Below are 72,089 nucleotides of genomic sequence, written 5' to 3'. Positions count from 1 at the left end.
TAATAGAAACCTGAGTAAAACGTGTCAAAGTTGGGCAAAAATGAAACTAAAGTCGTGTTTGTTTGGAAATAAAGATATATGGAAAAAGAAAGGGATAAGAAAGAGAGAGGGGAGAAAGAAAGAAAAGGAGAAAGAGAGAGAGAGAGAGAGAGAGGGATAGAGAGAGAGAGAGAGAGAGAGAAAGAGAGATATTGTAAAAGAGAGAAAAATGGGGCACCATCTCCAACCGAAGCTTCACGTCTAGCTCTTATTCAACCTTTGATCTCTTTCTCAGGAGCTTAGACCCTGGATGAGGGTCATTGAATCTTTTATCCAGCCCTTTTCTCGTATTATTATTTTTCTCTTTTTTGTTCTCTTGCGATTCATTCCGCGATACGAACGGGCATAAACAAACAAAAGGATTCGCTTTAAAGGCAATAATCACATTCGCAGGAATTTGACAGGTTCAATTTTTGAGGTAGGCAGTTAGTTAAATTTGAACAAGAACAAGGCTAGCCTCGCTATCTTCTGCGCGGGTGAATTCGGAAAGCGATCACACGGATAAACAAGTATACAACTGTGTTTGTGACAAAGGTTGTTTGCAGATTGTTCTTGGGTTATTTTCTCTTGTGATTGGGAGGAATTCGTGATTAATGAGACAGGGGAAAGATCATCTGCAGCAATGAAGTTCGATGATATCATGATCACGATTGGAGAGTTTGGGCGCTACCAGCGTCGCACGTACAACCTATGCTGTCTTTTTGCTTTCTTGACTGCCTTTCACCTGTTGGCTTCAGTCTTTATCACCGGTTCGGCTGATCACTGGTGTAAGGTAAGTTGTGATGTTAGAACACCTGAGTCATACCTGTCTAGAACTGACAGGTTACTGCACAGTCGAACCGCCACACCTAACTCCACACCGCCTCCAAAGTGACCTACTCCATCTTAGCCATTTAAAGTAAACGCCAATTTGAATTGTTTCCTAGTTTTTTATCCGGATTTTCCGAATTTGAGAAAGAGGGTTACAATGTTATTTAGTACTGAGTATTAGACACTCCCGTACGAAAGAATGCCATTAAGTCAATGTCAACACAAAGGATTTTGATTGAATGCCAACGTTAGATACACTTCAGAGGCTCGAACCATGAACCTACTACGAAGTTCATGTTCGAACCAAGGTAAAATTGCATTATATTAGTGATTGATGTCTAGGTGTCTTGATTTTTGTATGTCATTTCGGTACATAAATATCAAATAAAATGCAATAAAAAATAAAGGGTTTGGACCATTTTATGCCCTGGAACAATAATCTGTTCTTACCATTTTATGGCCTGGAAAAATTTCCTGCCTATCACTTTGAAGAAAAGAAGGGTCAATACTCGTAAAGCGTAACTTTCAGGATTTGTGATTAAGACCTAAAATGACTTGTTTATTAAGCTTGTGTCTATTTTCCGCCTAGATTCCGGAGTGGGATGAGGTGAATTGCACTGAATGGGGCTACAATACGACAGAAGAGTGTCAAGAGCTCAAGCGAAGCATTGGCATACCGTCAAACATATCCGAGACCGGTGACGTCACGTATGCGCAATGTTCGCGGTACAACCTGTCTGGTATCGACTACTTCCGTCCTGACCTTGACCTTAGTGGACGTGACGTCGTATCATGTGATGCAGGATGGGTATATGATAGGAGTGTCTTTCAGTCTTCCATTGTCATAGATGTAAGTCGTGGACCTTTAAAGTAATATGATCACTTTGACATTTCAGCTGGTAAACATTCATGGATGTAGGGCATATCCCACGAAAAATATTTTCTTTTATGAAATTTTTCCCTCAAAATTTACCTCCTTTGAATATTGAGTAATTTCACCTCCGTTTCATATATTTTTTTCAACGGCGTAAAATCAGGGGTCATATTCCCGTGGCATTAGGGCAGTTAATATGTCTTGTGACTGAAAGATTAACTGTGTTTCATTGGGCACTGCATGCTCCGACATATGCTCCGGGACGCGCATATTTTTTTTACACAACTTTTTAGCCATTTTCGCGAAAAAAATTCCAAGAAGTGCTCTGGTGAAAGAGTCTAGGTTGTCAGCGCACGCACGTACACCCAGGGAAGGGAAGATGATAGAAAGGGGAAAACAAGGATAGTGGAGAGGATATGGAGAAGGAAAAACAAAGAAATACATAAGGAAAGAGAAGAGGATAAGTCAAAGGAAGAACATAATAATACATAATTGAAGAGCTAAGAGGATCGGATATAGACTAAGGAAAGGGGAAATAGATAAAGAAGGAAAAATAAGGGAATGTATCAGATTAAAACAAAGAAAAAGATGACGAAGGAGAAAAGGATAGATTGAAGGAGAAACAAAGAAATACCTAAAACTAAAGAGAAGAGGTTAGAATAAAGGAGAACAAAATAAATACATAAGGAAAGAGAATAGGGGAAAGTTCAAGGAAAAACAAAGAAACTAACGAAGGAGAAAAAGGATAGATTGAAGAGAAAAAAAGAAATACCTGACAAAAGAGAAGAGGATAGAGTGAAGGAGAACACAGAAATACATAGTGAAAGAGAAGAGAGGATAGATTTAACCCGAAACAAATAACGAGTATAAACATGTCCAGCTCTAGCAATCCAACAAAACTGCAAAGGGTAATGCTAGACTCCGTCTCTAGTCGTTTGCACTGTATATTTGACTGAAATGGCAAAACAGTTGTGTAAAAAAAATATGCGCCTCCGGGACAATATTGACAATTGCTCCCAGCCACGCGAAAGTATTGGAATAGGCATGGGGTTGCAATAAATCACTTTGGAAATAGCAAATGTACAAATGAACTCCCTATTATCAGGGAGGTGACTCCTGGCTATTATCCACGCATCTTTTAAATATTGATAAGTCCCACTTTGTGCATTTTAGAATAATCACTGCCAAAGTGATGAAGGCGCTTCATGAATACCATTTGTTGCCTTCGTAGATTGTACAGTCCCCCCCCCCCGCCCCCTCCTGTTTATTCTTTACACCAGCCCTCTCTCAAATGTTATTAACCTTCATCAGAATATTCAACACACTATGTATGCAGACGACACCCAGATTTATGTAACTCTTCACCCAAACAGCAGGACAGTAGCCGCGAACAAACTCACCAGTTGCCTCAATGAAATCAAAACCTGGTCTTTTCAAAACTGTCTCTGCCTTAATGATTCAAAATCTGAAATGATTCATATTGCTTCTAAATTTCGGAACTCAGACCCCTTTCCTGATCTTGTTATGAGTGATGGCTCTCTCAGTTGTTGTGCTTCTGTGCGTGACCTTGGTTTAAATATTAAATATTGACAGCAATCTTACTTTCAAACAACACATTAGTAATATTTGTAAGTCTGCTTCCTTTGGTATATATAAGATCAGTAGAATCAGGAGGCTACTTGACCGACCCACAACTTCAAAATTAGTCCATGCTTTTGTCTCGACCCATATCGATTACTGTAATTCTTCTCTTTCTGGCCTCCCTCAGTCACATCTAGTCCCACTTCAAAGGGTACAGAATAGCGCTGCTCGGCTTGTGACTCTCTCGCGTAAATCAGAGCACATAACTCCAATATTGAACTCACTACATTGGCTTAAAATTCACCACCGCATATCCTTCAAAATTCTTCTCCTGTGCTACAAAGCTATCAATGGCTTAGCCCCCTCTTACCTTTCCGATCTCATATCCTTACGTTCCCGTACGTCGTCACGAACACTTCGTTCATCTTCCACATTACTGTTAACACCTGGACCCCGCACTAACACCCGGTATGGTGACCGCGCCTTTTCAGTTATTGCCCCCGCTCTCTGGAACAAACTGCCCGCCTTTATTCACTGCGCCCCCTCTGTATCTCAATTCAAATCTCTACTCAAAACCTATCTTTTCAAATTGTAAATTGCAGTTGTGCGTCGGTCAATGGAGGTGCGCACCATATTTGTCTTTATTTAGTTGATTGCCACTGTTTTTCTTACCTTATCTATGTTACTTTTGTATTTTTGCTTTTTCTTCTAATTTAATTCTACGGGTTATAGTCTTCTCTTAATCAGAACACTGTGCGCTTAGAAACATCAGTATTAAGCGCCTAATAAATGTTATGTATTATTATTATTATTATTATTATTTCGTAACTTTCATACTTTCATGAACACGTATCCAACATTCGTATCGATGGGTTTTACAGTTATCTGCTCACACGAAGAGCGGCTTGTTTGTTTGTTGTTTAGTTTTAGGATTATGATTATGGTTCGGGCTAGCTATTATATTGGGTCCAAGGTTCGTATTAGGGTTATGGTTATGGTTTAAGGTTTATGTTTAGGGTTAGGGTTATATACTATGTTGGGTTCTGGGTTAGGATTAAGGTCATGATTAAGGTCGGGGTTACGGTTAGGTTTAGGGTTATGTTTAGGGTTAGGGTTAGGGTTAGGTACAACTTCCGATCAATATAACTCATGCTCCCCTAAGATCTAATAATTATTTGTTTCTTCTTTTGGACTTTATATCACCAGTTTGACCTTGTGTGTGGCTCCAGTTATCTAACGTCTGTCTCACAGTCTCTGTATTTTCTCGGTGTACTAATCGGGTCTCTAGTTTTTGGACACATCTCCGACATGTAAGTATGACAGACTAATTTATCATCTTCAGTTTGTGTTGAACTTCATTAAAATATTTGGTTGAGTTTTTACCTTGCCATGTGAAAAACAAGCTATAAGTAATTTGGAAAGGTTGATTGAGTGGGCCTATAAGCATGATATGAACGGGTCTACGGTTGTTTTTAATCGTCAAAATGATAAGAAATTGATTAGAAATCATATGCATTGCATACGAAAATGTGTAAATTAAGGTGACATGGAAAGTTTATCAAAATTTGTCATCTATTCCTCATCATAGTTATTGTTGTTTACCAGGGTATGTTAAAAGCGATTCGTTCCATGGGGCATTTTTACCATGATATTGTTTCAAAGGGATTACAGACAATTGATAATTATAGGCCAGATCGAACACTAATATTTACCATTTATATAAATACTTATCAGTTCATAATTACTTATCATTAATACAATTACAATAAACGATTTTTTTTATCTTCTTCAGTTTCGGTCGCCAGAAAAGTCTCTTTTTCTCCTGTGGCTTTATCCTAGTTACGGGAACGGCCGTTGCATTTTCCCCGAATGTCTGGGTATACGCCATCCTCTATCTTCTGGTCGGAGCTGCGATGTACGGCACGCTCATCTCTTCGTTTGTCCTCGGTGAGAACAAGTATAATGCTTGCCATATCTGTTGCTACTACTGCAACAACCGCTTCTTATAATGATTATTGTCATTGCTGCTGGACTACCACTACTACTACTATAACTGTGTTCTTACCACCTCTACCTCATATTGAAAAGCATGGGGGGGGATGTTTTACAATGATCAACATTATTTAGTCACGATGAAGATATTATCAATAATCAAATAAAATCACGGTGATGATAATAATAATGAATTATAACAATAAATAGAAGAACTAGAACTACAATCGTATAAGAACTATTTATGTAGAGTGATGCCCGTGTTTCTACATTATAGATGAAGAAACAGTGGAGTTGCGAAGGAACAAAGAAAGGCATTAAAAGTAGCCAGAAACGGTCAAAATGGCGCCTTTGAAGAGTTCAGTGACCTTGGACAGATACCGTAGATAATGCCTATGAAGTGTGAACGGAAACAGGGTGGAGAAAAGGACCTAGATAGGGCTCACAAGTACTACGTGCAAAACGAAAGGGTTTTGGGTGGAAGAAAAAGAAGAATTCAGAACGCGAACGAAACGGTGAGGACGAAGATGATGATGATATTTTATGCAAAACATAAACACCCATTGCTTTGTTTCAAATTGCATTGTAACCAACCGCATGTAATTGATCTGATCTTTACTCAAACAGGTACTGAAATGGTCGGTCCGTCAAAGCGTTACCTGGCCGGGATGATAATAGAACTCTATTTTTCTGTCGGATATATGCTACTAGCTGCCATTGCGTATCTCATCAGAAATTGGCGCCATCTTCAGCTATTTATCTCTCTCATCTCTCTAGCTTACTTCATGCTTTATCCGTAAGTAGATAAAGGGAATGATTTTAGAAAGTGGCTAGTAAAGTCTGGTTGTCTGAAGTCTCAAATTCCAACAGGTTTATTGCCCTTGTATTAAAGTAAAATGTTCAAATACAATTCATTGATGTTTATACAAAATAGTTGTAATGGAATTATACAATAAACATCATCAAAACTACCATTCGTATGATCGATGTTGATTGGAGTTTAAAATTATTGTTTCATTCCAACCTTTGATATGACACGTATGATAATTGTTTTGAAAATGTCCTCTTCTATCCTCCTTCTCCTCCTCCCTCATTCTCTGTCTTCTGTGTCCCTTCTTCTACTCCTCCTCCCCTTCTTTCTTCTTCTACTACTTCTTCTTTCTCTCCTTCTTTTTCTCCTTCTTTTTCTCCATCTTTCTCTCCTTCTTTCTCTCCTTCTTTCTCTCCTTCTCTCTCTCCTCCTTTTTCTCCTTCTTTCTCTCCTTTTCTCTCCTTATTTCTTTCCTTCTTTCTCTTCTTATTTCTCTCCTTATTTCTCTCCTTCTTTCTCTCCTTCTTTCTCTCCTTTTTCTCTCCTTCTTTCTCTCCTTCTTTCTCTTCTTCTTTCTCTCCTTCTTTCTCTTCTTCTTTCTCTCCTTCTTTCTCTTCTTCTTTCTCTCCTTCTCTCTCTCCTCCTTTTTCTCCTTCTTTCTCTCCCTTTCTCTCCTTATTTCTCTCCTTCTTTCTCTCCTTCTTTCTCTCCTTCTTTCTCTCCTTTTTCTCTCCTTCTTTCTCTCCTTCTTTCTCTTCTTATTTCTCTCCTTATTTCTCTCCTTATTTCTCTCCTTCTTTCTCTCCTTCTCTCTCTCCTCCTTTTTCTCCTTCTTTCTCTCATTTTCTCTCCTTATTTCTCTCCTTCTTTCTCTTCTTATTTCTCTCCTTCTTTCTCTCCTTCTTTCTCTCCTTCTTTCTCTCCTTTTTCTCTCCTTCTTTCTCTTCTTCTTTCTCTCCTTTTTTCTCTTCCTCTTTCTCTCCATCGTTAAATTAGCTTCTTACCTGAGTCTGCCCGATGGCTGATGGCGAAGAAGAAACTCGAACCCGCCGAAAAGATTATTCGAAAAGCCGCTAAAGTCAACCGAGTTAAACTACCCGATATCTTGTTTGAAGAGCGTGAATTCATGAATAAGGTATGAAACTTTAAACCACGATCTCTATATCCCTCTCTTTCTCTCCTTTTCTCTCTCTCTGTCTGTCTTTCTTTCTTTCTTTCTTTCAGCTATATTATTTGATGTCATTTAATGTTTATCAATGTCGTGTCCTGAGGCAAAACATACATTTCTCTCTCTTTACCTAGGTGAAGTTAATGGATACCCGATAGGTAGTAAACACATTGAAATGGCGGATCTAAAGCCGTGGGTATAATATAAAACTTCACATCGAACGAAGTAGATTTATAAAAGATGCGCTATATAATATAATGGTTAATTGCCATGCTGTATTAATGGCCAATCACCATCAGAAGGGGAGAAAATGTGGTTAAAAAAATTACAATTTTTGTTGTTGTTGTTTTAAATGCTATATTTCATTTTCCATCTCTTTTAGAGCGGTGGAAACACTGGGCGACAGCCTAATGTCTTCGATCTATTCCGCACTCCACGGCTCCGTCGAAATACGCTTAACTTGATTTTCAATTGGTAAGTAGTAATGATGTGTTGTTTATGGATCGGAATCGTTTTCGCACAAGAGTAATATAGTTGTACATGTACTAAAACATGAATTCCAAACCTTTAACAAAAATCGTCTCCTTTCCGTTTCTTCATCTTTTTGCAATGTTATCATTATCATCACCGTGTTGCTGTTATTGTGGTACTTATTATTTATCACAATTAAATTATGTTATTATCACTATCAATAGTATTGTTATTTTCATTATTATCATTATTATTATTACTGTTAGCATCATAATCGTCATTATCAATATTATCTACTCAGGATCGTTAACACGCTTGTCTATTACGGGTTGAGCTTGAGCACAGATTCTCTTGGTGTCGACATCTACCTCGCTTTCTTCGTCTCTGGAGCTGTCGAGATCCCCGCATACACCTCCGTGCTCTTTGGCATCGAGTACTTTGGTCGAAGGCCCATGATTGTCTCCTACATGATAGCCGGTGGTATTGCCTGTCTTGCCACCATCTTCATACGTGAGTGTTTAGAGATCATCCAGTCATAGATGTGTGATGGGAGGGGGCATGTCCGGACAGTTAACAAACATAAAGCTTTCTCTTTTGCCTTCTGATTCAACGAAAGATATTCATTTTTATAATATTGTCGAATCAACTGTCCGAAAACGCAACGTATGCGCAAAAAGTCGGGCACCTCCCTCGAATATCCACATTATATTTGGCCAGCAAGATGCCCAAATAGTTTCATATTCGGGCAGGAGTAGCCGGAATATGTAATTTCTCACCACAATCAAAAGTTTCAAAATTTGTGAACACTCGCTTCGCGTGAGCGAAACATTTATAAACGGGAGTGTTGGTTCGGACAAAACGTGTCAACGCCCTCGCGAAAATGTGCCAATACACATCTGTTCGATAGAGTTGACAATTAGGCCCTGTAATATAAAGAGTTGCGATTGATCCGAATGAATCACAAGTCCTCTAATCAATTTCATGGTTGCAGTCTCCTATCTCTTATGTACAAATAAATTGCGATTGGGCGCCACTGTTTATAAGACAGGGGCCTGTTCAGGCAATGTATGTTGCAGAAACTGTCTGAAAGAAATGGGAAAAGATAATAAGAAAAATAATTGCGAGATTTTCGATTGATCAAAATGAAAAGAAATCGACTCAATCTTGCTAAAAATATCATGCACTGCACGCTGAAATAAGTATTTGGGGAACACGCACATGTGGCGCGAAAGTTTGGTTGAAACTTCTCCATTATTTCTCGTCGATTATAATTCGAATATGGCAGGTCTTTTCTCTCTCATCTTATCTGCAGATCGAAAAATTGCAACTTCCTTTATTATGATTTGGATGTTACATTTATGTTCAAAAGTCGCATGTATATAGTAAAGACAATCCAATTATTATAACCTCTAAAATGATGGGGGAGGGGGTTATTTTTCACAAATTATTTGGTTATTTGCTTTAAAGTTTCTTAGATATATTTCGTTGTATGATTCTTTTTTGTTATCTATTGTTGCCTTTTTTTTTCTTTTTTTTTAAACCATTAACCTTTACATGGATTTCCTATTAAACCCAAAGCCGCCGGTCCAGGACGGGTAGCCGTTGCGATGATCGGGAAATTTGGTATCGCTGGATCGTTCGCCATCGCTTACTTGTATCCTGCTGAGATATTCCCGACACCTATCAGGTAATTTTGTTGTTGTTGTGATTTTCGATTTCTCTAAATATGTTAACAGTTTTCATCATGTTTATACTTTAATCTTTATTTAAGTGAAAAGGTATAGTTGTTATTTCTATTTATTGGACTATATTGCTTTATTGCTATAGTTCTGTTACACATTATGCGTAATAGATAGGAAAACAAATTTAAATGTAAAAGTTCAATAATTGAATCCAGAGAAATCCAACTTAGCATTACTTTTATGTCGTCGAGGTTTAGTGGTCTGACGGATACGTCGAAGGTCTGTGGATCACATGGGTCACAGTTCGAGTCCCGCCGCGACACCAGGGCTGTTTTTCCTCTTCTTGTCTTTTCCTGCAATTATTATTACCCCAGTAATTGCCGGGTAGGCTCACCCCTTTAGTTGCACATTCGGTTTAATGCCTTGCCAATAGACGTTATTGTTCGGGCTGAGCTTCGAACCCTCAACCCTTGGATTGAGAGTCAAGAGAATGAACCACTCTGCCCCGACACCTCCAACAGCGTTATTATGTTGAAAATTAACATATTTCATGTCTATCTCTAACTCCTACATTTGTATATCTGCAGAATATACATGGTATACATCAACCAGTGAATTATTGGAACATGCACATAAATAGGGAATGTTCTTGGTAAAAGCTGATGAACCTGGTGTACTGTATTTTCTTTCTAATCCCGATCTTCAGGGCGGCTGGTTTAGGGATGTGTGCCATGGCATCGAGGGTGGCCGGTATGATCTCCCCGCTGATTATCCTGCTTGGGGATTACTGGAAACCCCTCCCATTCCTCATCTTTGGGATCTCCTCCATTTTAGCAGGAATCCTGGCCCTCTTCCTCCCCGAAACCAAGGGGAGGCGGGTGCCAGAGACCATCGAAGAGGGGGAGAACTTTGGCAGGTTAGTAGTCCACATGTAAACCTCTTCATAAGGAATAATTGTGATCGGTCGAGTTTGCACGGGAAGATCTTAACCCCCCCCCCCACGATCCTTGATTTTTATTGATGATGAAAATGAGGATGCAATCAAAATGATTAATTATGATTGCATAGCTCAAAGGGATATTTGGTTATACTGATGAGGCTACCCTGGGTAATCAAGACTTATTATTACAACTTAGTATTGCATTATTATTAGTAGTAGTTGTAGTAGTATTCGTAGTAGTAGTATTGTTTTATATATTGTTATGAATATTATTATTGTTATTATTATTATTAATAATAAAAGGAATTAAAGAAATATGAATAGATGGTCGATAATTTTGATTATATTATGGTAAATTACGATGAAAATGATGATGATGCTAGTACGTGTTGGTAAGGACTGAACAAACAAATGACAGAACTGATAGTTCATCTCTACGCTCTGTTTAAATCAAACACTATTATCAGGGAGATCCTTCTTCAATTGTATACAATTTCTACTGCTTTACCTCAATACATATTTCTTCATGACATATTTTGTTGAATACAACAATAACATGTATCAATCTCAATTCTATGTCGCATATACACATGTAACAAAGCGCATACCAAGTAAGTTTATGACTTACAACCCCTATGTTATACGAATCAATAAATAAAGGATTTAACTTAAACAGATTCGAGATAATTATTATTCTAAATATTCTGTTTACCTATGCCGTGTATATGATAATATTCCGTTTCACCACTTTACTATTATCCGTTGCCCCTTGTGAAACAGCTTTACCCAGCTTAAACTAAGTCACGAACTGAAATGTAACATTTTCTACGGTTTCGGATTTTATTTCGTTAGAACTCTTCTAAATGAACCTGGTGATGATGAATACAACATGAGTGAAAGTCCAGAGATGACATCACCAAGCGACTTCAAGTATCAGAAAGCTCCCGACGTCGACACCGCCATCGAAACCTGAACTCGGGCAGAAAATGTTACAGAATTGTAGTTGGCCTACTGGCGATACACAAATAAAATAACAACATCAATCAGAAAATGAGATGATAGTCTAAATTTTAATTCAACAATTAAACGTTGAAAAATATGAATAATCTGATTGTTATTTACTATGGGTTGAATTAAATAAACACTGACATAATAACAGACCATTGTATACATTGATTACCAACAGTATAGTGTGTATGTTAAAGAATATGGCATATTAATCAAACTGTTAATCTGTTGTGTATTAAACCCATGATACCCATCGAGTTTTTACGATTTTTAATAAAAACTATCTACATGTACTTTTGTTTAGTTCTTTACCTCTTAGCTAATACAATAGCTAGAACTTAAAGAACTGAAAAGATCTGAAATCGAATAACGGTGCTATACCTTTGAAAGACCAGCCACAGTCATGATAAGATCAATTTCATGTAACAAAATTAGAGACGCAGTAAAAATCTTATTTTTTTTATCACGTTTATCATAAAACATGTATATATTATACATGTACTAACTGCATAAATGGAGTGCCTTTTTAACATGATACAGCTTTATAACATAACTTGAATTAACCAAAGTAACAGTACTCTATAAAGTATATAAATAAAAACAGTACGACGGTATTGTGCTGCCACGCTTTTATTCCGACTGTGTAATATATATATATAAAGTCTACTTAATGAGTCATTTTGTCACTCCAAATGTCCCTCTAATGACGCCTTTAGTAAAATATATTTTTGGAGTAAGAAAATGATTCATTAAGTAGACATTATCATTAGGAGGACAATTTGGTGTCCTCTTAACGTTTTTTACGTTTTTTATTTCTCATAGAAGGCCAAATTGTATTATAGCCTATGGAATTTTACCCCCCCCCAAATCGTTAAAAATTCATTTTTTGTTCAAACGAAAAGCACATCCACCCCGACGTACGTTATCACTAGCTCTTTCATTTGAACCCTCATGCCCTATTGACTTTTGAAAGTTCACCCACCGTAATTTGATCAAAATAGGTTGCAAGCTCGTCATTGCCTATAATACACATGTGAAACAAGTCGAACTTTGGACTCAGTTTGCCAAGCGATTTTAAGATTATAGGTCAAGTACACAAAGGATAAGAAGCATGAATTATCATAGATCACTTCTGCTTGGTCATTATGTCTATTTCATCCAACCCCCCACTGTAATTTTTCCATTTAGTAAAAGCAAACATTTTGCCGAGGTAAGCAAAATCATGAATATTCACATGTTCATGAACGGTCAGACAATACAGCCTTTAAGTACGTAACGTATAGTGAATGGGAATGGGCGATGATCCGTCCATGAGGTAAAGGTCAGTGGTTTGTGCTGGCAATTTAATGTTCCAGCGAGCGAAAATGAGACAATCGGAGCAATATGTTAGGTGTGAACAATAAGTTATTCTTGGGTGTCTTGATGGTTTCACAGTTACCATTTAAGTTCCGTGGTGATAATCCCGTGGCTGTTGGCATATTTTCATTGCACCAGTTGATAACTGGTCTTTGTGCATATTTCCAGTTGCACCAGTTGATGACTGACTGTTGGCATATTTCCAGTTTAACCAGCTGACACCGATTAATTTGCTTATGCAATATGGGGTGCGTGCAGATCTATATATTTAAAACAATTTATCTGAATTTACAGCATTTTTCTTAATTACTGATGAGTTAGTTATATGCAATTCATTTCGAAAATACTACAAATATAAATTACCAGTTATTAGGACATTTCGCTACTTCGTATAACTTACATTTACTATGAACTAAAATAATTTCAATAAAATAAAAGTATATCAAAAAGTTTCGATTTTTTTTAAAAATGTAAGTCTACTTAATATTACCAATGCCTTTACATTGGAAATACAGACGTATCAGTTTTGAAGTGTTGTTGTCGTTCAACTGGTTGGAAGTTTTAGTTTTACCAAATGGTTCTAACGGCTCAGCTAGACCAGTTGAATTCTAACTTTTTATCTATCTATCTATCAGGCTATAGTTCATCCAGACGTTGGACAAAGCCCTCTTCATAACATTTCCACTCTCTTCTGTCTCTAGCTGTCCTAGTCCAAGCGGCCGTTCCCATGTATGATGTTATGTCATCTCTCCATCTTCTCTTCTGCCTTCCTCTTCTTCTCTTTCCCATCCTTGGTTGCCATTGTGAAACGATTTGTCCATTAATTGTCCTGAAGTCTTGCTACATGCCCAGCCCATCTCCACTTTGATTCTCTGACTTTCTCCATGATGTCTTTAACCTTTGTTTTCTGGCGTATGACTTTGTGGTTGATTTTGTCTCGCAGAGATAAATGCGACATCTTTCTCTCCATATCTCGTTGTGTAGTCACAAGCTTCTGTTCTAGATCCTTTGTCAATGTTTCTGATCCATATGTCATAGTTGTTAGAATGCATTGGTTGAACATTCTTCTCCTTAGTGACATGAGTATGAATTCTATCTGGCCTGGATCAACTGGATCATTTAGCCCATTTCATTTTCCAGGGTATCAACTTGACCAGTTGCAACTGGCTTTCTCTTCTGGGATGTTTGTACCCCCACCCCCCTCTTATCCTAAACTGCTTCCGGCGTGCCTGGACGTAATTATGGAAGATCCAAAACACGATGTTCGAAAACGGGATGAGAACGTCATTATTTTGGTTAATTTATTGTGTAACATTTGCGTAATTTTGGGATTGAACGCGGGTTACAGTAACATATTTCCTCTTCGACGTAAATTTCACGTGAATGAAGAACATGATTCATCTCAAGTCAGCCTCGTAATATTCACGTGAATTTCACGCAGATATTTTTGTATCTGTGACGCGTTTCTAAATCTTCTAAAGAATGTGATAATTTCGTTAATGAAGATGTAATTTCACCACCAAACAAAAACGGTAGTATTATGTTTACAAACCATGGTCTCCAAGGTAGGGATAATCACGTTATTATAATGATATTGCGTGATTTAGTGTACCTGTGTTTTAAGTGACCTAGTGCATGTCTATGGTTACCTGCACGAAAGTGTGGATACACATGCAATTTTTTACTTGAAAAAGTGTATACAAGCGTTATAATAGCCTATATAGGTTATGTAACTATAAGAATCTTGATAGACCTTCACACATAGCCTAATTATTCATTTTAAATGTTGCAGGCGTGATTGGGATAAGTTGAATCATAGTTTATTATGAATGGAAAAAGATGATTATATGATAAGTTTTAGGCCTACGATTTCCAGCATGAAAATATATAAGCCTACAAATTTTGATTAAGATTATTAGGCTGTGTATGAAAGTGCATGTTGATGTTTCTAAATTCTAATTTATTGTTAAAGCCCCTCTTAAAGGCTAAGTCCACTCCAAAAGTAAGTTACTTTCAATAGAATCAGAAAAATCAGACAAACCAATCAAAAATAGTTTGAGCAAAATGGGATAAATAATAAGAAAGTAGTTTAATGACATGAAAAACTTTAAAAATCACTACACAAATGGGCAACTTACTCATGAGCCTGTGACGTATGGTCCTTACTATCCACCAATTATTTTCTTTATATTGATAATATAAATTTCCTATTTCCCCCCTAAGAATCTTATTTCTTCACACCAGCATCCAAGTTAGATTGATAGTAACATGTTTTTGTGTGGATGCACTAATATAGATTTTTTTTCTTCTCTCAGTTAAATCATGAAAAATGTGATTTTGATAAACTATTGATATAAATATCAATAATTATGAAAATACAATATTCAGAAAATAGTATATATAATGGTTTATTTATTCAAAAATCACAATGCAGCCTAAAGGCTGAAATGCACGATTTTTTTAATACAAATCTTTGACATAAAAACAGATTATAATGAACATTGTAAAAAGCATTACACAAAATAATAACTGCATACAAAATTAGTAACACAATATATTTAACTAATATTCTTTTACAATTTAAACCGAAATAGCTAGGATTATCTGATGGTATAAAGGCACTTAGATTAATAGTTGTCAGATTGAGAGAGGGAGAGAGAGAATCAAGAAGGGAGAGAAAAAAGGAGGGAGTCAGAGAGGAAGAACTATAGTGTTGGAAGAAAAAATACCATAAGGGAGAAACTAAGAATCAGGAGTGACGAAAGCCAGAAATAGGTATAAATAGATATAGGTGTTTTTGAATGCTTCATCGTCAGATGAGAGAGCAAACCAGGTACAACGAATACATGATATATTGATAAGTGAATATTGTAACATTAAAATACAGTTCATCATTTAAAAAGGTTGTATGCTTAAAATAATACTTAAAAGTGAAATTAGATAAATTATACATGTACACTTATACAGAGTCCACAAATAGATACAAATAGGCTATTATTTACATTTAAAACATCATATATATATGTAGTATGTTGGATGCGAGGAATAAGGCAATAAAAAAGCGAAGGCAGATGTGTATATCATAATATGTATTTGAAGTGGGAGAGCGAGAGAGAGATAGGGGAGGAATAAGATAGAAAAGGTAGTATGTGAGAGAAGGAATAACAGAAGGAGAGAAAGAGTAATATAGTAAAAGAGAGAAAATGGAAGGAGGTGAAAGAAAAAGTCAAGATTCATCAATATCCAAATCTAAGGTATGTGTAAACCGAACATCATCCATAATAACTATATACATCGATAACAATTTTCACCAATATTCACAATCTTGATATCATCAATGAATTTTAACAAAACAAACTCATCAAAGGCAATCATATGATTATTATTAACACTCTTATTATACTTTTCATGAGGTATTTAGTATGTCAATCAAGAAAGGGATGGGGCTTTTTCTGTAACTTTCTGTCCTACATCGCATTTGTACGTAGTGGATTTTATTTCAAAGTGATCGGGAACCTTCATGTTGTCTCCTAAGGGGTAACCAGCTATTGAAGTGGATAGATTTCGTAAGGGCCTGGGCAAATTTCTTACAAAGATGATCCCTTCTAACTTCAAGTTTCTCAAGACGTGTGTAGTCCAGTGCTTCATCGTAAGATAAATAAGCTGATCCCATGATCAAACGAAGGACACGTTTTTGCACTCTCTCAATTTGACTAGTTTGGAAAAAGGTAAGACCTGGGTGCCAAACGGGGGTAGCATACTCGACAAGGGGGCGAATGAAACCTGTATAAATGGTCAACAAATCACAGACTGGGATCCGAAACGGAAGTAGGGCGCTTAACATCTCTTGTTTGCTTTACGCACCATTTCTTGAACATGTTCTCCCCATTTCAAATCTGATTGTACCGTGACCCCAGGGGCGGATCCACGTAGCGATTATTCCAGCCCCCCCCCCCCCCCCCCCCCAGCCCCCCAAAACGAAAAAAAAAACCTTTATAAATCAAAAAACAAAAGCCCCCCCCCCCCGCTTATTCGCCGGCTGGCTGAGTCGGCACTAAATTTTGTGTGAAGATTTGGCTATCCCCCCCCCCTTGACGCCGTCTGGATCCTCTGCAGGCGCGGATCCACGGGGGGGGGGGGGGGGACTGACGGGTCAACAACAACAAGAATTAAAAAAAAAATAGTGGTCTAACCCCCCCGCTTATTCACCGGTGGCTGGGTCGCAACTAATATTTTCTCACGGATTGGGCCCCCCCTCTTCCCGCCGGCTGGATCCGCCACTGGGTGACCCCAAGTATTTTCACTGATTTAACCTGGTTTAAAGAGTGATCTGCAAGTGTTACGCTTAAGGGGAGTAGGTCAGTCTTATACCAAAGTACACCCTCATAGTGTGGCATTTCTTCACATTGAGACGCATGTTATTTTCATCACACCACTGCACTATTACCGTTGTAACAGACCCTAACCTATCTGCATTGTTCGTTAGGAAATTTATGATATCAATCAGGCAATGGCTGGTGGACATGCCTGATCTACTACCAAACTGTTTAGAGTCGAGATTGGGGTTCACATCTTCGAGAAGGCTCTTTACAATGAAATGTAGTGATCGTGGCGGTAGTGATCATTTTTTTTGTTTTTTTGTTGAAATTTTAAAAATTGCACCCCCCCTTGAGCGTCAGGGGGGGGGGGGGTCCATCTAAACAAAAAGGTCAAATTAACGTAAGGGGGGGGGGGGGTATTGAGCACTATTTTTTTTAAATTGCACCCCCCCCCCCCCTTGAGCGTCAGGGGGGGGGGGGGCATCTAAACAAAAGGTCAATTAACGTGAGGTGGGGGGGGGGGGGGGGTAGTGAGCACTATTTTTTGGTGAAATTTTAAAAATTGCACCCTCCCCCCCCCCCCCCCCCCCCCTTGAGCGTCCACTGTGGTAAAGAGGTAAAATTAACGTTAACAAAATGTAAAAATACATATTTTTTCCCATGGGGGGAACCCTCCCCCCTCCCTGGATCCGCCACTGTGGTTAGGGCCCAACTCCCCCCCCCCGGCAAGCTTCCTTCCTAGCCCTAGCCCCCCCCCCCCACCCCCCCCCCCCTTTTTCATCCGTACGCCAGTGGCTATATGCATATAGCAGTACAAATAGTGTACTGTAGGCACTGGGAGTTCGTAGACTAAGTCAATATAAAGTTAGTCTTAATCTTGCGCAGTGTTGTACAATATATTTCTTCATCTCCACCCGGCCAAGGGAGAATTGTCTGTCGTCTGTCGAGCTGATTATTACTTGAATATTACGAATCCGACAGCCTTCATCCTGCATCATGGCGTTCACTATTTTGGGGTTTACCGTTTCACGGCCTTTGGTTGGGAGGGGGGGGGGCGGTAGTGATCACTTTTTTTTTTTTTTTGAAATTTTAAAAATTGCTCCCCCCCCCCCCTTGAGCGTCGGGGGGGGGGGGGGGGGTCCATCTAAACAAAAAGTTCAAATTGAAGTTAGGGGGGGGGGGGGGGTAGTGAGCACTATTTTTGTTGGTGAAATTTTAAAAATTGCACCCTCCCCCCCCCCCCCCCCTTGAGCGTCAGGGGGGGGGCATCTAAAAAAAAGAAGTAAAATTAAAGGTAATACAAATTTTAGTTTTGGTATGGGGTCATGAATTTGGTTCAAATGAACATATTGGAAGCATATGCGATCCTACAATATTCACTGATCGTTGCTGTCGCGGTCGAAATCGACTCTAAAGTTATGATATTGTAAATAATAACACTTTATGTTGAATAGCTCCCTCTCAAGGTCAAGATATTAATTAAGCTATAAAACAATGTTTATTAACTAAAATCGGCCGATTAGCTATTCCCGTTCGGAAATTATATACCAAGTACCAAGTACGTATTCTGAGATTTTCATGGTCGCAGCTACCATTGTACGGCCGTAGGAGCTTTTTGAAATTTATCAAAATTTACCGGGAGTACCGGTAAATCTTTATATTCAATTTTTCTCGAAAACAGAAGTGTTTCAGGGGCTAAAATTTCTAATACTTTTAATACATTCACAGGGGCATCCAAATATATATAAATTGTAAAGAATCATTATCCACCCATTTTTTAAAATTTCCCAAAACTTTGTAATAGATCTAGATCTATACCTTTAACGTTAAAAAAAATGTAAAAATACACATTTTTTTCTTTCCCTCACCCCCTCCCTGGATCCGCCACTGTGGTTAGGGCCCAACCCCCCCCCGGCAAGCTCCCTCCCTAGCCCCCCCCCCCTTTCATCCGTACGCCAGTGGCTATGCCTATAGCAGTACAGTTAAAATAGTGTACTGTAGGCACTGGGAGTTCGTAGACTAAGTCAATATAAAGTTAGACTCTAGTTCTAGTCGTAATCTTGCTCAGTGTTGTGCAATAGACTAAGTTAGACCTAGGTCTATATTTCTTCTTCTTCTTCGCTATATAAGTACAGTATAGGCCACCGTCGGGTGTTTTCACGTATGAAGGGGTGACCAAAGTTCGCGGACATTTTAGAACATATTACAAAATGTGATATTCGATCTATGATTTCTCACATTCTACACAACTTTATTCATTTCAATTATTACCAAATGGACGGCAAAGTTTTTTACTACAGATTGGTTCAACTAGAAAAATTTACCGTTGAAGGATTTCGGAGATACCGCGATCTAAAAATTCGATGTCCGATCGTGCGTGCGCCCTGCATCTAAAAAAGTCATAAAAACAATGAGACCTAACTTCACGCACGGTGGTTTACAGTTGATTTATCAAAAAATGCGATCCATCAAAAATAAGATAATATCATAATTTGCAAGGCAGGATATCGTACAATCAGTTAGACCACTCTTTACTTACAATTTTGAGGATTTCTGATCTCAAAATGAAGATTTCCAGACCCTTATCGGTAAGTTGATAATTTTTCGGAACGGACGCAAATAACTGCAAAATTTGCCGATCTTTTGTCAATATTTTCACAATTTCGCACCCAATTCTAAAGAAAATCTCGTTTCTGGGTAATTTTATGACCCTCTTTCCATTGGTGATATCAGATTTTCGAAATCTTACCGATTTTTTGAGAAAGCGAACTTTGGTCACGCGCGAACTTTGGTCACACCGCCATACTGATACTCATCTCCACCCGGCCAAGGGAGAATTGTCTGTCGTCTGTCGAGCTGATTATTACTTTAATACGAATCAGACCGCCATCATCCTGCATCATGGTGTTCACTATTCTGGGGTTTACCGTTTCATGGCCTTTGGTTGGTACATTAGTAGCCATCATTGTTGGGTAAGTTTGTTCTGCATAGTGATAAGTGGTGCCACAAGGAGCACTCCAGCAAAGCATAGAGTCCAATTGATTATCACGTATACTAGTATACTCGGCCGGTACCATATGTAGTCATACTGTACTGTACTGTAGTCATACTCATACTCATAGGAGTACGAATTAATACGTACTACGATCAGGGTGAGATAAATTAAACTCCCTAGCATGCAATATATAGTGCTATCAATCATCAATTATATACTTCTGTACTGATGTCATGTAGACAGTACTAAATATCAATCCATGTTCCTGTAACATGTTAAGGTGCCAGGTTAAATAGTTAAAATAGATAAAGAGATATATAGGCCCATAACTTTAAAACATGATTGTGAGATAGAAAAATGCACAAATTTCCCCTACACCTTATGTAATGAATAATGCTGTCTCCTCCCCCAGTAAAATCTAGTTACAGGCCTGTAAAAATGCCAGAGGTAAACAATTCCTTTTCTCCTAATGCGTACTTGCCCTTTTTGTCTCGCCTGCGTAGCAAAAAGCGAGACATAGGCGCCGCTTTTCCGGTGACGGCGGCGACGGCGACGGCGGAATGAAAGAATTTGTTTAAACCTATATACTCTAATCCTTTTCATCAGTTTCTTTAATTTATTTGTGAGGTTTTCATACAGTATTATGAGCTGACAAGTCACATACTCTTTGAGCAGTGGTCTTGTAATCATAATGTGCAAGGGTTGCATAGGTCTCTTGAAACTTCCTGCCAACTCCACTGATTACATAAACATCTACAAATATTTACTTGCTTGCTTAGCATTCGGGTAAAAGTTAACCCAGTGCTCCTGATAAGTATTGATTATTTCATGTAGTAAGATCCTAGATGTATAACAACAAATGAGTTTTTGTTGTCATGTACATGTAGCAGGTTTTAAGCTCCTTTTTTAATCTTTTAATCCAATTAGGTATGAAATTTGGCATATGACATATTTCAAACGGAAAGGAGTCAAGGGGCCGATTCCTTTTCCTGTTGTGGGCCACTCGATTGATTTGTTTCAAGTAAGTATATGGAGAAACAGTGGTTGAAATATATTTCTGTAGTATTAACATTTTCAGCTCTGTCTAAAGGTAAAGGCATAATAATAAACAAAATAATAATAGTGTTTAATTTTCCCCCAAATTTTGAAACCCTTGTTATGTCGTAGTCATTCTGTGCAAAACAAGTGACAAGAGAGCTAAAATGATCTTTCTTTTAAATGAGTACGGTAAATTAATTACTAAGTTGAACTTTGTTGAAAGAGATCAGTTGTGATGACAGCTGAAGCAGGTCCATATTGATTGATAACATGTAGAAGGTAATAGTGTCATGAGAAATCTGACAAGTCTGACATATACGAATAAGTGAGAGTTGGAATTCCCATTCATTTGAATCTACTGTGTTTTATTTCACAGGGAATTCATTGGAAGAGTCAAGAATATGTCAGAAAGTATGGAAATGTCTTTGGGTAAGTATTTTTGTTTTCTTTTACAAACATTGCTAGAGGTGAATCTAGAGCAGGGAGCTTCCCCTTATAAGAAAAGGATCAACATGAAATACTAGCCTATTTTTGGACTATGTGTGAAAATAGATAGGAAGGGATATTTTCTGTGTGTCACAACATCCCCCCCCCCCGCTCCCACCCCCTCTCAGACGATCTGGAGAGGGTTAATTGGATTGGACAATCCTGGATCTGCCCCGGATATAACTGTAGTTCCTGTAGGCATCGTTGATACATATCGTGTAAATGTATTTGAGAGGAATCTAGAATTCCCTTATTGTATGGGGAGTTCTCCATTTTACAGTGGTACAAAAAGTATTGCTTATAGTTGTCAGTTATACCATTTCATTGTTATACTACTTAATTAATCTCTCACATGGTGCAACCGTAAGATATGATACTTGATTTATATCTTAAACTTTTGTTGTTATCGTCATTTTTTTCTAATTGTAGAAACAATTCTTACAGTCATCTTTTCAAATGTAACAATGGTTCTTTCTACTTCAAAGTGATTTAAAACGAAACCGAGAAGTATCGATGTTCTATCATAACTTAATCACAACTATAATTAATGAATGATACATATTTGGAAGGCTTAGAGTCTCCTCTTTCATGTGATGCTATTCAGATAATGCATATTTCACGCATAACTGATTCAAAGCAATTTGAAGGAAGGAAACCAAAAAGACATTTGGCGGGCGGTATCTGAATTTCGAAGAAAAATTCACATTTCTAGAAAGTTGAGTTTCTGCCCTTTCATATGACACCTCAATCAGGAAAAATGAGCGAGGAATGACAAAGTTCTGTTTGTTTAAAGTAGTGCTTGCATTTCCATAATTTTATTAAACGAATTCGTTTTCACTGGCTGCCTGCCGTATCAATAAACAAAAGTAACAAAAGACTTAACTCCGTTTCGTTGACAATCAGCCGTAGACGAGAGTCTTCATGCATGGCTGATTGTCAACGAAACGGAGTTAAGTCTTTTGTCAAATCTGATTTTTGCTACGGCAGGCACCCAGTGAAAACGAATTCGTTTGTTAAAATTATGAAAATGTAAGGGCTACTTTAAACAAACAGAACTTTGTTATTCCTGGCTCATTTTTCTTGATTGAGGTATCATATGAAAGAGCAGAAAATGAACTTTCTAGAAATATGAATTTTTCTTTGAAATTCAGATACCGCCCGCCAAATTACTTTTTGGTTTCCTTCCTTCAAATTGTTTTTAATCACTCATGCCTGAAATATGCATCACGTGAGTAGCATCAACTGAAAGAGGAGACTCTAAGCTTTCCAAATATGTATCATTCATTAATAATGGTTGTGATTAAGTTATGATAAAACATTGATACTTCTCGGTTTCGTTTTTTCTGGGACGCACTGTATAACATTTTGTTTAAAAAATTGCATAAGGGAGAAAAAAATGCATTTGTCAAAATGTTATTTTTTTTCTAACAACCCTTCTTACCAATATTTACATGTTTAGTGTCCATTATCTAAAGTCCATTGAATGTTATATTGTTCTGAATATTTTACATTTCCAGCATGTTCATGTTTTCGTCGCCTGTGTTCTTCATAAGTGACCTTGACATGGTGAAGGATATCGCAGTCAAGAGCTTCAGCAAATTCATGAACCACAAGGTAACTTTATAGAGTGGAACCTCTACATAATATAAGTAGGCCCATAGCTTTGAAGACTTATGGTCATAGTCAAGTTACGTTGTCTGAAATTCTGTGAGACAATTCCCTCACTCTTACCATAAGGATGCAAGTGGTTGAATTTGTTTTCAAAACTGACTTCATTTAGAAGAACTTACCTTTTTTGTGGTTAGAAATTCATGCTACATGTATGAAACTTTTATGAGTTTTGCTCAATCTGTACCAATATCTTTCTCCCCCTTCTTTTAGTTTTTAATTTTCTATTACCTTTCCTTTTATCAGGTGGGCTGTATATCGTACAGACCACCTTATAATTTCGTTAGAATTGCCTTTATTTATTTATTCTTTATTTTTCTTATTTCGAACCACTTTTTTGTAAGCACGATTACTTGGAAATGGCTCAATCACATGCCTTCAAATTTGGCACACATATGTACATGTATAGGCATATGTACAAAGCACAATAACGTTTTCAACATTGACCTTCACTGATGACGTCATCTAGGCGCCATTTTGTAAAAATTTTACGAAAGTCAACACATGATCATATCTTCATAACCAAAGGATATTTCTCATTCATATTTATCATGATCAAGGTCAATATCCGTCCGGTCAATTGCAGGTACGTCCACGCGTCAATGCGCGCGCAAAATTTTAAAATGCTCAAAATCGTCTCAAAATAAGTTTGCATACGTTTAAGGCCATTCTAAGCATTTTATATAAAATCGCCCATACGCGCATGCGCGCTCGTTTTTCGCGCGTTAAACTATTACACAACATAGAATCGCCATTGTTTTTTCTTTCATAATATTCCACATATTTTTACAAACAAATTGATACCATGTTTGTCTCTTTATGACTATTAATAACGGAATGATCGACCGTTTAACATAAATTTCCGTGCACGCGAGCTCTTGTATTACATAGCATATATGGGCAAAAACATGCCTATACAAAATCCATTGTAGCTCTTTAGGATGCAAGGTGACCCCAATTTGTTTCTTCTTATTGTGATAGAATATGAATTGGAAATATGATTTTAAGTCTCATTTGACCCTCACTTTTCTCATGACGTCATCATAATGGCCTCCGAACTCATAATTTCAATTATGATGTCAGCATATTTTGGGAAAATTGATTGTATCTCTGTAAAATAATATTGATCAATTTTCTTCCAAATTTTGATATGTTCTAGCTGAGACAATTTTCTACAAATGGGGCCTGTCACCACGAAATGAGTCCAGTTGGTCAAAAATTTTATTCCTGTTTTTAAGTATTATATGAATCTACATTAAGTAAGCTTTAAATTAAGGGGTCACACATTAAAATTGATAAATTATATCCAGAAATATGAACAAAAATCTAATTGGACTTTATAAACAATGGGATTACCCAGTTTTGAGATAATTAGGTGTAAAGTTAATGATGCGTAACATAGCCTATATCATTTGCCAAAAAATGTTAGAAGGAGATATTTCCGTGACCTAAGCTCTGGGGACATAAACTACAAGACATTAATAAGTCGATTTTTGGAAAAATCTTAAATGTGGTAGGTGGGTCAATTTTCAGTACATACACACTATACATCGCTATTACTACGATTGAGCCTAATGCGACACTGGACTCATTTCGTGGTGACTGGCCCCAAATGTCGTCATCACAATTTTTCATTTTGACAAAAGCATCATGGCGTATTTTTGCGATTAAAGGAGGAATGTCAATTTTTCAAATGTTGCGTGTATTCTCTATGGGACATGATTTTTTCTCAAAACTCGATTCTACATTCCCGTCTTTCGCGAGCAATATCTCCGTCGTTTTAACTTCGTTTACGCTGAACTTCAAGTATGTTGTAGCTAAGACAATAAGCTATCTCAAATGTGCCCTTCATTTTGTCTCAAATTTTAGTCGGACCAGTCCACCTATACTTGTTCCAAACAAGTATGACAAATCTAGTTATATTATGTTTTTGGGTTGTCGACCGTCCGTCCGTCCGTACATAAGTACGTCCGTACGTTCCGTTCTCGTGATCGCGTTATCTCAAGAACCAATTGATGGATTCCCGCCAAACTTAGGTCATGTATGTATCTTGCAGAGCCAAGGAACTGATTAGATTTTGGGGTCGCGAGATCCAAGGTCACAGTTCACAGGGCTCATTATGTATGCAAAAATAGCTCGTGATCGCGTTATCTCAATAACCCATCAATGGATTCCCGCCAAACTTGGGTCATGTATGTATCTTGCAAAGCCAATGAATTACGGATTAGATTTTAGGGTTACGAGATCCAAGGTCAAAGGTCACAGGGCTCATTATGTATGCAAACCTAGCTCGTGATCGCGTTATCTCAAGAACCAATTGATGGATTCCCCCCCACCCTTGGGTCATGTATTTATCTTGCAGAGTTAATGCACTGATTAGATTTTGGGATAACGAGGTCAAATGTCAAAGGTCACAGGGCTCATTATGTTTGCAAAAATAGCTCGCTTCTGTTTTGGTTTGCAAAATTGCTCCATGGCGGAGGCATCATTTTCGACTGCGCGCGGTCGGAGGTCCATCTAGTTTCTTTTACAACAACTAGAATGGATTATTTTTGGTATAGGAATTATTCAGCCTGCTTCGACGGTCATTGCATGGAGAATCATCATTTGGTAATATATTGCTTGGATTACAAAACTAATATATTAGCTTGATGATGTCATTGATTTAATATTTGGATAATTCCATCTTAAAAGATTCATGTTTCTTCTTTCAGACATTTGTGTTGAAGTCTCGGCCATTTGACAAGGCATTAATAGGCCTAAAAGATCAGCACTGGAAGGATGTGAGAAATGTCATTACACCAACCTTCAGCGCAGTCAAGATGAAACAGGTATCTTTTCATGGAATAACATATGGTACAACGAAAATCTGATGTAAAGCGTATCTGATACATAATTATTTATAGCCTACGTCTGTCTGTAAAGAAACTGTTTCGAAAGTTTATGTGGTCATCAATTAGGAATAAAATAAAGGAACATTAGTCAATTGTCATATCACATGATATTTTATTTCTAATACTTTTTATTAATATAACAAATGGGAAAAGACAAATTATAGGGTTTTTTCAGACCCAACTCCTGCCTCTGATTTTGAAAAAGAAAATGACACAAGGTCAGTTTGTGCAGTGCATTATTCATCTGAATTTTGTGGAAAATGATTATATCATGTATGAGGAAATGGAAGGCATGACTATTGGAAGTTGAAGTAATTTTATTATATGATCGTGGCATATAGATCTGTAAAACATCCTTTATAATGCGTACCTTTTATCTTTGTGAATTCCATCATGCAGCTGTCGGGATTACTCAATGAATCCAGTGACACTTTGGTGAAAAACTTTGGAGCGATTCAGGAGAAGGAGGGCAACGTGAAAGTATTTAGGTAAGCTCATGATAAATCATTGTAATGTGAAACCTTGAATAGTCTAGAATAATCTCTTTTGAAAATGAACTCTTTTGTTGCATATTATGCTTCCAAACAGCACCAAATCCTTAGTAGAACGAGTAGTTTGTTTTTCTTTGTCTTTATTAAGCCTATTAGGTGAAATGAAGAGTTTATGATTATTTAATGGTCAAGTCTAAACAAACTTTGATGATTTTGATACTCTGTTTAGCTCTATGTGTGTGTAGCTGGACTCAGAACTACATGTAGCTAGACTGGCCAGTTTGAGAAATTGGTGATACATTTGGAGGGCTTGACACAATTCAACACACCTGTCATCCACTAGCCAGATATACATGTAGAACAAGTATCATATAATGACAGGTCATGACAAATCATAAGCCAGTGAATGCTTACTTGATTTTGAAGTTATTTAAGTCCAATTGCATCTTGTCATAACCAAGTTGTCCCTATGAAATTAAGTATGGTTTCTCACTTTCCCATTTTTGTTCTTTCTCTAGTTTATTTGAAGCTTTCACAATGGATGGAATTGCCAAGTGTGCATTTGGAATACAAGTAGATTCACAGAACGACCCCAGTGATCCGTTTGTCACCCATGCTAAGGACTTGATGAAGAACAGGTTCGCTTTGAAGTTTGTGATTGCTGGTGAGTTGAAATAGCATCGTAATTAAACCAACTTCAGCTGGGATGTAAAGTATAATGACTATGAATAGCTCATTCTTTAATGTAATGAACTATTGAAATCAAAAGAAAATGTTAGATGATCACTATAATGGGATCATCATTGTTTTTGTCCCAGAACACATTGTACAATACACAAAAGACCTTGTGTAGTCAATGTGGACACCCTTATCCTCTGAGACAGAGCACCTGATTTTCATTTATATTCATCATGCATCCTATTGCAATCAAATATGATTTAGTACCCCTCATTTGTTAAGCTTATGATAGATTTTCTGTATCATTATATTTTTTTTTGTTATTTCAAGTAACATTGCCTTAATGAATTTTATTTGGTATATTTTATGCTAAATTGAGGGTATATCTTTGGTGATTACAGAGTATACTCTGTATTGTGAAAAAAAAAAGGGATGGGTGAATATTTTACTTTAAATCGATCACTGATCATCCGCAGTAGATGTGCCATCATATTCAAAGTTCCTTTATAATGACAAGTTATTGCCATCGGGTGCATTTTTCATATTCCAAACATTTTCTTTTTTTGGACAACATAGAAATATTTGAAATTACTAACAGTTGAATTGAGTGTTATCATTCAAAATTGAATGCTGTAGATATTGCTTCCATTTTAATCATGATAGTGATCCCTTGGGTTTTTTTCTTTTTGTCAGGAATATTCCCTAGAATTGGCAAAATAATGGATTACTTTGAAGTCAGCACATTGCCACCTGAAGTTTCGAGCTTTTTCATATCTGTGGTTGATCAAGCTATTGCTGCTCGCAAGGAGAGTGGGGGCTCAAAGGTACCTAGCTGTATGATATATCTGTAAAGCGCTTAGACACATCGTTGATGTATTAAGCGCTATAAAAAAGCCGAATATTGTTATTATCATTATAGCTTGGAAAGAACTGCCTCTTGATAGATTTACACGTCCATGATAGAATGGGTTTTGTTCTGTAAATAGTGTTTTAATGGTTGTGTACTTTAACTTGAAACAGCATATGTTTTTAATTTGTAAAATTGATGAAGAATTTGCAAAGATGGGTCTTACAGTTATAGTTGTGTTTTAGATCTGATTAGCTAATACAATTTCTGTATGTGGTTCATATTATTAGGGCAATAATAAGACCGTAAGGAAGTGCCAATGGCATGTATTCTTGGTTAATCAGTAAACACCACTGTGCTTCCACTGTGGTGATGTATTGATAAAGCCTCTAACTCTCATACTAGATATACTGGGTTCACTCCTTGCTTGGTGCTTACACAAATTCCTCGGACAAGGTGTTTTGCCCTCATTTTCCCCTCTCTTCTCAATTCAATACTTATTTCAGAAATAAAAGTATTTTACTCAGTTTGGCCGGGGGAATAGATAAAATACTAAGACACAAATTGTTATTCAGTTGACTCTTTTGGCTATTAAAGCTTACATACTCTTTTTAAAATTTAAGACAGCTCCCAAGCAGACATAAGCCTATTATTTTGGAGGCCTTGGTTTGCAGGGATATGGTTTTCATATGCAGTCATCATAAGCTGTGCACAATTATATTAGCATTCATTTATGATGCATTCATTTTGAATTATTTTGGATCGACCATGTGACATCACAATGATAATCAATAAGTATTTTGCTTTAAAGTCAGCTTGCTAAAGTAAAAATGCTTCTATGTGGTTCTTACATGTATATGAAATAAGTCATTTTACTAGCCGTACCAATGCTAATCAAATACTGGCTTCATCCACGTATTGAATATAGCCCAGGTACTTCCAGTGCTTTCCTCATATCAACAATAATATTCTCACCATTATTTTCCTTGAATTATACTATGACCTATTTAATAATAGATGAAAGACTTCCTTCAGCTCATGTTGAATGCAGCGCAGGAGAACAAATCAGAGAAGGAGATGATAGAAGAGAAACCGCAGGACGAGAAAGTAGAAGGTGATCTCTATGCTTTGATTGAAGACCAGGACAACAAAAGTTACTTTGATTTGAAGAAGAGTAAGAAGACAACTCTGACAAAGGATGAGATATACGGACAGGTATGATTGTATCATGCTATTCTCCATCAATATACTATACCGGTAGTCCATACAAATTCTTTCAGAAAAATCCTTTTCCCATTTTAAGCATGTTTATATTTATCAAGTCAGTCATGTTTCAATATATTTTTCTACTTTTGACATACCAAAGATTTCTTCTGACTGTCCTTCCAATTGTCTTTTACAGTCAGATCATAGTGATTTTCTACGGGGGGGGGGGGGGGGGGGTGATTACACGATATCTGCCAGTTCAGTTCTCCCAGATGGCAAAATGATAACTCCTTCTGTTTGGTTTTATAACTGACCGGTCTTACGTAATGTACTTGGAAGATTCCATCCTGGGAGGAACGTTTATCAAAATAAATCGCTCTCCCAACCAAATTAAATGCTCTCTATATAAATATATTTGGCCATGCACTCAGTTGTTCTCAGGACTTTTTGCTTTGTGAGATTTTTCTTTATATACAGTAATTTGGAATTCTACCTAGTCTGCTGTGAGTGAACTACGACACATAGAAACTCCTAAAGTTGGCACTTAAATGCAAAATAGTGTATGTTAGCTCTCTCCTTTGCATTTACTAGGCTATGCTCTTCTTTCTGGCTGGGTATGACACTATCAACACAACGCTTGGTTTCCTGACCTATTCCCTGGCTACTAATCCTGAGGTTCAAGACAAACTCATTGAAGAAATTGATAACGAAACCCCGGCTAGAGACGACGTTGGCTATAACTCCGTTGCAAAGATGTCCTATCTGGACAACGTTGTTTGTGAGATTCTTCGGCTCTATCCTGCAGGCCTTATGTGAGTATTATAGACAAATATAAACTGCCTGGAGAATTAAACTAAGATTAAATCTACAAAGTCAAGGTAACAGAGCAGTAGTACTGTATAGTTGGCAAAATAGAAATTGGATAGCTCCTTCAAGGTGTTCAGTTATTACACCTGGGTGGAGTGTGGTAAATGTACATTACTCAGATTATTGTCTTGCCACAGGACATTAGTGCCATTGTAGGCAATTGAACCATGTACCTTGTGCTCTCTAGTCTATTGATGTATCCACTATACCTGCATTACCTCTATTCCTATTTCAGAATTGAACGACAGTGTAATGAAACCCATGTCTGCAATGGCCTCACCATCCCTAAAGATAGTCAAATCTTTTTCCCTGTCTATGCCATCCATCGTGACCCTGCAATCTGGCCCGATCCAGAGAAGTTTGACCCGGAAAGGTAAGTTTTTAGCTATAGATGTGCATGTAGAGGAGGGCTACTAGACTTGGGTTGAGAGGAGGTAACTATATGGGGAAATTTCGAGAGAGAGAGATGCTGTAATGCAGTTTGGAAGTTTCCTGACTTTCCATGCACTGGTCTCTGTAGATTCAAGTTAACTCTGGTTGAAGATCAAGGTTTTGTTATGATCAAGAGGATTGGATTGGAAGAATGTGAATAGATTATGTTAGTACTTCATGACATTTCGCTCATATTTTATATTTATTGCAAAGACTCTGAATCACTTGTTACACTTGAGGTGACATAGGGTTTGGGTGGAGAGGTTGACGGGGGTTATCTTTGGGAGCAACGACTTGTGAGTCTGAGGTGATCTGAATTCTAGTTATGAGCACACCTATCATTGGGTGTTAAGAACAATCTTAATGTCTTCATCCCCATTATGTAGGTTCACTAAGGAGAATCGGGAGGGGCGTCACCCTTTGGCCTGGATGCCATTCGGTGCTGGTCCTAGGAACTGCATCGGGATGAGGTTTGCTCTGATGGAGATCAAGATGGCCACCGTTCGTCTTCTCCAGAAATACCGCTTTGAGACCTGCCCAGAGACTCAGGTAGGATAACATCACTTTCATGCCCCATTCAGACTCATTCAGACTAATTCCGAAATCAATCTTTTGACAAGTACAGGGTATAAGTGGCAAAGTGGAGATGTAAATGAGTTTTCTAGTGTACTTCTTTGTTACCAGGTACACAAATGTGAAGTCAACAATAATTATTTCTTGTTCATATACCACAACAATTTATTGAAGGTTGCAATTAATTTGTTTGCAGATTATATGGATTACCAGAATGTATTCATAGTTACAGGTAGTTCATGGTCATACTGTTAAGTTTTATTTTGTATTCCTCCTCTTCCTCTCTCCCTCCTCCATTGCTCACAGATCCCCCCGAAATTTGCTAAAATGAGCCTCAAACCTGACGATGATTTGTATCTTCGTGTTGTGGAGAGAAGCTAAACCAAAGGAATAAGACTGAAGGTTAAAGGGTCACACTGCTCTTGAAATGGTATTGATCATACCATTAAGGACAGGATATGGTTAAAGGATGAATGAATAGGCCATTTTCGTAATGTAACCAAATTTAATGCATAAGTCTTTGTGCAGTGGCTCAATACATATTATTTCATTCACCTAAAAAGAATAATAGTATTTCAATAGACAGAATCCGTATTGCATACATTAGTTGTTGCCAGGTTGGACAAACATTATGGCTTGACCTACCTAGCAACACTTAATATGTGCAGTTTGCATTCTGACTATTGAAATTCTATTATTCTTATCAGGTGAATGAAATAACGTGTATTGAGGCACTTCACAGAGACTTATGCGTTAAGTTTGGTTACATTAATGAAAATGGCCTATTAGTGATACCCCCTCAAAACTGGATTAATGCATTATATATTTATGAGGTTCCCTTTGGATCATATCATGATTTGATTTACATGTACTGAGCAAGTGAGCAAAATTTCACACTGAGAATACATGCTGAAAGCCTCTGGCTGTGTTGAATGTATTGCGTTTTGCAGACTTGGGAGCAAGGGACAGTCAAATGATATAAAATGTAAACAAAATCAAGACATCAGATTTTCATGTAAGTGAAATGTCATCTTTAGTGTGCATTGGACATTTTATGTACTTGAATGAATATATATATATATATATATATATATATATATAATTTTTTTTGGATTAAATTCATTTTTCTATGGAGGCTAAATTTTCACCAAAGATGTAAACAAAAAAAGGTTGATTTTCATATAATAAATACACATGAAATTATGTTATAGTATGTGCTGTATTTTTGTTTTACAGGCAATATTTGTCCATTCAGAGGGACGCACAGGAAAGTGAGAGTTGTTGTATACCTAGGAGAGGAGCATACCGTACAAAAAAAGAAGTAAAATTAACGTTAAAAAAATGTAAAAATACACATTTGTTTTCCTCCCCTCCCCTGGGGAGCATTCCAGCCAGTCGCCATTTGACAAGCTCGTTTAACCATATGAACTTTCGCATCCTACCGGGTACCCATTTAACCCCTGGGTTTTTTCGTTAGAACTCCTCTAAATGGACCTGGTAATGATGAATACAACATGATTGAAAGTCCAAAGATGACATCATCAGGCGACTTCAAGTATCAGAAAGCTCCCGATGTCGACACCGCCATCGAAGCCTGAACTCGGGCCAAAAATGTCATAGAATTGTAGTTGTCTTTAATAGGGGCGATCCACACATATAAAATCAATCAATCAGATAATGAGATGTAATTTGATAGTCTAAATTTAATTAAACAATAAAACGAGATACATTATGAGTTCACAAGTATTGTATTTGGCAAATAGAAAATGAATCAGATTGCCATTTACTGAAAGTTTTATGTGATTAGAAAGCTTGACAAGATTTTGAAAAAACAATTTAGTATTTAAGCATCGTAACACCTTGATTTAATTCAATGAAATATCTTAAATACAGAAATTAAGAGGGGCACAGGAAGGACAAGAATACTCTAGACAGGATGGATGTATCAGCGTGAGCAATGGGAAGAAATGGGTAGAAGGGGCAGAGAAGAAAGGAGGGCAAGATGGGGGTGGGGGAGGGGGGAAGAGGGAGGAGAAGAGATATATTCGAGAGAGAGAGAGAGAGAGGGAGAGAGAGGGGGGAATAGACAAGGGAGTTGTGCTAACGTAGAAGGCTAGTAAACAGAAGGTTATGGAATAACATGAATGATCGGTGAGTGGAGGTATAATACATCACTTGCATCTGACATAATTATCTAGTGTCAATTAATGTGAATGTAAATATTGGAGCTTGGGTATAGTTGGTATGTACATGACATTTCGTCAAATTCCTTTTATATTGATTACTAACAGTATAGTATGTATGTTAAAGAATATGGCATATTAATCAAACTGTTTATCTGTTGTGTAACCCATCGAGTATTTACGAAAAGAAGCATTTTAATGATAACTGTCTACATGATCTTTAAAAGATCATGTTTGATCAAATTTGTTTATTTATTTACCTCTTAGCTAAGAACTGAACAGATTTGAAATTGAATAACGGTGCTATACCTTTGATAGACCAGCCGCAAGCATTATACCAATCGCGCCTCATTCATTGCTATCAATTCTCTCCGGAAGTTCTCGAATAGTCAGCCATCTCACTATTTATGACAAACTGTGATTCTTTATCTTCACCCGTTTTGGTGTGTTTAAAAATATAGTCATCAATCTCTATTGGCTCTTTAACTTCTTTGACATTTCTACCGCTTTGATTACTGCGCACTGTAAACATGATAAATAAAGCCCTTTTTTGATTAAGTCAACAGTTTGTGGAGATGTCGTGGTAAAGTGGTTAATTGAATTTTCTCTTAAACCAAGCATGAACTCCTAATGGGGCTCCCAACACTTTAGAGGGGCTTTAATAACATAGGGATAATTGAATAAACAAAATGCATTTTTCTTTAATATTTACAAGCAAATTATAAAATTTTATCCCACACTTCTATTATAAGTAATCATAACTATTCTACGCTAGTTCAAGTAAAATATATTTCAGTGCACCAATTTTATTGAAGGCAAAGCGCTGCCAAATTACAAACACAAAATCAAAGGAAACTTGATTAAGATAATTTCCTTTATCTAATGAAAAGGGCGAATTAACAGTGTAGAACTGTGTTTCAAAATTTTTTTTTTTTTTAAATCACCGAAAGAAGTTACGAATAAGTTTTCTGGCTTCTCTAGTACTCAACAGATATGCAACAGGCTGAATCCAGTTACTAGAGGAACTGATTGCATCAAAGAGATCCCTCAGGAAATGGTTATTGAAACCGAAGTACACAACGCCAGGAATCCAACAGACATAGAAAGCAGCTTGGAGAAGCAACACAGTCACAACCCCTTTGAACCTTCGTGCGGATCTCCGTGGACGTGGATGTGGCCTTCGTCCGATCATGACAGTGTCGATTCTCTTGGTCAGGTTGGTTTCCTCGTTGTTGGATCTCTGCTGATGTGTCGTTTTGGCTTTCGAGGCGTGGCATGGGGCTGAAGACATCGCAGCAATGGCTCTGGATTGCTTCAGCACGATTCTCAGCAAGCCGACGTTTGTCCATGTCGTAATTCCGAAGGCGACGGCTATCGGGACGCTGATGAAACAAGCGTTGAAGGAATCAACCCAATTGCTCGTTATGAATTTTTTGTCGCCGGTGCATTCCGCAATGAATTTCTTCGAAAAGGGTAAGCCGGGAAGTGGGAGGTATATCATACAAACCAACGAGATTGTTACAAGTCCGATAACGATCCATTTTTTGGTCTTGTCCAGCGAAGCCATCGTGGCATACCTTAAGGGGTGGCTGATGAGAAGATACTTGTTCATACACAACCCAGATATAGACGCCATGTTGCTGAAAAGCAAGACATAGTAGAAGAAAGGAAGGGTGGAATTGATCACGGTGCAAATTATGACGTCGCCTTTTGAAGCCTTCCATGTGAGAGACCAAATGCCGCCGATTACAGATTGGATCAAGTCAAGAAGAGCATGTACTTGGTAAACTAATGCCACTTCTTCAGGCATGGAAACTTGCTTTGATATCACCACAACGGCGATTACATTCAAGGTAACAGAGATTACTATATTTAAAGAGAAAAAAATGAAAGTAAAAAGACTTCCATCAAAAGGTTCTGTTCCGTTGTCATCACGTGTTACGTTTTCCATAATGCCTGAATGTCATCATAACAACGATTATGAAAGCTGTTTACCAGTATCCCGCTTGTGTCCTTGTCGTTGAATTTGATGGTGAAAATTCGAGTTTCATCGCTTCTGTCGGCCAAATTAAATATCACCGTCATTGCCGACCGAAAGACGAGAAAACGTCCGACTGAAACATACCCAAATTATTGAAAAGAAAAATGCCCATCAGAGAATGAAACACAGTACTTGAGGATACAGTACTGATGAAAACTCTGTCACATCTAGCTTGCAATTGCAGGATATCGGTTGAAAGTAAAACTGCTCACCACAGAAAGGTTAAAAGAATACTCGAAAGTTGTTAATATTGTGAGTGACACTATGTCAGATATGCACTCCGCAAGGTATTGATATCGATACACGTGATCACAAAACGAATGGCAGGGTGGTCGCTATATGCCTGTATTTGAACACTGATAAGAACACTTTAGAATGGTATTGACTATAATTGTCATCATGATCGATGGCAGACCTTTGACAATCAATTGAATGAAAACTCTCTTTCTGGCAGCCCCCCCCCCCCCACCTCCTTCTTTGATTTTCAAAGAGTTCGGGGAATTCATGCAGAGAATTGAGAAACAAATGGCTTGGTATAAATTGGAAATGAATTATCAAACAATTGCATCATTATGATTTTCTGTTTTTCTTTTGCTTCGATCCTTCATGACTCAAATTGATTATCTATCTGAATAGATATTCACTGAAAGGAAAGGAGGGAATACACTTCGACCGTAGATTGACACTTAAATGTGTTTATTCGGAAATACAAGAGGTGTTCACGGTAGTGCGAAGTATAGTATTCAGCATTTGTAAACTAATGAAATTGCCCACTGTTTGACCATTTGTGCCACACTTGTAGCGAGGTATGCATGTTATCTGCAATGGAACTGTGAGTAAATGACATTATAATTGTTGACTTAAGATTAAACGCACGTTTGTCAACCCTAACGTCATATTGACTGACCCTTTGAGTGTATTCGATTCTTTATTTTCGATGAATTTAATAAGATTCGATTTTCACTTCATGAAATTGAGGGGCTGAGCAAGGAAGATTGACGTATTTAGATAGCGGCATGAGTGCAAGACATTACGACTCGGTATGTATTCGTTCAAAATTCCGTTTGGGGTTGGGGGTGGGGGGCGACTTTGCATTGTGTTGAATAAAAGTATCTCATTTATAGCGAGGCCATTCGATATGTTCAATGAATTATATATCTTATTTTGCGCGGTCGAGTAGCAAACGAGCAAGAACAAATGCATGTCTTGTAATTCGGAACTTAAGAACTTCTTCTTCTTCTGTTCTTCTACAATTATGTTTGATATACCCCGTCCCCACAGCACCAAACCTAATTTGAATTGGTATCCACGCTGTATATATCTGGTAATTTGTGTTCTATTCTGTAATTTGTGTTCTATCCTAGATGTAATCTTCATCCGTTTTGATACGATGAGGGCAAGGCCGGCAAGAGCCCAAATGTTAATCAATCACTAAATACTTAAATGTTTGAAGTAGGCAAAATAAAATAAATGGTGCAATCATATTTTTTGGGGGAAAGATTCACTTCTGTTCTTGTTTATTTTCCCAATTTTTTAAAAATAATATAAAGTATTATGAAGGTGCATGTATATTACTAACAAAAAGTCAAAATACATATATAATCATATCATAATACAAATCAATTAAATAATTATACATTTACAAAAACACATAGTTGACAAATCATTTCAAAGGTGAAAATGCAGGAGACCGACATCTTAAGCATTAGTTCCAGTTCATTTCCAGTTATGATTACGAATGCTATTTGATATATATATTTAAGAATGGGCGAGTTTTTAAATATTTATTTTTTAGTTTGTATATTGATATAGTAGTCAACAACATTGTGTAAATTTAAACATATTTGTATTTGTTTGCATGTATAACAAAATATCAGCCAATCAACACGGGTATCTTAAAGCCATTCATTTTTAAAATCTATAAATAAGGTCCTAAGTATGGTAAATTAAAAAAAACGATTAAGCACTAATTCAAATTCAATAATTTAAACAGACTCTGTTATCATTGACATTCGTTTGGGACATGCTCTTTAAATAATTGAGGGCCAGTTTTCATTGTATGGCTAACGTCTTTTGAAGAAGAAAAATCAACGTAATATTACGACTCGATGCATGGTTCTACATTATAAAAGGATCACCATCTCACCTCACACAAACGCACGAACGCTCATAGGTCTGTGTAATTACGAGAAGAAAATAGCCCATAACTGTGGTGCTTTTGAATCTCACATTCACCAACTTACCACCAATGCGCATGGGCATACATTTACATAAATATGAATATTTATATGATTAACAATAGTAAGGATTTGATAACAGTATAATAATATAGTACTATTTACATCAATAAATGGTTTAAAAACCCTTGCACAATACACTCATTGATCAATATGGCAAGGTTATAAGAATAATAGTGGGTTCGTGTATAGGGCTTGTGTCTGTCAGACTTGATACTACTGGGGGGGGGGGGGGGGGGTGTTTCACAAAGACTAAAATCGACTTAAGTTTGACATGAACTATGGCAGGCCGTTCATGCCGCTAGTTTCTCTAACCATTCCTGGCATTGCTTTATCAAGGACGTATAAATAGTGGTAAAAAAATCTACATAGTTGAGCTTTTTATTTATAGAACACAATTGAGAGACCAATGGTGAGAGCAACCAGTGGCATGAATGGCCTGCCATAGTTTAAGTCCAACTTAAGTCGATCTTAGGCTTTTTTAAACTCCCCCAGGTGCACCGTGCTCCACTATTATTACCCCGTTTTAGCATGACTGCCATTATGGCGCTCTAGTATTTCAGGGAATTAGTTCCTGCCACATACCCATTTACCTCACCTGCACCGGATGTGACGTATTTTGATTCATGTCTTGCCAATAGACAATAGTGCCGCGGCGGGACTCGAACCGAGAACCACGTGATCCACAGTGACGTAACCACTAGACAGATCACATGTATTACTTGTTTATTCGCCTCATTAACGATCATGATAGCTGACTGACGCGAATGATAAATGAATGTGTTAAATTTTCTTATAGGTAATTGTCTATAAACAATTACAATAAACTCTAAGGAAATCTTAGAATTTTATACAATTTTGTTCTCTCTAAAGGTACATCTAATTGGAATTTATCGGAGGCAAATTGATATTTTAATTCACTTTATGTTAGACAATATACTGACAATAATCAATATCAATAAAATGTGATTATCATTAAAATCCATGGATCGTACAACGTAAGAGGCCAAAACAACGGAATTTTCAAAAAAATTAACAATGAGATAAAATATTTTTCACACGTTTCAATGGCGGATCAAGAAAGTCAAACTAAACGGCATTTCACAGAGATTGTGTGTATATATATATATATTGCATGGCCGTTGTCACTAATTCAAGAACAATTGGAATCGCTCATCCTCATTTATTTCGCATCCGTCTTTGACTCATCATCCCATTTCACCTTGATGTGGTTCAAGAGAGCATCAATTTTGTTCTCTAGGCGTTCAAAGCGCTCCTTCATCTGTTCCTGCTCGACGCTGATTTTAGCAATCTTTGGACCCTCTTCTTCGACCCTTTCGCTCACTGTCTCCACTTTGGTATCGATCTTCTTCAAGCGATACTTGAGGTTGGTGAACAGTTGATCGGTGGTGACTTCCTGATGCATGAATCCGCCCTGGTTGTATCAAGAACAGATTTGGATAAGTGAGTGAGGCGAGCTGGCTCAGTGATAGAGCAGTGGTTTCGTAACCGGGAGATCCAGGGTGCGAATCCCATTCTTATTTTAATTTTACTCATTTTGTGGTGCATTTTAATAGCATCCATTACATGACGTGTTTCAAAGGAGCAGATCTAGATATAGATAGGGTAACTTTAGCAGCTTATTTCGAAAATATCACATACCCCCTGTTGGACATTAAACGCTTGAAATCTTTAGACAATTTTATTAGCATTGTATAACAGTTTTAAGCACGATCAACTAATTTACTTTTAATAGAACTTTCCCACTTTGCCATTAGTCTCTGAGGAAGGTATTAACCTTCTTTTTCTTTACATCATACGAGGACATCGCACTCACGTTGATCAGTATTTTTACCTGTGCAGTAGTCTTGTTGGAAACCTGAATGGCATGTCGTAGGAGTTTCTGATCTCCAGTCAGCGTATGGTACCACTTCTGCAGTCCGCTGCAGCACGACCCATTGGGATTGAAGCGTTTAAACCTGATGACAGCCGAACGCCAAATGAAGATTGGGAGGGCACCTTGCAACTCCATCACCAGTTCCACCTGTCATTTAGCACATTTAGTGGTTAAGCCACGATCGCACTATCTTTACGGAAATCTTATAGCCCAAGTGCACTTTTTATAGCTACTTGCGCCCTCTACATAGCAAATAATGCCTAATCGATGCCTGATGGTCCCCCATTATCCCCTTTTTCTTATGTTAATTGAGAGCTGATTTGATGAGAAAACCACCTGTCAGCGACTTTGCAGGGAGGTCTAATCCCCCTGGCCAAACTAGTACAGACGGGATTTAAGGAAAATTTCAGTACATTGTTTTATTGCCAAAACAATATGTTAGGATTACGAAATGTGACATTGTGAGGCCTTTGAAATTGCCATACCTGTACTGTACGTTGATGGTGTTTCAGATAGTTAAGATTGCATGGTTGGGGATGAGTATCTCAATGTGATAATGCGATGAAATAGATCTAACATTTCCAAGTAGTCTAAGGGTAACTTCTCGAGCTTTCCAAGAGGTTACCTTTTCCCCACTGTCGGTATGAAAGGTACCGACTCATCGCAACTAACATTTTAGAGTACCGGTAAATCTGAAGGTCCACCTGAGAAGTCTTTGGTACGCATGGTCTCCAGAAAATGCAGGAGATTAGCGTCGCCAATAATAAGCTTTAACTTTCACGTTTATCTTCATTACCAAGTTCAGGTCAGTTCAGGTGCTTCGTATTCTCGGACAAAGTGCTTACTTACAAAGTCATATCACTAAAACCTAAGGTAGGGCTTAAAGTCGGTTGGCCCATTATCCTGTTTTCATGCATATTATTGAACAGCACATTGCCACCAAGCACTCGCATCTGTACACAGCATCACATGGAATTCTTTCCGTCACAAATACTTCCAACAACATAAAAAACAATAATAAAAACAACATACAAAACAAGCTGCTCTGCATCGTCCCCTCGTGGACTGCGCCTTTGTACTTCATTGAGGGAGTACTTACTGAAGGGACGAGATGCAGTGATTATCATGTTAGAAGATACTGTACAGTAAAAGACACAATGGCTGATGACAAGAAAACAAAATACCTTACTAACCTGCATTACTAAACGATGAAGCTTTGCCTTTTCTTGAATTGCATGAATGTCATCAACAGCCAGACCAACCTAGTCAATAAAAAGTAACATTAGGGACTTTTAGATTTGCCGAATGACAACGTAGATTGCTACAATCGACGTCCTTTTAATGCACTGCCTTGAATGGACGTCACACGTATCAGTCCACGCAAATCTAAAAGTCCCTATTATTAGCTGACATGAGCGGTTGCCTAGCGCAGGGGGGGGGGGGAAGAGAGAATTCGATGGAATTTATTTTACAATGTAACTTTAAACCCAATGAAAGCTGACTTTCTTTCTCATATTTTCATATTCGTCTCTTGTATCCTTAGATGTGTTCTTCTACTTCTATATGTCTATTGAAATGGTAGTATCTATTGTTGCAGCTCACAAAAAACATGACATTACTGTTTTACAATTCTAGTACCTGAATAATGGAGGACTTCGTAGACATAATACTTCAAAATCATACTATAACTTCAGCGTCTACCGGACTCTTAATTATAATACTACTACTGCTGCTGCTTCTGCTTGTACTGCTATTCCTACTTCTACATCTATAGATTAAGTCTACAATTGTCAATAATAAATCACTCTGTTTGTGATTCCTGGAGTGACTTGAAGTCACTGGAGTACTACATCCAGGACCAAACAATAGCCATGCTAGCCCCACTCTATTCTCTCTATTTCCTATTCCGTGCCTTTTCTCCAGTTTCGTCTTATACCCTTTACATTCTTGTTATTTCGTTCCCTCCACAATATATTTCCTGATAATCTTGAGACGTACCAGGAGGTTCATGATGAGGATGGACATGATGACGAGGAACAGAAGGAAGGTGGTATACGTGACGCCTTTGTAAAAGACAGAAGTGAGGAAGAAGTCTTCTTCACCATCGGCCAAAGTGTTCTCCGTACCCAGATAGTTCTGGCTGTGGAAGATGGTCCCAAAGTCTAGCTCTCCGATCATCATCACAAAGGTCTTGGCGAAGGAGTACTGTACGCTGTGGAAGGGTTGCTAGGTTAGGAAGAAAAAGAAAACGATCGAAGCTAGTGTTTATATCTGACAGGTCCGCCGTATAGTAGCACTGATCATACTGATGTTCATTTCGTATAGATGGCAATGATTCATGACCTTGAATACAACCGTATCTACTTTTACACCATGCGTAGTGATCAGGTGATTTAGCGGTGAACCCATTTTTGTAGACCTATTCGGGGCTCTTCCTACAGGTAATGCTAGCGTTACCAAATTTAAACATCACGATATGACTTTTGTTCGCAATGGCTAAGGCATAACCCCCCCCCCCCTCCGCGCCTCCCACTCCTCCTACTCCTCTTCCTCTCCTCCACCAGTCCAATATAGAAAGACTATGACTATGAGCAATGAGAATTGTCAATACTGTGTGCCAACAAGGTTGAATTGATAAAGCTTTGTATTAAAGAAGTAGTTGAAACTATGCAATTTAAGAAAATTTAAGAAACTGATTTTATGGTCAAAATTTGATTTTCGAACAATAGAGCATGCATAGATTTCCATGCTATTTTCTTTTTCGTTTATTTATTCGCAAGCATTGGATGTTCTAAAGGTGACTTTGAAATGCTTTCTCTTTACATCTAAGGCCCAACCTACATGTATATGACGTACCATATTAACAACCTAATATTACCTGGTTCATGAGGAGTGTGTAAAAAGCCATCGCAAAGGCGACGACAAAGAGGATGAGAATGAGGACGAACTTCATGAATGTCCGAAGAATATCTGAAACGAAGGAAATGAAATATTTGGTGTGGGGTCGTTAACAATACTCTGTTTTCAAAATCATACTGATAATTACAGCTCAACAAGCAACATGAGCTCAGATTATTGCATACACTAGAGTTTTCCCAGGTACATTAGTTTCGCTATTCTAAATGTACCCTTGGTGCGAGATACTCGTTTTTATATTCATGCGATATGACATGTTTATCGACATTACATTATTGTGATTCTTCAAAGAGATGATGTTGATTGAAGTGTGATGGTTATTGAAAATTAATGGTAATTGGTATCACAGTTCGGAAAATCGATATTAGGATAATAACAAAAGCATACTACACACGGGTGAAGAGTGACAGACGTAGATTAATATCCTGCCAAAGGACATTAGTCTCAACCGCAAACTATGTGATCTACAGTCCAGAGACGTTTCCACTAAATCACAATTACATGTATATTAAGAGAGATCAAGAAATTATTTTGATTTCCATTGTTCAAACTCATACATATGACACAAAAAAGAGAAAATTTATGGATGAATATCCAATCACACCCCCTGATAGATGACGATTTTACCTACGAACATGATGACGTAAATTCCCAGTCCCGAAAAGCGACGAATGAAGAGAATGAGATTGATCCATGCCAGGAAGACAGCCACTGCACCGCACTGCCATTGCCAATCCTATCATGAACAGTTAAGAAGTGACGACAATTTTATTTTAAATTACATAATTATGTCTTGAGAGTTTCAATTGTTGTGCTGATCTCGGTATAGATATAAATCAACCGTTTCGTTTGAGTTCGTTTTGCCTCACTCGCTCTTCGATGACGCAGCCTCTCTCCAACAAATGTCCTGGAGACAAATTTCTTTCCCGCCAATTGTTCTAAGGTTGTGGAACCAGTTACCCACCACTCTAAAGAAGGCTATATCTGTGGACTACTTCAAGAATACTTCGAAGGCCAGAATATTGTGTTAGAAAGCAATAGTTGCTATACATATCAGATGTACGGCTTAAAGTAAATGGTCAATTCATTCCTCTCTCTCCCCTAAAATTACAGATTTTGGTGTATGCATTGATTCTATATTCAAATTGATCTCTCATGTAAACCACGTAGTCCGTAATTGTAATTATCATCTCCACAATTTATGGAGGATTCGTAGATTCATTGATTTAAAGACATGTCAGCATGTTGTCCTAGCTCTATTTCCTTCTAGGTCGGATTATTGCAATAGTCTTTATACTGTTTTATCTGCTAAAGATAGAAGGAAACTTGAAGCTGTCCAGAATCGTACCGCTAGATTAATATTTGGCCTTGGGTCAAGAACTCATACCTCACCTTTACTTAAGGAGCTCCACTGGTTACGTCTCCACCAAAACTCTGTTTATATGCTTTTAAAATACTCAATCATTTGGCACCTGAATATCTTAATGACACCCTCCAAATATTTACACCAACTCGTAGTCCTCGTTCAGCAACCAACACATGTAAACTTATCATTCCAAAATCTAGACTCCAAGCAGCTGAAAAACGTGTTGCAGTAGCTGCATCAAAGACTTGGAACAGCATCCCTCTTTCCATAAGGGAAATTACCTGTCTTGCCACCTTCAAAAGATCCCCAAAAGTCACCTTTTCGCCCAATGATCTATGTGATATACTTCCTGTACTGTACTTTTTGTCCTCTTTTCATATATTTGTATTTGTAAGCGCTATCATGGTACTTATTGTTTTTAGCGCTCCTATATATTCGATATTATTTATTATACGTCTGTATTGTCTCAGCTGTTTCACTTGAAGAAATTTGGTTATTGTTTTTACTACTTTTTGGAGCTTTTTGTGAAGGTCTTTGTAACTCAGGGAAAAGGCGCTACATCAAATACTTTGTGGATTGGATGGGGTGGCCCAAATTTGAAAAAAAAATATCTCAAAGCAGAAAAGACCAATCATACACGTAATGCCATAATACATGGATTGTAACATTGATACTTTCATGACTAAATTCAGATGTGCATAGTTATGATGTCATAATTATTAGTTCGTAATCTAAACAAAATCATAACAGAATCTCCTGTATACGCGATTGACGCTTACAAGTTCAATTTTCCAACCCTGAGACCAAGCTTTTGTAGTCTTGGAAATGGACCTGAAAATGCATCATTCTCGGTCTTAACCATGATCTTACCAGTCGTAGGCTAACCCCCTTTAAGTACTGGACCCCGCTAAGTGGCAAGACAAGGAGAATGGCCAGGACGTACAGAGACCACTCGATTAGGTTCACGAAGGAAAAGTAAGATCCCCTTAGAACAAGCAACTGAGATACCTATTAATTGAAAAGAAAACAATTAATTATTCTATTTCAAACTTACGAAATGTTCTTGGACGGAGTCTTTGAGGTTGTCGGAAGAACTATATACCCCATATAAATTATGTAATTCATTTTTTTAGCATTCATATACCTCTTGTTATTATCATACTGCTTATTCCCCTTCACAAGTCAAAGATTAATTGTTGCGAAATGCATTGCTTTAAGCAATAGTGAATTCTTCATTTGTTTGGAGGATGGATTGTATGTTATGTGTGCCATCTAATAGTATGACTATCCTTGTTATTACCGCACACAAAAATGTCATTAATTCGACACAAAACAATAGCAAATCTAGAGAAATTGGACTGTACCTCCCGAAGCAGGTTGATCAAGGATAGAACCAGTATGATCCAATCACCGATGCGACCAAAGAAGAATATCGTAGCTTCATGGAACCCTGCAGTCCATCTCTGTTCGCCGTTGACGAACCAAGATACCCCCGCACTCTGGTTGGCGTGTCGCACATAGTAACTAGGCGGGACTACGATGACGTAACCAGTCAGCATCGTAACAAAGAGAAGGTAAGAACCGAAAGAGGCCCAGAAGACGTACTGTCCGACTCGGCTCCACTTGTAATTGAGCAAGCTGGAGACAAGGGGATGGCCCAAGAGATCTGCGCGCTCCGAGGTCACCTAAAATCCAAAGAGTTCGCTTGATATTTATTGATAATTAAGAAATTGGAAGGTAATATTTCATCAATGTTATGAGTTATATTGGATACTAAAATAAAGATGGGCTCCAAACAGAGTTATTATCATCCGTCCTACATGAGATGGTTAATTAAAGATAAGACTTCTAAAGTTATTTTCATTCAAATGATTAATTATATGTTTAGATATAACACCAAAAATGACACTTTTGCATCATTCTTTAGACTTCAAAGATTTACAAGGCGAAATGAAATTCTCATTTTCTTTCAAGACTCTTCAATTCTATTGCTGATAAGCCTGCATGTCCCCCAAGAGCCACACTACCAATTTTATTTGGGATTAGCATTGAAATTTTGCACTCCAGCTTAAGGTTGGGTTCTTTCTACCCTGGGATCGATAGAGACGAATAACGATGTATGTCAACACCTGGTAAAGGAGGATAAAACCTTAGCCACACGAGAACATTTCACAAAGTGTTTTTTAATTTGAGAGAGTGGCCATGCAAATTGTACCAACATACTCAATGGAGGACAGAAAGTAGTCTTGATCAGTACTTCAGAACATCTTTAGTTTGTTCTAGAGAATCCTCTTGGCAAATGTAATTGTGACGTCACATTTATTTTCAAAGAGGACAATTGTGGATTGCACTGGCTCACATGGGCCCTGTTTCATAAAACTTATAACATTAACAAGTTATGACAACTTTACTCTCAGCCAATCAAATGCCACGATTTCAATAGATTATAACAGTTATTGTAACATGTTATTGATGATAATTTTTTTAATAAAACAGAGCCCTGTGTCTGTTTAGAAGTGATATATTATTGGTTTAGTTGTTATGTGGCCCTAACATGTGAAGCAATATGTACAGCGGTTTTAACTCCACGGAAAAGACGTTATATCAAATAACATTTCTTTTATTGGAGTTCAGGAATATAATTATGACATTAACCATAATATTAAGAGGATGGTTAGCAGCAATGGCTTTCGAACTGGTCGTATATGGCCTCGCGCTCTTCTCCAAATGCCCTTTGGCATCATACTGGTCTCCCGTCGGCGCCTTTGGAGTCTCAGGGATTTTCTTGGACTTGAGTTGACTCTGTTTGACGGTATTGCCTTCTATAGTGAAATGTAGCTCGCTGTCCGACGTAGATTGCCCTTTAGGTGTGATGGTGAATATAGTCTCTTCTGTCTTATGCTCGTCATCGTCGTTGTCCTCATCATCTAAGAAAGAGCGATGATAATCAGTTTGTCTGGATTTACATATTCACTTTTTATATCGCATTATTAGTATATAATTCGCTATCAATTACAGTCAAGCCTAGTTGAAAATAAAGTCTGATCACATCTCAAGATAAAATAGGGACTTGGCAGCCAAGTGGTCTTTAAACATAGGTTCAGATGTATTATATCTTGATAAATGAATGTTTCAGGTATCCAAATCTGAAGTTGTATGCCCATAGCTCAACAATAATGCCTCAACATCAAGTTTAATTGATACATATTCATTCCGTGTAATAAAATGTGTGATTTTCAAAACCCCCCAAAATCTCAAAATTTTGAAGAAACTTAATTGAGTGAAAGTCAGTTCTTCACGAATCGCTAAGTATATATGTTTTATTACATTCTGCAATCTATGTTTATTCGCGGTCCGAACTAATCCATGCATATGGTGGTAAACTTGTACTTATCCAAATTCAATTCAATTCTATTTCACAAGAGCATTTATAAAATATATAACATACATTTATAGAACTATACATTGTTACATAAAATAATAGAAGACATGTATAAACATTGGTACAACAATTTGAAAGTGGCTTGCAGGTAGCAATCAGAAAGGAAGTGACCCTTATAAGTGGCCGACCTCTAGAGATATATATATATAATTAAAAGATAAATATAAGAACCAAATTGCAAGGACATGACAAAATAAACAGAGCCTGGCATATAATATATCAGAGAGATGAAACACAGGGTTTAAACTAAAAATAATATTATGCAAGAATACCTTTTCTTAAACCTACTTTTAAAACCATTCAGCATACTACATGTTATACTATTACTACTACTAGCTACCATCGGAATCCTTCGGCCTATCCCAATTGGAGAAGGAATCCTCGAGGAACTCGTAGTCAAACTGAACCCAAAATTCACTGTCCGTGGGCCCTGCTTCTGACGATACTGTAATACACCTATCCATGACTCGCTTAGCAATATCTGAAGAAGGAAGGAGAAGTTGTATCATTTTCATGAAGTGGCCAGAGAGTGATAGAAAGTTTTGGAGTGCCGTGAAATTACGAATGTTTCACAATATGCTTTTTGAAGTTGCAATGCGGAATTACATGGACTTGTAGTAGGGATGTTATACTATGGGATGACATAAAGTATGCGCTTGAAGCTGCATATATACTAACAGCGCTCAAGTCTAGGGTCTATAGTGTACATATTTTAATATAAGTATGTACATCGGAAGAGTTAATTCTTACATGTAGTTAGATGTAATTTTTTTCACGACACACATTGAAGGATGAAATTACTCCAGCCTACAATTTTATGTAAATTATAGTATACATGTATATTGAAGAGTATAATGTTGACTGAAATGATATGTATATTGTGATTAGGAATGTTGTGGAAAGGAACAGCAGACGGATGAAATGCTTTCGATATAAAGATATCTGGGCGAATTCCCAAAGTAATTTTTATATTTAACAAATCATCTGAGAGTAAAACCTCAACGAGCAACATCATTTTTTGGTCCATTTATGCCTAGATTACATTTGCCCCGGGCGCCGTACGATAAATTTGTCTACAATTTTTCGTGCGATTTTGGGGGCATCTTAGGAGGCTACGGGCTACAATGTTTGTGTTTACATTATCTACGAGAATCGTGCCATTTCATGTATTGGCCCTCGGGGAAAGACCGGGACAAATCCGTAGAAAGGCTGCTCGGATATTGTACATAAATCGTGCAGTAGTTGTGCAGTCTCCGCACAGAAATCGCACGGAACCCATGCAGCTTACTTGCATAGGCTGCGAGAAGAAAGCGCGGTGACCGTTCAGCCGCCGTGCCGTTTTGAGCGTTATTTTGCCCCCATGTTCACCGAAAATTCGTGCCTTTTCTGCGAGATCAGCACGAGGCCTCTGCGCGACGGTGCAATGCCACCTACGACATGTCTACGGGCTACGGGCATACGATTTTTCAAATTTGTATACATCATGTAACTTCTCACGAAACAAAATCGTAGAGGCCGCGGAGCCCGTGGATTCATACGAAAATTTCACGGCCACCTCCTGCCTCCGCACGAAGGCCGCACGGAAAAGGGGATACGGGCTCCGTAGACTAATCGCAGGACAAATGTAATCTAGGCATTACCCAGCCCCAAAACCGTAGAAACAATGGAATCTGATAAAACTCGATGGCTTTTACTTGCAGTCCGTTCATTTATTGTTCATTTACCTGGCATGTTTTTGATGAGTTTTCTCATGGGTGTAGTCCTTTCATACGTATCATCATCCAGTATGGATACAGACATTACTTCTCGCCATTTATCGTGACTTAAAATAAAATCGGCAATGTTCCTACAAGATTAGACATAGGTAAAAAGAGAGTGATCAAGAGGCAGAAAGAAATATCAATGGTGCGAATCATGGATAGATCGATAGAGAAGTCGGAAACGAAAGTTTAGAGTGTGTAGGGCGTGTGGGTTTGAAATATCGTGAGAGAGAGAGAGAGAGCGAGAAAGAGAGAGAAGGGGGTGAGAGAAAATCGATAGGAGGTCAGAAAAAACAAGACATTACATTTCTTTTCGATCTGGTAAACGTAAGCAGCTGCCCGTCACTATTTGCCGTTATTTGCCTGGTCAGCCTTTAGAATAGTGTTCAGTATGTGATCTCAAAGTACAAGGTGATGAATCTATAATAATAATACGCTAAGGCTCCGCGGGGGGCGCGACGTCTCCGCCGGCCTTTGTATTCTATTGTTTTTTAATGAGATCGCCGACCGAAGTTGGTGCAGCTATCTCCTCCTGAACCCTCCCCTCGGGGTCCCGGTGCCCGGTGCCATCGTCCGCGGGAGAGTCTACTCTGTGGAATTGGCTATACTCCGCCCGAGGTCCTCCTCCGTGTCGACGTCCAGGGCGAAAACAGACGCGATATGCATAATGCAGGATATGCGTGACGACAGAGATACCTCATGGATATTCAACATTACATCCGTAGACACACGACCGATGACTATCCGTATAAAATTGTATACACAAAAATCGGTCGTAAAAAAACTCGAATCATATTCCATACCTTACCTGGCTTACCATGTCGCACGCAAGTACGCCAAAACACGTACATTTTCGCAGTTGCGAGATCGAGACGGAGCGTAGGGCTCGAGTTTTTGGCGGTCGATTTTGTTTTGGTAGAAGCTGAATCTAGACCATGAACCACTAAACATCGCGAAACTGCAATCAATTTCCATCACGAATTCACGATTGCTGCAATATTATAAAGTTTCCATAAATAGAGGTATGAAATTAAAGCATATTTTGTGATGTTCTCGCCATGTTTACGTAATTTTGATAATCATTTCTTCAAAGTAAAGAAAATCAGACAAAATCACCGTAACTGACACGCATACAATAGTGCATTGCCACTGTGTAGTGTGTGTGAGATGAGCTGAGTTACGCTGCAGTTATGCAGCAGTGTGTGAGTTGAATTCGAGTCGAAGAGATTTGACACTTTGAAATTGTTATCTGTTGGTTTGCATCATTATTGCCGCGATTTTAATATAGTTTCGTGAATAGATTTACGAAACCTGAGCTTAGAATTAGTAAAAGTATTACTAATGTCTACGTTTTTAAACGACTGTCTGATTTTCTTGTGACAATTTTACTTTGAAAAATGATTATCGAAATTAATGGTCAGAAATAATCACAATCTAGGGTCTATTATGTTACAGTTCTTGCATCAAATCAATGCATGAAAACTTAGTTATTGAACTAGAAAAATGTTTTTTTTTTTTAAATAGGCAATTATAAAGAAGGAAGCCTGAAACCTTAGGCTACTGAACAAATCTCAACAAAGTGTAGGCCTATCGTTTTTTATGAATTAGTGAAAAAGTAGCCCCAGAAAAAAGAGCCCCCGAAAGTTGAAAAAGTAGCCCCCGAAAATTTCCCAAAAATTTGAAATGGAGCCCCCGAAATGAAAAACTTAATTTTTTGCCTGCACCCCCCTCTAGAATCCTGCGGATTTCCACGGGTCCTGAGTTGCGTGTATATATAATATAGGCGTGGGGTCCACGGGTTTCAAGGGGCCATAAACCCCCAAAAGCTCGGAGGTTACGTTCTTCAAAGTTGGGGGGGGGGGAGATCCCCGAGAGATCAGATCGCAGCGAGTTGAGTGTATATATAATATAGGCGTGGGGTCCACGGTTTCAAGGGGCCATAAACCCCCGAAAGCTCTGGGGTTTTAGGCGTTTAATTAGGGTCAGATGAGCATATTTATAATACTTTATTTGTGACACTTGCGGGTCACTAATTGGCGTGGGGTCAATACGTAGAGTTGCGTAGTGTTGCGTACCAACTACGCTGGCCTACGTTACTATATGCTGAGGGACGGAAAGGGGTACGCAAGGTGAACGAAAACAATTCAACATGTTTAATTTTTTTTGCGTACTTTCGGCGTAGAAACTTGACGCAGAGATTACGCCTTTTTACGCAGAAAGTCCGCCTTTTTACGCAACAGTACGCTACCCTACGCCAGATCGACTAAGCAGTAAAAGCTTTCCACACAGTAAGCAACCATAAGCAAACCTGTACGCCAGCCTACGCATAACCTACGCAGGGACTATTTTCCCATTAATACGCAGCCTAATTTCTGCGTAGTCGGTACGCTACACTACGGAACTCTACGCAGTTCCAGTGGCTTAAAGAATAACTACCGGTACAGTTGGATTGTTTTTTTAAATTTAATATAAGGCCAAATTAAAAAAAAAACATGCTTATAGCGTCCTGTTTTTTTGAAAAATGGGAAGGAGGAGGCGCTTTTTTTCTTCTTTTTTTTTTCCAAAATGGCCGCTCCGTACATTTTCCCTGGCATTCGGGCTATTTTTCAAGATGGCGGCCTACAATTTTTTTTGTTTCTTTTTTAAAATCAGAAATACATTTTAGCAGTGCTTTTCATGTTTTTTTTCTTTCAAAAAAAAAAAAAAAAAAAAAAAATAGGAGGCGGTCCCCAAAAAGGAAGCAGGCGGGGACGATGTTTTTTTTCTTAAAAAAAAAAAAATAGGAGGCGGCCCCCCCCCCCAAAAAAAAAAGCGGGCGGGGACGCTAAACATGTATATTTTGTTAATGGCCTGAATGGCAAATAACGTTCTTGGTGGTTTTAATTTAGACATTCTCTATATATCTATTTACACCTCCCGCCCCCTCTAGAATCCCGCGGATTTCCGCGGGTCCTGCTAGTTTTATTATGTTCTCGTATGCCCGATCTTTGATAACATTCGTAAGCATTATGTTAAGAAATATTATTACACTAGAATTAACATCAAATTTGTTCAGTTTAATTAATTTTAAATTCTTTAGACCCTTGACATTTACATGGGCATGTGTATATAATATGTTATTTTTTTTTTGTAGCATAGTTCACGTACTTTTAGCACTTACAATATCTTAGATAGACTATTTAGTTTTTCTCAAGCTATATTTGAAATCTTGCCTTTAGTTTACTGTGTGTTGTTTGAAGCCAAAGAACCTTTCGTTGTTTGATGATGATTGTTTTACCCGACTGCTAATAAAACATGTATATGATTGTACGTAAACAACCAAGAGACCTACGGCTTTAGGTCATCTCCGAGGGACTTGATATTGAGGAGTAATGCCTTACTAATGGGCGCGAGCTCATTGACTTGGGTTTCGAATCCGGTACATTACGGTTACGAGACCACTGCTGCAACACTGAGCCATCTCGCCTCTTTTTTGGTAAGATATATTCTGGTTTGCTGTCTTAGTTGTAAAATATTTTTGTCCCATTTATCTGTATTTATTCCATCCCCAAGGTGGACCGTTTAAGAGACAAAAACAAACCTTTTAAACCTTTCAACATTATAACCTGTATTTCTGTAGATGTAAAAGAGGGGGAGTGGGGGGGGGGGGTCTGAATAGTTGAGAGAGAGATTGACTATATAATAGCTAAATATGTAGATATAATATACATGTCTTTATGGACACGGAGAGAGGGAGAGACATGGGTAGGAGGAAGGGGAGCCGGGTCATCTGATTTGTGTCGTTTTGTAATCTTACTCGTGCCCGTTGTCGATGGCATAGTCGAGGCAGTTGAGTCCCTGCTTGTCACGCAGTACAATGTCGACTTTCTCCTCGCAGACGAGAAGCTTCACCATATCGATGTGACCTTTCTTGCAGGCTAGATGCAAAGGTGTTATCTGGCAAAGGAAGCAGAATATAATTTGCCTGGAAGCCATGAACTCGTAAATAACTGCCCTAATTATTGTATATTGTAGTGGTTGTAGGGATACTGCAATGTTGAGATACAATGACAGTCGTTAACGTTGACTTCAAGTTGGCATTTTTATTTTCAGTCACACCATGCCAATCTTTTAAATGAATCCCAAATACATGCATTGGTTTTGTCATATCTCCTTCTGTCCTTGCAGCAGAAGTTGAACCAGGATCAGATCAAAGTTTCTGGCATTCGTTTCGATTTTCAGAGGCCCAATGAGGATTTAAAATGTTTCAGAACCGTCCTTTACCGCTCCATATATACAGATGATCTGCACCACGTGCAAGGGAATAACTATATCAGATCTGTAAAGATCGACACAGAACCAAAACGTTTACCAACGCCAGACGCGATATTTTTTTCCTACCAATTCATGTTGATTGCAGGAATTCTGTTTGAATTACCTACCTCGTCCAAGTCTGTTTTATCAACCCGTGCATTAGCTTTGAGTAACTGCTTGACTGTCCTTATCCAGCCATTGGCTGCTGCAAGGTGCAAAGGAGACCGCTTGTATGCATCATCAGAGTTGCTTTAAAAAGAATTGAAAGAACAATGATTGATCAAAACCATATACAAGTAAATAGATGATACAATTCTACATTGAAACATTTTTTTTTATCATTTCGCCTTGCCAAAAAAATAGGGGGGAATTAAATCTATCCCTCTATGTGATTCTCAGTTTATTTCCAAAATAATTACATAAGGGAAAATATTAGTCATTGCCCCCCCCCCCCCACACACACACCTAAGATCGACACCCCTTTCACACAGCAAAAGCGGGTCGGTTTTCTTTTTAAGATGACGTAAAGTGCAATATCCTGTATGAGTATCTCATAGCACAAAACTCAGTGGATGCGCAAAGGATCTTTGTCGCGCGCAGTTACATTTACACGTTAAAAAAAACCGCGGCGTTTTTTCGCGGTGGTTTACCGCGTCATTTCTGAACAAGACTTTAGATGTCCGTTTTCTTACGTAACATTGACGGTAGCCTTCGCCTTGATGAGCTCCTGAACGGTCTGGTCATGTCCAGCCTCAGAGGCATAGTGGAGCGGTGTGTTACCCACGTCATCGCACTTATCAACGACTTCACTTCGCTTCCATCGAATCAATGCCGCTACCGTTCTGCGTAATGAAACATCATGATTATAAATGTTTATTCAATCGTATTTCCTGAAAAACACAGAAGTTCTGGGCTCTGGTAAAAAAGTGTCACATTTTTGGTGGTGTTTATTTTTCTCGCGGGCAGGGGGTGTTTTAAAATCTGAAAATCGCGCCGGCCAATATTTCGCTCAGCAGGGAGGGGGAGGGGGTGGTAGTGAGCACTTTGTTAAAAAAGTGTCACAATTTGGGTGGTGTTTATTTTTCTCGCGGGCAGTATGGGAGACAGATATGTGTACTTTGAAATAATCATGAACAGGTAATGCAGTGGCGTACGCAGTATTTTTTCAAGGGGGTGTTTTAAAATCTGAAAATCACCTCCTTTTTTTTGGGGGGGGGGGAGCCCTTTAGCAAAAGAAAACAAAATAAAAATCTTTTTTTTTTTGGGGGGGGGTAAACGTCCACAAACAATTGAAGGGGGTAATCCCTCCCACCCCCCTCCCCCTGCTTACGCGCCTGAGCTAATATAAAAATGCTGAAAATAATATTGGTAAACCAATTAAAGATAATGTTATATTTCGGTCTTGGGGTGCATAAACACCATCTCAATAGGCAAACACTATCTAACAAAGGCCTTGGATCAAAGTATGTATACTTTTATTGATCAAATTATTTCAAATAATCATTACTAAGAAAGATTATGATATTAATATTCTTTCGATTTCAAGAAGTGTTATGAGTTACTCTGTGTGTCCTTTCTTGGCGGCATCGAGAATGAATTCGCTGATTTCTTCATCATTGACCCAATGGAGCATAACCCCGTGATGAAGAAGAAGCTGAGAGAAAAAAAGAGAGTCGACGTCATCATCATTATCCTCCTAATCATCTTTGTTACAACACTGAGTCATCTTTATCCACATCCTCATCCTCCTCTTCATCATCATCATCATCATCATCGTCATCGACAACACGAATAACATCATAATCATCATCATAACCACCAAAAAGATCAATCCCTATCGAGAAATCAACTCAACGACAAATCAACTCAACGACAATTTCATACCCTATGCATATCCCAAATAAATAATTCATTTTCGGGTTTAGGTCATTGGCATGTTAACACGCACAATGTGATGGACAAGGCTATTTAAATTGCCTCGGGTTTGATTTTGTTTTAGTCTTTGTGTTTGTGCTATCATCACCGTCGTCATTTATCGTCACCAGTATCATGATCATCATCCTTTTGCTCCTCCACCTCCTCCCCTTCATAATCATCATCATCATCGTCGTAATCATAAAGAACATCACCGTTATCACCGAAACCACCACCGACGTTATCACAACCATCATCATAAAAATAAGCAAATTATCGTAACCTTTACCTTCTTCTTCTATATACATGTATTTCTTTTCTTTCACTTCCTAATATTGTTCCTCTTCTCGTCTTTTCTTCGTCATGTCCATTACCATCACTACTTAACAAATCTCTTTTTATTTGCTTACCTGGAGTGTATTTGCTTTGTTTTCCGTAGCTGCCCACTTGAGGAGATCCGAGGCCGCGTCACGAATAGTATCACCCGTAGTCACGCTAAATTCCGACCTACGAATACGACCGAGTAGACCGATGATGGTGTCGAAGCTACCGGAATTGGTCGCGACCTGGAGGGGCGTGAGCTTTTCATTGTTCTTGGCACGAATGTCAGCACGTCTATAGGAGTTAATTGGTCGCGTTAAAACATAATGGAAATATATGAAAACTAATAAGAAATATTGCATATGGCAGGGCTTAAACAAAATACCCTGATAATTATAAATTTTTAAGAAAAACATACGAAATACATTAAAACACATTAGATTATCTTGAAAGATTTTTTCGGGGAGGAAGAGTAGAGGGTATCAACAGCAGGAGAAGACCATGGAGGTCAAGGACCAACTGGGAACAAAACGTGAGTGTACTAAATGGCAGAAGGCAGAGATATGTAGAAACGTGTTACAATCAAACTCCGAGCTGGACGAACTTACGTTGATAGACTAATCTTTTTTTCTTTCCTTTTTCTCAAATCTTTACCTTTAGTATGCCTTGTTCGCCGATGTCTTATATTATGTTTTATCCTCTTCATCCATTCAGCGTCTTAAATTTTGTTCATTCTCTCCCTAGACTCGTCATTAGTTTATTTTTTCCCCTTTTTTTAGAATTCTATATTCATTGTCCCTTTATCTTCCTCCTTTTGTTGTACCTTAGTCTCCTTCTTTTTGTGTATTCTTTTCAATCATCTTGTTTAATATTGGTTTGATCGTCTCTTTCTATCTGTTAATTTTTCTTGTTTTGAAGCTTTTAAACATCCATTTTCATCACCTCTCGTTCAAAACATTTTTTTTTTACATCGATATGACTAAATATATGCTGCATATATTTGGTTTTTGAGCTACAGAAATGTATTTTAAATGTTAAGACCATTTCTTACTCTTCGAACAAAAACTCCGCCACTATTTGATGGTTCTCCTTGCAAGCGTGATGGAGCGGGGTTTCGCCATTCAAATTTTTGGCGTTGATGTCGGCTCCATAATTTCTCGACAGCATCGTAACAATGTCGAGATGGCCAGCAGAGCAAGCCTCATGCAGGGGTGTGTCATCGTCCTTCATCGTCGTTTGGTATGCTATTAACCCTGTGTCATACATTGTTTTTTACAAAAGGAAAACCCACATGTAATGATGAGTAATATTCAGCTAACCGAATTTAGCAATGTAGTGAGGATTATATTAGCACAGTGAACACACAGCTTTATCGTGACAAGATAATTAATCTCTACCTAATGCTTTATGTAATATGTTTAAATGATCACGTCATTTTTTAAGTACTAAATCTATTTTTACTCATTATGACAGGTTTTCATTGAGGAATATGTAGTTTACAGGAAAATTATAACTAACAGTATTTGAGATAAAATAAATACGGAAATGTGAGCATACTTGCTCCATCAGCGTATGCGAAAGGGGGGGGGGGGACAGGTGGAGGCATTCTGCACCCCCCCCCCCCCAATCAATATCTAAAATCTTTTTTCAAAAACGGACAGGGAAGCACAAATCTAAAACTGGAGATGTACTGGATATATCCATATTGTTTTGATTATTTATCAGGTGGGCTGTATCTAATACAGACCACCTTATATTTTTGTTAAAATTGCCTTTATTTATTATTAGGTGGTCTGTCAACGACAGATCACCTATTGTTTTCGTCAGAATTTTCTTTATTTATTTATTTATTTATTTATTTATTTATTTATTTATTTTTATTTATTTCTTCACACTTTTTTGTTCACAGGATAACTCAAGATCGATTCAATCAATTTCCTTCAATTTTAGCACATTCATAGTTCATTGTCATGAGACGTGACAGTAACATTTTCAAGGTCATCAAATCTTCATGACGTCATCCAGGCGCCATTTTGTGTTTTTGGGGTACTTTTTACTCATGATCATATCTTCATAACGGAAAAGCATTTCTCATTCATATTTATCATGATTAAGGTCAATATCCGTCCGGTCAATTTCAAGTCAAAAAACGCGCGCGCATGCGTACGTCCGCGCGTCAGCAGGCACGCAAAAATTCAAAATGCTCAAAATCATATCAAATTAATTTTGCATACGTTTTAGGCCATTTAAAGCATTTTGCAAAAAAACGCGCACACGTGCATGCGCGCGCGTTTTCGCGCGTACTGGTATTTTTCAACATAGAATCGCCAATTTTTCTCTGTCATCATACTTGGCACATTTTTTCAAGCATTTTGATACCTTGTTCACCTTTTTCTGACCATTAATAACGGAATGAGCGTCCGTTTAAGATAATTTCCGTGTGTGCGAGCTCTTGTAATACATAGCATACATGGGCAAAAAACATGCCTATACAAAATCCATTGTAGCGCTTTAGGATGGAAGGTGAACCCAATTTTTTTCCATATTTTGATAGAGTATGAATTGGAGATATGATTTCATGTCTCATTTGACCCTCAATTAACTTATGACGTCATCATAATGGCCTCCCAACTCAAAATTTCAATTTGCATATTATGACGTCAGCATATTTCTGGAAAATTGACTGTATCTCTGTAAATATTTACCGATTTTCTTCCAAATTTTGATATGATCTAGCTGAGACAATTCTCTACAAATGCAGTGACCACAATATTTCATTTTGACAAAGGTATCATGGCGTAATTTTGCGATTAAAGGTGGCATGTCAATTTTTCACATTTTGCGTGTATTCTCTATGGGACATGACTTTTTCTCAAAACTGGATTCTACATCCTGTCTTTTGCGAGCAATATCTCCGTCGTTTTATCTTTGTTTTTGCTGAGCTGTGAGTATGTTGTAGCTAAGACAATAAGCTATCCGAAGTATGCCTTTTATTTTTCGATCAGATGCCGGGATCATGCTCATATTTCACTTACAAAGTGGGATTTGTGAAATCCATTTTCCGTTTACGTGTAATCTCTATGGAAATGTTTTGGTATATCGGTCCCTGGTTCGAGTCGGGGCGTCTCCAACAATTTTTTTTTCTTCACTTTTTTTTCTTTTTTGACTTTTCAATGATCATAAAATTGAAAACAGACCACCTAATTCGTCCCCATGACGAATTAAATTTCTAGTATTATATTATAGAAATATTAAGTCGTATATCGTATAGGGAAGTGGTCACCAGATAAGGAGAAGATTCGTCAGTCTGTTGTGCGCTTCACAACAAGGAGGAGGAGGGATGCCCTGTACCAGGCACGTTTTGGTCTGAAAGACAAGGACAACTTCACGAGGGTGTATGTGAATGAGGACCTAACCAGGCTGAGGTACTCGGTGATGATGGCGGCCAAAAAGATAGATGGAGTCAAGAGTGTGGCGACAAGGTCAGGAACAATTGTCTGCAAGATGGATGATGGCGATTTTAAAACAATTCGCAACCCTGATGACCTTTTTGATCTTGGACTTGATGATATGGATTACGCTCGCTTCAAGCTATTTGTCATTGCTTGATTTTCTTTTTATCTGAGTAATTTTAAGTCATTAATAGAAAAATGACTTGAAAATGGAGGACAATGAACTCAATCTGTGTCTTAGTTCACACAAATTAACTCCTGTTAATTTTGATGATGTTCTGCAAACCAAAACTGAAAATGCATTTTCTCTTACACATGTCAATATCAGATCTTTGAATAGAAATATAGAAAACCTAAAACTGTTATACGAATGTAGTATCAAATCAAAATTTGATATAATATGTTTATCTGAAGTGTGGAGCGTACCAGACACATCCATCTTGGGCATACAAGGCTATACTTTAGAGGTGAAATGCCGCAATCATACTTTAAGAGGTGGAGGTGTTGGTGCATACATTCACTCTTCCCTTAAATACAGGCTTTTGGGAAATTTTGAAGTAGCACATGCTGAATCACTTTGGTTGGAAGTAGTAATTAATGAAAAGAAGATCATTATTGGTGTCATCTATCGCAAGCCAAATACAGATATTCATGAGTTTCAGGATAGTCTGTTAAGTATTGTACATGATCTGAAATTAGACAAAAGTCAATGTGTGCTAACTGGAGACTTCAATATCAATCTTCTAGGCGATGAAATGGCAGCTGATAACTTTCTCACCTCCATGCAATGTATCGGCATGCATCAATTGATTAATTTTCCTACTAGAGTAACGCAACATGGCTTCTCTTTGATTGATCATATATATACCAATATGAATGTTCCCAGTATTCATGCAGGAATAATTGAATCTGACGTTACAGACCACTTTCCGATCTTTACCATTTTTAAGTCTAATATACAATTTAAGAAAAAGTCTTGCCGAGGAAAATTAATGTCTCGTTCTTACAAGAACTATGATGTTACAAAATTCCATGCTGAGCTTGCCAATATAACATGGGAATCAGTTTATGCAGCGGATGATGCTGATCTCGCATACTCCCGTTTTTGTGAAATCATGACAAAAGTGTGTGATGAGCATGCACCAGTTGTAGCTCAACACGGTAAAAGGAGAAAGAACGAACCTAAGAAACCTTGGATTACAAAAGCTATAATGAATTCCATAAAAAAGAAACATACAATGTATTCACAGGTTCTTGCCATCAACCACAATCCTGTCTATTTAACAACATACAAGAAGTACAGGAATATGTTAACTACAATAATCAGAAACTCAAAGAGAAATTACTATAGTAGGATATTCCTTGGAAATAAGGGTGATACTAGCAAAACATGGAAGACTGTAAACGAGATTTTAAGTGGTGGAAACAATTCGTTTAAGCCAACAGTGGTGGATAAATTGTGTGTGAATGATACTGGTACTAATGAAACCCTGTGTAATGAACAAGATATTGCAAATGCATTTAATGACTTCTTTGTTAATGTTGGTCCAAATTTGGCGAATGCCATACCAAACACAAATCGTAATACAGAGAAAGTTTTAGACGATGGTGTAGACAAATCTTTCTTCTGGAAACCAGTTACTGAGACTGAGGTTAGCAACCATTTAATATCCTTGAATGTAAAGAAAGCTAGTGGGTATGATAATATGCCAATCAAGCTGATAAAAGATGCTGTGCACTATGTAACTTCTCCCCTTACATTTATTTTCAATCTGTCTTTCACCTCTGGTAAATTCCCAGATGCCTTTAAAATAGCAAAAGTGACACCTGTTTATAAGAAAGGACCTAAAGATGAAGCAGGAAATTATAGACCTATTTCAGTATTACCTGTTCTTGGGAAGGTTTTTGAAAAAATTGTAAATAATAGGCTTCTTGACTTTCTTGAAAAAAATCATGTATTATATGAGCACCAGTATGGCTTCCGTAAAAAATACAGTACAAAATTGTCAATGATAAATTTAGTTAACACTTTGAGGAATTCAATGGATGAGGGAAGAATCACACTTGGGATATTTGTAGACTTTAAGAAAGCATTTGATACAATTAATCATGATATTTTATACAGCAAACTTTCACACTATGGAATACGAGGAATAGCATTACAGTGGTTTAAGGACTATTTTTATAGAAGATTTCAATTTGTACAGTACGGAAATGTAACATCTCCCATGCTGCCTTTAACATGTGGTGTACCGCAAGGCTCTGTCCTAGGCCCAACGCTTTTCCTACTTTATATTAATGATATGCCATTTGCTACACGTTACTTTAACTTTCGACTCTTTGCGGATGACTCAAACTTATTCCATACATTTCCTGAAGGGCAAAAAGAAATTGATATGACTGAAGTGAACACAAATCTTCAAATTGTTTCAGACTGGTGTAATGCTAATAAACTGACAATTAATTTACAAAAGACGAGTTATATGCTAATAAGAAACCAGAGACGGCAGATTAATGTTCAAGGGCAACTGGCTATATCAGAGGCTGAAATAATAGAAGTTGATTCTTCGCTCTTTGTTGGGATAAAGATTGATAAACACTTGACTTGGAAACCCCACATACAAATGGTTAATAAATGCATCAGACAAAAAGTAGGAATCCTCTTCCGCTTACGGCATTTTGTGCCTAGAAATATCCTAGTGTTGTTGTATAAAACCTTTATTCAACCTCATATATCATACGGAATTGAAGTGTGGGGGAGCACTTACAAGTCTCACTTAAATTGCATACTGTATACACAGAAGATGGCCATACGGACAATCACATTTAGCCATTTTATGAGTCGTTCAGCACCATTGTTTTACGAATTGAAAATCTTAGATATTAACAAGTTCTATGAGTTGTCTCTATGTACATTTATGTATGACCTAGTACATAATAATTTACCTCACTGTTTGACGGATTATTGTGATAAAATTGAGCATAGATACAATACAAGAAAAAGAGAAAAGGGCCATCTACGTATACCACTGTATAAAACAACACAAGGCAAATTTTCAGTAACTTGTGTAGGAACCCGATTATGGAATGAACTTCCCGATGAAATCAAAAACAAAGGGTCTAGAAACACTTTTCGTAAACATCTCAACGATTACTTGATGAATAAGTGATTGAATTATGCAAGTACACATGTATATATTGTAAATAATCTCCATATTACATTTTTGTTGTTTTTTTTTGTCAAAAAGATGCAATTTTTTGTATAAATAATCTGTAGATACATGTATCTATGACTTTTTAACCTGGTATATCCTCTTCATAATTATATTTGGAGTGTAGAAATTGTGCTACGGTATTACTCAACATGTATACTTCTACTGTCAAGTTTTATTTTTTGATAATGATATATTTATTTTTGCCAAGTGTGTGCTAAGAACAGGGGCCAGACTCGACTAGCACATGTGCTATTATTTGGCTCCTTTTCATCACCTTCTATATTCTATGAGAAAAGACATATGTCTAGCATATCAATACTTTGTTAGGTTTTTCTTTAATATGATCTATAATATTCATTTATGAACATGTACCATTCACGATGTATTCAAATGTTTAATCACTGATGTTATTGATGATGAATAAATAAAATCAAATCAAATCAAATCAAATATGATTGTTACTGTTATTCAGTTATTGTATTTAGAAAAATGCAGAAATAAAATTATATAAAAAAAATCAACCTAATCTAATTTTCAAAATTATCAAAATATACGAAATCAAATAAAAATGAAATACAGAGAGCTCTCTCGCTTATGAATATGATGTAATGGTTGCTAAACATTGGTAACTACATGTTCTTTTTGGTGTAATGGAGCCCCCATCCCACTTTCAGAATTATTAAGCTTCGGAACAATTTCATTTTCAGACCAATGAACCTTTAGAGTAAAGCAACAATTTTGAATCATTAACCCAATTCCATTTTCTCATACATGAACATCCTGGTACAGGATAAATTTTTCGGAATTACGAAGCTTCATGAAAAGAAAATGTTGGAAATATGATGCGCATGTGATAAAAAAAAAAACACGATAAATTGATACTTTAATACTCTACATAGCGCCACGGTACATATTTTTTGCTGGTACTTAGACACGCTATAATCTAAATGTAAAGGATTGGAAATCCATGTTGGGGGAAGTCGTTTTAGGGATACCTTACTATCATGCCTAGTTACAGAAGTGATGCTTCTATAAAACCTTGAGTCCGATAATAAGTGTCATACCAGATACCCCCACTAGGTGTTCAGGATGATAACTTGATATTATTCAGGGCATTATTAAATGAAGGTTGTTATCAATACCCCAGCCGCAATTAACCCGGATGTGAGAAAAAATATCATAATTATAAAACTGTTTGCTATCTATCCAAACTTCATTATTATCATAACAGTTCATAGTAGGCCCCTTTGGCATTATCCGTTCATTGTCTTATCCTATATTGAAAATTGATGAGATATAATAATTTAACTTGTTGTTATCATCGTTAGAATTAAGTTAGAATAAGAGAATTACTAAAACACCTACTAATTCGAACTTGTTTTGGATTGGGTTTTACTCCCCGTGATGCCATCCACGCATGGACTGCATCCTGGCCTCCGCATCCGTGTTTAAATGTAGACGTCACGGCTAAATATCTTTTTGGTGCGCCATAAAATTGTTTGCTATCTTAATTATAAACTATTTTGAAGAATAATTCGTCCCACACTTCACAAACAAAACTTGTTATAATATGCAATATACATCGAATTAAACATAATTAAAATATGTAAAAAGGTAAAAAGCAATCCAGAGTGCAGGGATACTAAAAATAACAGACTTCTGTAATACATAATTTGTTTTAATCAATCAAAGACAAATGAATAAAACATGTTGAAATATAAAAGCTTTTTTGAGTGAAATGGGTGGACCAAATTGAATAACCTCTTGTTTTTTTTCTTCTTGAGACCCTCCTGCATGCCAGGAAGATCCTCGGGAGTGAACTACAGAGGAAACTTATCTCAGACAATCAACGGTCATACTTGTCAAGCATGGATCTCTCAGACTCCCCATAAACACACGAATACTCCAGCTAACGTTCCTAACGCTGGACTAGACGACAACTATTGCAGAAACCCGACTCATTATGAGACTATTTGGTGTTACACCACCGATCCTGGGAAAATATGGGAGGCTTGTGCTGACCCTAGATGCCAAGGTAACAATGCATTTTGGTGTTTCATCGGGTATAAATGTCTTTTTCAATGTCAAACAGCAACAATCAAATAAACTAAGCGCACAAATCTTGAATATGTTTAGTTCTATATTAATACTTATAACTTTTGATTTTTTCCCTCAGGAACAAGTCCAGGAACAACACCAGGAACCACTCCGGCTACAACACCTGCAACAACACCTGGAACATCGCCAGGAACGACACCCGGAACAACACCTGGAACAACACCTGTGACAACGCCAGCTACAACACCTGGAACCACACCTAGAACAACACCAGGCACAACACCAGGTTAGGTCAAGTTTTGTTTGGGGTTTAAAGTTAGACACACTACTGTACTTTCAAGGAGTTGGGTTCTCTGAATGTCATTTCCAATGCCAAACGGCAACTAATAATCAAGTAAACTAAGCACACAAATCTTGAATATATTTAGTTCTTTATTAATACATATAACTTTTGATTCTTTCCCTCAGGAACAACTCCAGGAACAACATCAGAAACCACTCCGGCTACAACACCTGCAACAACACCTGCAACAACACCAGGAACGACACCCGGAACAACACCTGGAACGACACCTTTGACAACGCCAGCTACAACACCTGGAACAACACCTGGAACAACACGAGGCACAACACCAGGTTAGCTAGGTCAAGTTTTGTATAGGGTTTAAAGTTAGACACACTACTGTACTTTCAAGGAGTTGGGTTCTCTGAATGTCATGTGGTCATTGCATCTGTAAGAAGTTTAAACATGTGTCACACCTAATATATGTCATTTCCAATGCCAAACAGCAACTGATAATCAAGTAAACTAAGTACAAAAATCTTGAATATGTTTCTTTCTATATTAATACATATAACTTTTGATTCTTTCCCTCGGGAACAACTCCAGGAAAAACACCTGGAACCACTCCAGCTACAACACCTGCAACAACGCCAGGAACGACAACCGGAACAACACCTGCAAAAACATCTGTGACAACACCTGGAACAACACCAGGCACAACACCAGGTACTACACGAGGCAAAACACAAGGTTAGCTAGGTCAAGTTTTGTATAGGGTTTAAAGCTTATCTGCCATAGTTTACAGGAGGGATTAGAGCGCCCTGCAAGGTCACTGGACAGGTGGTTATCTCATCAACTCAGTTCTCAGTTAACATAAAGAAAAAGAGGATCATGGGGGACCAATGGTCACCGATTAGGCATTGTTCGTTATATAGAGGGCGCAAGTAGCTACTTGTAGTACAGTGGGCCTTTAAAGTTAGACACACTACTGTACTTTCAAGCAGTTGGGTTCTCTGAATGTCATGTGGCCATTGCATCGGTAAGAAGTTTAAACATTTGTCACACCTTATACATGTCTTTTTCAATGTCAAACAGCAATAATCAAATAAACTAAGCGCACAAATCTCAAATATATTTAGTTCTATATTAAAACTTATAACTTTTGTTTTTTCCCTCACGAACTACTCCAGGAACAACACGAGAAACCACTCCGGCTACAACACCTGCGACAAAACCTGCAACAACGCCAGGAACGACACCCGGAACAACACCTGGAACAACACCTGTGACAACGCCAGCTACAACACCTGGAACAACACCTGGAACAACACCAGGCACAACACCAGGTACTACACCAGGCACAACACTAGGTTAGGTCAAGTTTTTTTTGAGGTTTAAAGGTAGACAAACTACTCTACTTAAAAGGAGTTGGGTTCTCTGAATGTCATGTGGTTATTGCATCTGTATGAAGATTAACCATTTGTCACACCTAATATATGTCATTTCCAATGCCAAGCAGCAACTGATAATCAAGTAAACTAAGTACACAAATCTTGAATATGTTTAGTTCTATATTAATACATATAACTTTTGATCCTTTCCCTGTACCAACTCCTTTGAATATTAAAACACGTACAATCGCAAATAATGTAATAAACAACCATATTTACTTTATTATTACCCTATTATCACTTGATCCATTACTTTTTGCGTGTAATCCTTATGGGAGATGACTTTTTCTCAAATCTGGATTCTACATTCTTGTCTTTTGCGAGCAATATTGCCGTTATTTCGGCTTGGTTTTTGTTGATTTTTTAGTATGTTGTAGCTGAGACTATACGCTAACTAAATGTTCTCTAATTTTGTTCAGTCTGATGTCATCGTGGTCTGTTGATGATAATCATCAACATCATCATGATCATCATCATCATCATCATCATCGTGATCACCATTACTATCAAGATCATCATCATCATGATCATCATGATGATCATCATTGTTTACATGTCTATATAACTTCTCCCTTTCTCAATATAGTAAATATATTTTAATCTCTCATAAGACTTGAAGACAGACCACCTAAATCGTCCCCATGACGAATTAAATTTCTAGTTTATTATTTATTTTTCTTATTTTGACCCACTTTTTTGTTAACCAGATAACTTTGAAATGGTTCAATCAAATACCTTGAAATTTAGCACACATATGTATAGGCATATGGACAAAACGCGGTAAGGTTTTCAACCTTGACCTTGACTGATGACGTCATCTAGGCGCCATTTTGTGAAATTTTCTGAAAATCAACTCATGATCATATCTTCATAACCAAAAGTTATTTCTCATTCATATTTATCATGATGAAGGTCAATATCAGTCCGGTCAATTTCAGGTCAAAAAACGCGCGCGTGCGCGTACGTCCGCGCGTCAGTGCGCGCGCAAAAATTTAAAATGCTCAAAACCGTCTTAAATTTTGTTTGCATACGTTTCAGGTCATTTTAAGCATTTTATAAAAAATCGCGCACACGCGCATGCGCGCGCGTTTTCGCGCGTAACACCATTACACAACATAGAATCGCCCTTTTTTTTTCTTTCATGATATTTCACATATTTTACAAACAAATTGATTCCATCTTTATCTCTTTATAACTATTAATGAAAGAATGAGCGTCCGCTTAACATAAATGTCCGTGCGCGCGACTCTTGTTATACATAACATACATGGGCAAAAACATGCCTATACAAAATCCATTATAGCTCTTTGGAAGGCACCGAGACCCTCAATTTTTTCATATTTTGATAGAGAATGAGTCGGAGATATGATTTCATGTCTCATTTGGCCATTAAGTGTATCGTGACATCATCTTAATGGCCTTGGAACTCAAAATACGAATTTGCATATTATGACGTAAGCATATTTATGTAAAATTGATTGTATCTCTGTAAATATTGATCGATTTTCTTCAAAATGTCGATATGTTGTAGCTAAGACAGTTTTCTACAATCTCAGATTTAACCATTTTTCATTTTGATGACGTCATCATAGTGAGAATTTCGATTAAAGGCCTCATGTCAAAAATTTCATAATATGCGTGTTATGCCCATAGAAGGTGAATTTCGTTCACGTCATGAATCTACATGATATTGTTTTATAAGAATTTTAAAGCAGTATGTCGCTTCTTTTCTCTCTGTTTTGTCTCAAATTTTAGTTGACCAGCTTACCTATACTTGTTCCAAACAAGTATTACATGTCTAGTCAGGTGGGCTGTATATCGTACAGACCACCTTATAATTTCGTTAGAATTGCCTTTATCAGGTGGGCTGTATAACGTACAGACCACCTTATAATTTCGTTAGAATTGCCTTTATTTATTTATTATTTATTATTAAATATTTTTCTTATTTCTAACCACTTTTTTGTTAGCAAGATAACTTGAAAATGGCTCGATGAAATGCCTTGAAATTTGGCACACATATGTATAGGCATATGTACGAAGCATAGAATTTTTTTCAACCTTAAACTTGACTGATGACGTCATCTAGGTGCCATTTTGTAAAATTTTACGAAAATCAATTCATGATCATATCTTCATAACCAAAAAGTATTTCTCATTTATATTTATCATGATCAAGGTCAATATCCTTCCGGTCAATTGCAGGTCAAATAACGCGCGCGTGCGCGTACGTCCGCGCGTCAATGCGCGCGTAAAATTTTAAAATGCTCAAAATCGTCTCAAAATCATTTTGTATACGTTTTAGGCCATTCTAAGCATTTTATAAAAAATCACACACACGCACATGCGTGCGCGTTTTCGCGCGTAAAACTATTGCACAACATAGAATCGCCATTTTTTTCTTTCATAATATTCCACATATTTTTACAAACAAATTGATAGCATGTTTATCTCTTTATGACTATTAATGACGGAATGATCGACCGTTAAACATAAATTTCCGTGCGCGCGAGCTCTTGTAATACATAGCATATATGGGCAAAAACATGCCTATGCAAAATCCATTGTAGCTCTTTAGGATGCAAGGTGACCCCAAATATTTTTTCATATTTTGATTGAGTATGAATCGGAGATATGATTTCATGTCTCATTTGACCCTCAATTAACTCATGACATCATCATAATGGCCTCCGAACTCAAAATTTCAATATGCATATTATGACGTCATCATATTTTTGGAAAATTGATTGTATCTCAGTAAATATTGATCCATTTTCTTTTAAATTTTGATATGTTCTACCTGAGAATATTCTCTACAAATGCAGCCTCGACGATATTTCATTTTGACAAAGGAATCATGGCGTATTTTTGCGCTTAAAGGAGGCATGTCAATTTTTCACATTTTGCGTGTATTCTCTATGGGACATGACTTTTTCTCAAAACTGGATTCTACATTCTCGTCTTTCGGGAGCAATATCTCCGTCGTTTTATTTTTGTTTACGCTGAGCTTTGAGTATGTTGCAGCTGAGACAATAAGCTATCACAAGTGTGCCCTTTATTTTTCGATCAGATGCCGGGATCATGCTCATATCTCACTTGCAAAGAGGGATTTGAGAATTCCATTTTCCGTTTACGTGTATTCTCTATGGGAAATGTTTTGGTATATCGGTAACGCACTTGACTTCCGACCTCGAGGTCCCTGGTTCGAGTCCGGGCGTCTCCAACAATTTTTTTTCTTCATTTTTTTTTCTTTTTTGACTTTTCAATGATCATAAAATTGAAAACAGACCACCTTATTCGTCACCATGACGAATTAAATTTCTAGTTTATTATTATTAGGTGGGCTGTATCTAATACAGACCACCTTATATTTTTGTTAAAATTGCCTTTATTTATTTATCAGGTGGGCTGTATAACGTACAGACCACCTTATAATTTCGTTAGAATTGCCTTTATTTATCAGGTGGGCTGTATCTAATACAGACCACCTTATATTTTTGTTAAAATCGCCTTTATTATTTATTTTTCTTATTTCGACCCACTTTTTGTTAGCAAGATATCTTTGAAATTATTCAATCAAATGCTTTGAAATTTGGCACACATATGTATAGGCATATGGACAAAACACAGTAAGGATTTTAACCTTGACCTTGACTGATGACGTCATCTAGGCGCCATTTTGTGAAATTTTCTGAAAATCAACTCATGATCATATCTTCATAACCAAAAGGTATTTCTCATTCATATTTATCATGATCAAGGTCAATATCAGTCCGGTCAATTTCAGGTAAAAAAACAGGCGCGTGCGCGTACGTCCGCGCGTCAATGCGCGCGCAAAATTTTGAAATGCTCAAAATCGTCTCAAATTTATTTTGCATACGTTTTAGGTCATTTTAAGCATTTTATAAAAAATCGCGCGTACGAGCATGCGCGCGCGTTTTCGCGCGTAACACCATTAAAAAACATAGAATCGCCATTTTTTTTTCTTTCATGATATTTCTCATATTTTTTCAAGGAATTTGATTCCATGTTTATCTCTTTATGACCATTATTAACAAGATGAGCGTAAATTCAAGATAAATGTCAGTGCGCGCGAGGTCTTTTAATACATAGCATATATGGGCAAAAACATGCCTATACAAAATCCGTTATAGCTCTTTGGAATGCACCGGGATCCTCAATTTGTTTTCATATTAAGATAGAGTATGAGTCGGAAATATGATTCCATGTCTCATTTGGCCATTAAGTGTATCGTGACATCATCACAATGGCCTTGGAACTCAAAATACGAATTTGCATATTATGACGTCAGCATATTTATGTAAAATTGATTGTATCTCTGTAAATATTGATCAATTTTCTTCAAAATTTCGATATGTTGTAGCTAAGACAATTCTCTACAAGCGCAGTAATAACCATTTTTCATTTTGATGACGTCATCATAGTGAAAATTTTGATTAAAGGCCTCATGTCAAAAACTTCATAATTTGCGTGTTATGCCTATAGAAGGTGAATTTAGTTCACGTTATGAATCTACATGATATTGTCTTTTAAGAATTTGTAAGCATTATGTCGCTTATCTTTGCTCTATTTTGTCTCAAATGTTAGTTGACCAGCCCACCTATACTTGTTCCAAACAAGTATTATATGTCTAGTTTATTATTAAATATTTTTCTTATTTCTAACCACTTTTTTGTTAGCAAGATAACTTGAAAATGGTTCGATTAAATGCCTTGAAATTTGGCACACATATGTATAGGCATATGTACAAAGCACAATAACGTTTTTAACATTGACCTTCACTGATGACGTCATCTAGGCGCCATTTTGTAAAAATCAACTCATGATCATATCTTCATAACCAAAAGCTATTTCTCGTTCATATTTATCATGATCGAGGTCAATATCCGTCCGGTCAATTTCAGGTAAAAAAACGCGCGCGTGCGCGTACGTCCGCGCGTCAATGCGCGCGCAAAATTTTAAAATGCTCAAAATCGTCTCAAAATCATTTTGCATACGTTTTAGGCCATTCTAAGCATTTTATAAAAAATCGCGCACACGCACATGCGCGTGCGTTTTCGCGCGTAAAACTTTTACGCAACATAGAATCGCCATTTTTTTCTTTCATAATATTCCACATATTTTTACAAACAAATTGATACCATGTTTATCTCTTTATGACTACTAATGACGGTATGATCGACCGTTAAACATAAATTTCCGTGCGCGCGAGCTCTTGTAATACATAGCATATATGGGCAAAAATATGCCTATACAAAATCCATTGTAGCTCTTTAGGATGCAAGATGACCTCAATTTGTTTTCATATCTTGATAAAGTATGAGTCGGAGATATGATTTCATGTCTCATTTGACCCTCAATTAACTCATGACCTCATCATAATGGCCTCCGAACTCAAAATTTCAATTTGCATATTATGACGTCATCATATATTTGGAAAATTGATTGTATCTCTGTAAATATTGATCAATTTTCTTTCAAATTTTAATATGTTTTAGCTGAGACAATTTACTACAAAAACATTCAATTCGACAAAGGAATCATGGCGTATTGTTGCGATTAAAGGAGGCATGTCAATTTTTCACTTTTTGTGTGTATTCTCTACGGGACATGACTTTTTCTCAAAACTGGATTCTACATTCCCGTCTTTCGCGAGCAATATCTCCGTCGTTTTAGCTTCGTTAAAAATGAACCATGAGTATGTTGTAGCTGAGACGATTAGCTATCTCAAATGCGCCCTTCATTTTGTCTCAAATTTTAGTTGAACCAGCCCACCTATACTTGTTCCAAACAAGTATTACAAATCTAGTTTATTTTTCTTATTTTGACCCACTTTTTTGTTAGCAAGATAACTTTGAAATGGTTTAATCAAATACTTTGATATTTGGCACACATATGTATAGGCATATGGACAAGACACGGTAAGGTTTTCAACCTTGACCTTGACTGATGACGTCATCTAGGCGCCATTTTGTGAAATTTTCTGAAAATCATCTCATGATCATATCTTCAT

The 72,089-nt window shown here is 37.4% G+C and overlaps 4 protein-coding genes across 8 annotated transcripts; 2 read left to right on the top strand and 2 right to left on the bottom strand.

The window, feature by feature from the left end:
* Positions 1–450: 450 nt before the first annotated feature.
* Positions 451–11,542, top strand: LOC756287 (organic cation transporter protein). The gene is made up of 11 exons (XM_030995520.1): positions 451–811; positions 1,439–1,699; positions 4,511–4,614; positions 5,097–5,251; positions 5,924–6,092; positions 7,104–7,242; positions 7,658–7,749; positions 8,048–8,256; positions 9,325–9,433; positions 10,135–10,344; positions 11,221–11,542. The coding sequence occupies exons 1-11, from the start codon at positions 662–664 to the stop codon at positions 11,339–11,341; spliced, it is 1,719 nt and encodes a 572-aa protein (XP_030851380.1). The 5' UTR covers positions 451–661; the 3' UTR covers positions 11,342–11,542.
* An 8,329-nt stretch (positions 11,543–19,871) lies between these two features.
* LOC578639 (cytochrome P450 3A56) lies at positions 19,872–37,476 on the top strand. 5 transcript variants are annotated; one of them, XM_030995203.1, is made up of 14 exons: positions 19,872–20,023; positions 20,974–21,067; positions 21,461–21,513; positions 23,088–23,184; positions 25,953–26,069; positions 26,532–26,620; positions 27,142–27,287; positions 27,995–28,125; positions 29,166–29,363; positions 29,946–30,166; positions 30,457–30,594; positions 31,040–31,202; positions 31,533–31,656; positions 32,463–32,535. In XM_030995203.1, exons 1-13 carry the CDS (start codon positions 19,953–19,955, stop codon positions 31,605–31,607), a joined length of 1,593 nt encoding a protein of 530 aa, XP_030851063.1. In that variant the 5' UTR covers positions 19,872–19,952; the 3' UTR covers positions 31,608–31,656; positions 32,463–32,535. The 5 variants fall into 5 exon arrangements, with proteins under 5 accessions (XP_030851063.1, XP_030851064.1, XP_030851065.1 ...); XM_030995204.1 differs by lacking the exons at positions 31,533–31,656; positions 32,463–32,535 and adding an exon at positions 34,391–37,476; XM_030995205.1 differs by lacking the exon at positions 31,533–31,656 and having other exon boundaries at positions 32,463–32,586.
* A 1,342-nt stretch (positions 37,477–38,818) lies between these two features.
* Positions 38,819–45,445, bottom strand: LOC115928162 (transient receptor potential cation channel subfamily A member 1 homolog). The gene is made up of 8 exons (XM_030995026.1): positions 45,231–45,445; positions 44,737–44,874; positions 43,128–43,236; positions 42,463–42,554; positions 41,583–41,810; positions 40,778–40,846; positions 39,543–39,731; positions 38,819–39,122 (listed from the first exon to the last, which is right to left on the bottom strand). Exons 1-8 carry the CDS (start codon positions 45,423–45,425, stop codon positions 38,871–38,873), a joined length of 1,272 nt encoding a protein of 423 aa, XP_030850886.1. The 5' UTR covers positions 45,426–45,445; the 3' UTR covers positions 38,819–38,870.
* Positions 45,446–46,458: 1,013 nt separating this feature from the next.
* On the bottom strand, positions 46,459–57,215 carry LOC578772 (ankyrin-1-like). Its single transcript, XM_030995025.1, has 9 exons — positions 56,648–57,215; positions 55,686–55,890; positions 54,924–55,015; positions 54,054–54,203; positions 53,490–53,610; positions 52,865–53,004; positions 49,033–49,154; positions 47,649–47,789; positions 46,459–46,793 (listed from the first exon to the last, which is right to left on the bottom strand). The coding sequence occupies exons 1-9, from the start codon at positions 56,860–56,862 to the stop codon at positions 46,471–46,473; spliced, it is 1,509 nt and encodes a 502-aa protein (XP_030850885.1). The 5' UTR covers positions 56,863–57,215; the 3' UTR covers positions 46,459–46,470.
* Between the last annotated feature and the right edge of the window lie 14,874 nt (positions 57,216–72,089).

This window comes from Strongylocentrotus purpuratus, unplaced genomic scaffold (assembly GCF_000002235.5).
Source record: "Strongylocentrotus purpuratus isolate Spur 01 unplaced genomic scaffold, Spur_5.0 spur5_scaffold_21, whole genome shotgun sequence".
NCBI lineage: Eukaryota > Metazoa > Echinodermata > Echinoidea > Camarodonta > Strongylocentrotidae > Strongylocentrotus > Strongylocentrotus purpuratus.
The sequence above is the reverse complement of the archived record's forward strand: the minus strand, read 5'-3'. Positions and strand labels throughout refer to the sequence as shown.

What these genes read in the sequence shown, in the direction of transcription:
- LOC115928162 (XM_030995026.1), bottom strand. Translation starts at nt 45,425, where the DNA reads ATGCTGACTGGTTACGTCATCGTAGTCCCGCCTAGTTACTATGTGCGA. An exon ending in TGATCAACCTGCTTCGGGAG is followed by an intron (nt 44,875 to 45,230) that starts GTACAGTCCAAT and finishes TTCAATTAATAG; the next exon opens with GTATCTCAGTTGCTTGTTCT. An exon ending in AGGGGGTTAGCCTACGACTG is followed by an intron (nt 43,237 to 44,736) that starts GTAAGATCATGG and finishes TGTTCATGATAG; the next exon opens with GATTGGCAATGGCAGTGCGG.
- LOC578639 (XM_030995203.1), top strand. Translation starts at nt 19,953, where the DNA reads ATGGTGTTCACTATTCTGGGGTTTACCGTTTCATGGCCTTTGGTTGGT. An exon ending in TTTGAAGTTTGTGATTGCTG is followed by an intron (nt 27,288 to 27,994) that starts GTGAGTTGAAAT and finishes TCTTTTTGTCAG; the next exon opens with GAATATTCCCTAGAATTGGC. An exon ending in AGACCTGCCCAGAGACTCAG is followed by an intron (nt 31,203 to 31,532) that starts GTAGGATAACAT and finishes CATTGCTCACAG; the next exon opens with ATCCCCCCGAAATTTGCTAA.
- LOC756287 (XM_030995520.1), top strand. Translation starts at nt 662, where the DNA reads ATGAAGTTCGATGATATCATGATCACGATTGGAGAGTTTGGGCGCTAC. An exon ending in AGTCTTCCATTGTCATAGAT is followed by an intron (nt 1,700 to 4,510) that starts GTAAGTCGTGGA and finishes TTATATCACCAG; the next exon opens with TTTGACCTTGTGTGTGGCTC. An exon ending in TCTTGCCACCATCTTCATAC is followed by an intron (nt 8,257 to 9,324) that starts GTGAGTGTTTAG and finishes TTAAACCCAAAG; the next exon opens with CCGCCGGTCCAGGACGGGTA.
- LOC578772 (XM_030995025.1), bottom strand. Translation starts at nt 56,862, where the DNA reads ATGTATGACACAGGGTTAATAGCATACCAAACGACGATGAAGGACGAT. An exon ending in AAGGCTACCGTCAATGTTAC is followed by an intron (nt 53,611 to 54,053) that starts GTAAGAAAACGG and finishes TTCTTTTTAAAG; the next exon opens with CAACTCTGATGATGCATACA. An exon ending in TAGGCCGAAGGATTCCGATG is followed by an intron (nt 46,794 to 47,648) that starts GTAGCTAGTAGT and finishes GCTCTTTCTTAG; the next exon opens with ATGATGAGGACAACGACGAT.